This window comes from Anas platyrhynchos, chromosome 5, assembly GCF_047663525.1.
Source record: "Anas platyrhynchos isolate ZD024472 breed Pekin duck chromosome 5, IASCAAS_PekinDuck_T2T, whole genome shotgun sequence".
NCBI classification, from domain to species: Eukaryota; Metazoa; Chordata; class Aves; order Anseriformes; family Anatidae; genus Anas; species Anas platyrhynchos.
The window spans coordinates 39608901-39669852 of record NC_092591.1 but is presented as its reverse complement, the minus strand read 5'-3'; the positions used below and the strand labels follow the sequence as shown (position 1 = coordinate 39669852).

At 35.8% G+C, this 60952-nt stretch overlaps 1 protein-coding gene across 3 annotated transcripts; it reads right to left on the bottom strand.

Moving 5' to 3' along the window:
- Nucleotides 1-21997: 21997 nt before the first annotated feature.
- Nucleotides 21998-37251, bottom strand: LOC140002650 (formin-1-like). Of its 3 annotated transcripts, none has more exons than XM_072038911.1 (4): nt 36998-37241; nt 35015-35140; nt 22389-23992; nt 21998-22252 (listed from the first exon to the last, which is right to left on the bottom strand). In XM_072038911.1, the coding sequence occupies exons 3-4, from the start codon at nt 23881-23883 to the stop codon at nt 22146-22148; spliced, it is 1602 nt and encodes a 533-aa protein (XP_071895012.1). In that variant the 5' UTR covers nt 23884-23992; nt 35015-35140; nt 36998-37241; the 3' UTR covers nt 21998-22145. The 3 variants fall into 3 exon arrangements, with proteins under 3 accessions (XP_071895012.1, XP_071895013.1, XP_071895014.1); XM_072038912.1 differs by having other exon boundaries at nt 22113-22252; nt 22336-23992; nt 36998-37238; XM_072038913.1 differs by having other exon boundaries at nt 22115-22252; nt 22420-23992; nt 36998-37251.
- Between the last annotated feature and the right edge of the window lie 23701 nt (nt 37252-60952).

Below are 60952 nucleotides of genomic sequence, written 5' to 3'. Positions count from 1 at the left end.
CAATGATTTTCCTATAGCTATCGGTATTTGCAAGGTCCTATATCAGCAAGTCACAGCATGTTAGACAATCTTTGGCAAACATCCTTGACCGAACAGATTATGCTTGACCGATGTTACTGAAAGCATGCTTTTTTTCTCCATATATTAAAAATATGGAAAGCCAAAATATGCAGACTCCATCTATTTTTTTTTCCCCGTATACACCTCAGTTTTTATGACCTAACCCTCTTGCTTGATCTTTTCTCTTAACCAGTCTTAACCAAGCACCAACCAGTAAATCCTTCCTGACTGGGGGGGGGCTCATAATGCTCAGAAAGCTAGAAGCTGCTGGAGTACCAGTATCCAGAACCACCACCAATTTACTGCCATGGCCTGTGTTGTAATTCTCCCAGTTAGCAGTAAATGCAATTTTGTACTGCTAATAATGGAGAAAAATGTTTAGGCTGCTTCCACTCCATCCAATTATGCACAGAGAAATCTATTACTGGCAAAATTAAGGCCTACTTCTCTGGCTAACAAACAAAGATTAATGCATTGTTCTGAAGTTCCAATTGAAAGTGAGTTATCTTCCCACAGGAGGAAATAAATTGTACATAACCTTGACTTGAAACTCTTAACATTAAAACAAACAAACAGCCAAAAGAATGAACACAAAGCCCCAAAGCCCTCTGGCCTAAAAAAAAAAAATTAAAAAAAAAAAATAAAAATGTTTGTTTACAATATGTTATGCTGTATTATTATTACAATAATGTATATACTTCATATTGCTTTTGTCCTCTACATTTATCCTAGACAAAAAAAAATAATCTAATAAAGTAGACTGAAACTGAGAACACATCACTAGATTTGTATAAAGAACCAGTATAATTTGGATTAGAAAAAAATAAGAGCAATATCTAGGGCAGAAAGATGAGAGAATTGGATTTTGAGTTCTAATGCTGTGCAACCACCCCACATGTGCTCCAGAAAGCTAAGGAATACCAACTCCAGTGACACATACAGCATGCATTCACTAAATTCGGATAGTCCTATAAACTATTGTTTGATCCCATTCAGCATAGCATTTTAGCACATATTTAAATTTAACATGTTTTGTTACACTGAGAAAATAATGAGTAGGACCTGTCTTGTTACTTCCCAGCCAAATGCTGCTTTCTTCCAGATTGCAGCAGGATGCTCTCCAAGCATAACTGGCATTATAAGCAAAGAAACAAAGATTTGGAAAAAAAAAAAAAAAAAGCCACAAGAGGACCTAACACAAGAAGCAGTTGGCACTTCAATGCAAAGTCTGAATCTCTCGCTATTTCCAAAGTAGATTCTGGTGACTGCAGCCAAAAGTCCACAGTCAATGCTCCAGCCAAGATCCTGAGCTGCAATGCCAGAAACTTTTAGCAAAGGCTCATTTGCTCATTTTTAATGCCAAAGAATTTCACTGCTCACAGTAACTTCTAGACTGGGAGAGTATCCAAAATAATATAGACGAACATCCAATCAATACATTAATTACACAACATTACTTAAATTCACAATTTATGGATATACAAAAAGTACATACTATACAAGGCTTTTAAATAACTTACAATTCACATATGCTTTTGATATTAAACATACGGTTAATGTTCTTGTCTGGTTTTAAAGTAGATAATGATTATTTTCCAAAAACAGTCAATGACTGTTTCTTTCATTAAATGAAGTCACTTCTATCCAATCTCAGTACGTACCTTATTGATCATAGATTACACTCAAAGCGACTACCGAAGAAACAAAGCATTCCTAAGGCTGTAATTGATACCTACTGCTTGGAGAGTGTTTCGCTGTGTCTTCTTACAATTGCTTTTCTGATCTGTGGCCTTAACCAGTGAGCTAAAAGAACGTGGATGAAGAGACTAATGTTTAAATCTTTTATTCATTGTTTTGTTTCAGCTAGATTAGAGTATGCATACAGCAGTCTTGGAAAACAACTCTACCTGTGGCTAGTACAATAGGAAGAATAAGGCAGTCTATAGAAAATCCAGACAGTTGAAATTAATATCTTTCAGGCAGCAATCCAGGAATGGATGCTTTGAGAGTCCTTAACCACAACGTCAGCAGGTTAAGCAAACGTAATAGGCTATTTAATGACACAAACTATGTGCATTAGTTTTCTCATTTGTTATTTAGAATTTAGTATTTTTCCCCTACACACTAGCTTTTACTCTTCTGCTGCCTCTGAGATGAATAAAGTCACTGCAGACAACATTAGGTTTGCATTAGATGAGTGAAAAAGCATGATAAATATACTAAGATTGATTTTAAATAACCTATATATTTTTTTAAAGCACTTCAAAATCTTGAAAACTGTCAAATAAGAAAGGTGGAAGTCTAAGACTGATTAATCTATGTGCAGAGGTCACTTAGATCACTTTTACATTGCTAAAATCTTTATATAGAAACATTTGGGCAAAATTATTATATTATTACTAAAAAAAAAAAAAAAAAAAAAAAAAAGCCACACCATATAAAAGTACCAGAAGCAAAGATTAAAATAACAACCTGTATAGATAAACAGGGAAACCACTGAGAGCAACAAAACTAATTAACACTTAGCATGGTATTTATATCAAGGCCATGGTACAGATGATTCATCAGTGGAAAACTACACTCTGATAACAGGAGGAGGATGGCAAGGGGTTTACACCACATTGCATGTGCTGCTGCTTCTCCTCCTCTTGGCATAACGTTGGATGGCATGTGCCACTGCTTTTCCTGCTATCCAACAGGAGGGCACACTACAGCCCAAAAACTACTGAAAATCAAGAAACAAAGACAATGTGCAGCAACCTTGCACAAGATCCATGACAGAAAAAAATACGAAAGATTTGTGGCAAAAGGATCATGCCATACTAATTATTAATCCTTAGGGATAAAAAAAAAAAAAAAAACACACACACACAAAAAAAAAAACTTACTCTATATCCTCACTGCCCAGGCTGGTTTAATATACACATTAAAGTGAGAGGGGCAAAATGCTGTGAATGGGCAGATTCAACTAAGACCTGCAAGTTCATTTTCTTCTATAAGGACTCACAAAGAATTTTGTTACATTGATTTTTTACATCGAACTGAAGGATGTCTGAGACAGTGGCATCAGAGCTGCAGTACTAATAGTACAGCTGTTCATTGCACCTTTGCATTCTGTTTGACAGACTCTGCATATATATACTACAGTACGTAACTACAGTATATACATGTAGCTATACTAGTTCAGTCAAATTTATCTCTCTTCCTGATTCTGCACTACGCCACTCAGGCACACCAGCCAAAATGGACACTGGCTGGACATTTCTGCACTGTTATATGGCGTCAGTCTGTCCTCTGGGAGTTAATTACCAGGCTGTTAACTCAAGAATGGTTATCTTTCTGTACTTCTAGTCCAGCTCATCTGTCATTTAAAAAAGATCTCAGCTTCTTGTATACTGCCAGGGGCTATGGTGGTGGGAAGAAACAGCACAGGCTGGAATGGAGCCCCTGTGGTTGTAGTATTTTGCAAAAAACACTAAGAATAAGATTTAATGATATGCACAAATGATTTTTGTTTTTGAAGCCCTGTTACTTATTTGATGGAAACCTAAATATATATTCCTGACAAAACAAATGTCTTTCAGAAAAAAAATATCTCCCTTCAAAAATTGTTTTAATGTAACAATATTTTTTGTTGTAAAACAACATTTTTCTCCAACTTATTTTTTTCAGTTAGGTACATAATTTCAACTAACATTTTAAAAACCTTAACACACAGGAAATATAAAATTTTATCAGAAAACTTTGATGAATTCATAAGAATTGAAAGCATAAGCGATAGGCAACCACAACTGCTCTAACTGTCGTCTATAGAAATACTTCATATTCAGAAAAGAACAAACCTCATCATCATCATCATATTACATTCAGGAGGGCAGACTAGATGATTTTTAGAGGTTCGTCCCAACCTCTGCCATTCTAGGATTCTGTGCAACATAACACAGGTCGGGTTCAGTTACTGACTACAAGAACCAGTGAAGAATAATTCTTTTTATTAGGGCAGGAGCTAGATCATTGTGTAAAGGCAGAAATGAGTCTTGAACAAACACTGAACAAAGCACTGAAACATGTCAAAGTATCTGAGGTATAGGGAGAGAAAGACTTGAGTGAAAAGAAGGCAGAAAGAAATGGAACAAGGAGAATGTTTGAGGCAGCCAAGATGGCAGAGAGACAAAGGAGAGGAGCTGTTAACTGGAGGAACAGGCAGAAAGTTGCCCAGGGTCAACTCATTAAGATGAGAGAAAGTGGGAGAGGGAGAGCTATAAGACAAAAGACAGTGAAAGGTGGTGGAGATTTAGGAGAAGCAACAGACTGTGAAAGGATTCCAATTAAGAAGATTTTAGTGCACTTTAGTGCTTTAAGACGACTTTAGTGTACTCTTAACTACCACAAGCAGCACTCAAAAGATTTTCTTGGCAAAGTATATAATCAAAAAGCTTAAACAGCTGCACTTATCTAGGACAGTAGGCTGCTTAGGATATAAAGAATAAAAAATAATCCTGATACTAAGAATTTGCATGTCAAGACATTTAACTATCTGAGTGCTGAATGTGTGCAAGTGGAAAGACATTGGACATGTCACTTATCACTCATTGTAAGTTGAAATGTAAGAAATCCCTAAGCAAATAAATTGTGTTCAACTCTATTAAAAAACAAAACAAAACATTTCTGCAACTGTAGAACCACACAGTTCAGCATCTGTCCTGAACTGTCTCATGAATCTGTCCTAGATGGAACCAAGCAAGTTTCCAACCTGTTCTTACCTGCACATATTTGTATTGTAATATTGAACCTTACCTAGAATCAAGTCTCAAGTTCAATGTAGCTGAAACACAATCAGCTAGCCAGGTCTGAGAGAGATATCATCTGTTCATTAGAATCATAGAATATCCTGAGTTGGAAGGGACCCTTAAGGATCATCAAGTCCAACTCTTGACACCGCACAGGTCTACCCAAAAGTTCAGACCATGTGACTAAGTGCACAGTCCAATCTCTTCTTAAATTCAGACAGGCTCGGTGCAGTGACCACTTCCCTGGGGAGCCTGTTCCAATGTGCAACCACCCTCTCTGTGAAGAACCCCCTCCTGATGTCAAGCCTATATTTCCCCTGCCTCAGCTTAACCCCGTTCCCGCGGGTCCTGTCACTGGTGTTAATGGAGAAAAGGTCTCCTGCCTCTCGACACCCCCTTACGAGGAAGTTGTAGACTGCGATGAGGTCTCCCCTCAGCCTCCTCTTCTCCAGGCTGAACAGGCCCAGTGCCCTCAGCCGTTCCTCGTACGTCTTCCCCTCCAGGCCTTTCACCATCTTCATAGCCCTCCTCTGGACACTCTCCAACAGTTTCATGTCCTTTTTATACTGTGGTGCCCAGAACTGCACACAGTACTCGAGGTGAGGCCTCACCAGCGCAGAGTAGAGCAGGACAATCACCTCCCTCGACCTACTAGCGATGCCGTGCTTGATGCACCCCAGGACATGGTTGGCCCTCCTGGCTGCCAGGGCACACTGCTGGCTCATGTTCAACTTGCAAATGAAGGAAAACTTTAGAAAACAGTCATAAAGTACTTCTAATCTATGTGGTAAGAAAAGGTACACACAGTTCCTTAAGAATAAGTATTGCTTCTTAGCAAGGGAAAGTTTTTGATTCTATATATTGACTGATAATAGGAAGTCCAATATAATACAAATTAGAGGTTGTAAAACATCTAGTAGGATGAACTACACTGTCTCAGCATTTCCCTTTCTTTCCCTCTTGGGGTCAGTCATAAAGCCGTAAAATGAAATAACTACAAGGAATTAAATTTTTCCTCAAAATTACCTGCCCAGCAGTATTTGTTTTATTTATTTTATCACTAGCAGCATTTTTGGAAACTGACTGCCTTTCTTAGAAGCAGAATTATTTTCGGATTAAAGACGTTCCTAAGGCATTCCTAAACAGCACCAGATCACTGCAGTAATACAAAGGATAACATCAGCGTAAGCAGTGTCATCAAGAAATACAACTGTTTTTTTAAATATAGGAGAAAAAGAATAGAAAAAGAACATAAGAATAGCAACACTGAGTCAAATTAGAGGTCTAACTAGCTAAGTATACTACATCCAACAGAGACCTAAACCTAAGCAAGTGTTTAAGAACGTCACATGCCCAGCGATACTTCCTCCATGTTCTCTCCTGTCCTCCCACCATCGGAAACCACAGCTCGGAAACCTTTTCAGTAACCCTCAGAAGACTTTGGTTCCCAGGCCCCCCACACTAACCTGGATGCTGGTCTCTGCAGCATCCTTTGGCAAAGCATTCCACACCACCACACACTACATGCATAGCTGCATTCTAAATGAAGGACTACATCCTTTTGTTTCTTCTCAACTTGGCTCCTAGAAACATTCTTCAGTGCACATCAGTTACTGTGCTGAAGGGGGAGTGAAAAAGCCATTCCTGAACAGCCTCTCCAGCCACTCACTTTGTATTTATTTCATTGAATTTCAAATGCCCTTTTACTGCCCAGTAAGTGCTTTCTGCATTCATCATGGCATTTTTTCCTAAATAGTGCGATATGATCCACACTGACTAGATCAGTGTCCCTGCTCCTCAGGCAGACTGTGTCAGATCAGGTTATACACCCTCCAACACATCAGCACTGATTTCATAGTTAGTGATGATGACTGATGAGGACTGGTTGAACTGTTGGGGCAATGCAGAAGAGGGGAGTGAAAGGAAAACAGTACAGCAGAGGTTTCAGAAACCATTAGGGAACATTGACTAGCGTCACTGCTCCAGAATAACCACCTCTAACACTGCTCATTTCCTTTGTATTACAGCAAGATTCAGTAAAGGACTAGGTAGCTATAGCAATCTGCTAAACAGTCTTAAAGTACAGATCAGAAACAATGCAGAAAAGGTCTAGAATTTACATCCACCTGAATTTCTTTTTTTAATAGTCTGTATTTATTTGTATTTTTAACAAGAAACTTCTAAAATGAGATACAACATTGGTCAGTCTCACAGAATCACAGAATTGTAGGGGCTGGAAGGGACCTCCAGAGATCATCAGGTCCAACCCTTCTGTCAAAGCAGATTCCCTACAGCAGATTACACAGGTAGTCTCAACTCTGACACATCTGCACACTGAAATTAGTCAAGTTGGGGGATAGCTTCTTTTGTTGTTTTAAGCACTTTTATGGAAATACTTTTTTTTTCAGACGTAGCGTTTGGCTGACTGTGTAACATCTGCAAGATATTACATGCATGTTTAATAACACTTGTACCTCTGAGTAATTGTATAAACCAGCAGAAGGAATGACAAATTTCTCAGCTTTACCAAGTCACTCACAAACCCAAAGGCCATTATCATGAAACAAGAAAAAAACACTCTTCATTATGTAACCTAGCCCTTTCTATTGGCCTCAGTCAAATCTGGCAGAGCAAAAGAAAGCCTTAGACATCTAAGCACCTAACAAGTAGTCTGCTTAATTCACTTGAAAGTATTTGTCATTCATTTCATTTTTTCAGCTGTTTCATGCAGTTATATTACATTACTGAGGAAAAAATTAAGCTGTGTTCCTTTGAAAATTCGAGGTCTAATTAAAAGGGGGTTCATTAGCCAAATGGATTTTTGTCACAGGAAATTTTTCACTGGCATGCTCATGGGCCAGATACAAATACCAGCCATTACTACAATCCAGCAGCCTCAAGGCTGCCAGTATTACATTTCCTTTAAAAATAAAATTACAACTTAGCAATTGCTGGCCATCTAGTATGTAATTTTGTTTTGGAAAACATTCCTGTCTAAGTTGATCATAAGCACATGCTTGTTCTCAGTCTTGCTTCAAGTTAAGTGTGTGTTCAACACTGTGCTTGAAAAGGATATTTTCCTCTTTTAAGGCCCAGTGACTAACATATGCCATACTAAAGCATACCACTATGTGAGAGCGCGACAGCAAAACGCTGTTGGTCATATTTCTGATTCATACAAAAGGTATACTTTATACTTTAAAATTCTTTCATCTGCAACTGTAGATGCCAAAAGAACCAAATAAGAGACAAACATCCTTTTATTTGTGTTACTCATAGTCCTGTTGTAACAGCAAACTTATTATGCAAATTTTGCATGTTGGCCAAAGACCTCTAAAGTCTGTCCTCTTAAGCCCTATATTTGTTTCACCAAGAAATACAATTAGTCTCATCTCATCAAACTTCCTTTTAGGACTTAAATAAATAAATTAAAAGGATGCTATTTCACTGGACTGAGGACTGTATAATCATTTTCCAGAAAATCTCAACTTAATTTATGGTTAAAAGTCAGATGAAGTACCTTACTACACAGACACAGAAAAATAACAAGATTACACTTAATTAGAAATGCAACATGAAAATAAAGGTAGTTCCCAGAAGAAAGAACGCAGAATTAAGCATAGTTCAAGTTTTAGAACAAAGGCTATCATGGACCAAATTACACGATGAGATTCTAGACAAAAATTCATACATTTTCTAAACATTTTTTTTCCTGAATAACCCTAATTTGGATTAATTTGACTGATGAATTTTAACATTTTTCATAATAAAAAGCTGTCACATCATTTACATTAGAATTTAGTGGGATTCAATTGCCTAAAAAAGAAGAAAAGTAATAGGAATAAAGTAGGAATTTTGAAGGGGTTGTGGAAATGTAGTAAGGATGACTGATGAGTCAGAAAGAGAAACAGTACACCAAACATCTGCTCCGTGAACACATCACCAAAAGGATGGGCGGAAATATTTCCATGGTCATTCAAAGCCATGACTGTTCAAATGTAAAGTATCATTAAATGTTGTTCTTAGCAGTGAAAACAGTGAAAGCAGACCTGAATTCCAAGGAACTTTTCATTCATTCCACTGGAACACCCAGCTGTCAGCCTAATTTGCACATTTAACATCAATTTCATGAGTTACACCTAAGAGAATTCACCTCTCTGATGACAGAGCTGCAACTTACTTTACTAAGTTAATTGAACCTGCTTTTATCTCTGTCTCACTGACCATCCACATTATTAATGCCTCAAGCCCAGTGTATCCTTGTTTATAGTCTGAAATCCCCTTTAAGCCTAGAGTCACACCTAACCCATAAGATGAAAAGCCTAAATTCCTTCCTCTGTGCAGCAATGGTGGAATGACTGCAAGTCACTGGGGTGTGAGATGTGTAACACCAGCCCTGCCACCACAGATGTACGGGGTCTGGGCACACACCTCAGCAACTGCAACTACACAAGAATTGTTCAAGCTCCAGAAGCCCTTCGAACAGCATGAGTATCCAGCCAGCAACTCTCAAACTGGAAAAGCAGCAGGTTGCTAGCGTGGACGAGACATGCAATCCAAACACACTCTATGTGACTGTTCTAATATAAAGCATCCACAATTACTCTAACTGAAATAAGATTAAGTAGAGGGGGGAAAAATGTTGGATTTGAAAGTAAATGTGTGGTCAGAAATACCACAGAAGACAACAACAACAACAAAAATTAAATTTAATAAAAGATATCTGCATGATGAAAAATATTTCCTTTTGGAAGTTACAGAAGAAAGTAATCACACTGGATTTAACTATCACAAAGGTAGTTCTTTAACAAAAGAGATCTCTTGCAAAGTCCTATGTCACACTGGAAATTTCAGCTAGCTTTAGATTATAGTCTATTTTCTGCTAACCTTTGAATGAAACCTTTCAGAAGCCTATAAACCCTAAGCTCTTACTGGTCACCAAAACTGATGAGAACAGAAACAAACCTTTGCAGAGACTGTAGGATGAAATAGTATAAATGTTATCCTGTCACCTTCATGAAAATAACTGGACAAACATTCAGTGCCTGAGGAGAAGAAAAATATGGTTCTTTGGGCTAATTAGGATTGGCCTCTTTTGCTAATCGGTAGACAAGAGAAAAAATCCTCGGATGGTTCAAGGCTGTCAAGCTAAGCAACAAAGTTGGGAATTTTTCTCCCAATGACTTGGAAAAACAGAAGAAAAATACTGAAATTAAAAACTGCCTTATAAACTAGGTGACATCAGTAGAAGATTCTTGAAACAAGTAAAAAGTGGAAGAAGTATGTGCTAATACTTTTCTTCTGAGCTTTGGATGACAAACAATTTTTGTGTGTGTGTGTGTTTTTCCTCCCCTAATTAAATATAATTTGCATAAGCAAGTTCAAAAGTAGAGTACAAATGAATCATAAGAAAGAAAGGTGCAAGCCTTTCTTGGCAGTTCATATGGTGGTACTTATCTTACCCATAATATCTAAAACTGCAGTAAACTAGTACAAAAATTACTTGTTCAATATCCCATGAAAACAGCATATAAGAGAAAATTAGAGTACAAAAGCATTATCAATAAATGCTTAGGTTTTCTGCAAGACGATTCTGCCTGTGTATTAAAAATGAAAAAATGTCATCTATTAAATTATTGGGGATTTATTTATCGCCTAGAAAATAATTTTCAGAAAGTTGCTATCTGGCTGATAAAAAAAAAGGAAAAAAGTGGGGTTTGTTTGTATGTTTGTTCAAAATAAAAGCTGACATTTTCCAAAAAGAATAAAAAAACTGACTGGTATATATTACTATATCAAATACATCTCAAGTTTAAATTGTAAAATCTATTTAAAATATATATGTAACTTCATTTTAGTATACATTTAAAAACATACGCACTTCAAAATAGAATATAGATTTTGAATGCATTGTTATTTCACTTCTTTAGTTTCTTGAGATAAAACAGAGCTGATATTGAAGAATCAAAAATCTGTAAACACTAGGATGAGTATTCAATGCATGGATAACTACATTACTAACATATATATATAGTCTAGAAGAAAGATGACCTCTAGATTTTAATTATCATCAAATGAAATGGCTCAACGTCAGCAGCTTGAAGGGTTACGTATACATCTTGGGTTGTACAAAGCTTTTATAGGAAAAGAAAAGAACAAAGTCCTTCCAAAAGTCTAAACTACAAGATTTCACTTTCATCACATTAAATATCACCCAGAAAGATGTTAACAAAATTCTAGTCAAAGGGCTACAGAAAATAGTTTATTTTTGTGCAGCACTAAAATCACCAAGTTTTTTTTGTTTTTTTTTTTTTTTAAAAGTAAGTGCCCCAAAGAACTTGGAATGGCTTCTGCTGACTAATACTCGTGATTTACCATAAGATGTTCCAAAAAATTCTGCAGCTTTTAGATGAGTCTGCCTTTGTGGTTCTAGAAAATCTCTTATGGTTAAGTTTCTCTGGACATAGAAATCAAGCTATTTGTTATCAATATACTGACAATATAAATCAGAACCCCTATTCTAATCTGAAGGATGAATAGTATCCCAGGCCACACAGAAGGAACTGCTATTTTGCAGCTAATATCAGCTAAAGCTGCTGGGCTCAGCTTGGGACTCAAGGGTAAGGCCTGCAGCTGCGGAGCCCAGGCCTGACAGGGCCTGCTCGTCACACTGCCCATCTGTGTGGTGCACATGGTAGCCACAGGACGGGGAGGACGCCATTTTAGGCCATGCGCTACTTCTTCCTCAATAATGACTGAGTTTGTATGCTCATAGAAGTCCTAGCTTCTTATTGGCCAGACTCCTATGTACAACAGCTGTTATTTTCACTTCTGTTTCTGTCACCAAAACAAGAGCAAGAGACAATATACTACACTTTTATACACCCAGTAAAAATTGTTTTATCTTACAAACATTCAGTGGCTTTGTTGAGGTAAGAGAATCCAGTTTACAGGGATAACAATCAGGAAGCTTTTTCTACACATAAGGTAGACATACTAAGATGGAAAATGCTAAAAAAAGTTATAAATTAGGAACTCGGAATGCCTTTATCAAGGTTTTTTGTTTCTTTGGTTTTTTTTTTTTTTTTTTTTTTGTTTGTTTGTTTGTTTTTTGTTTTTTTTTTTTTTTTGGTACATAAAGTTTTTCCACCTTCATTTTTCCAACATACTGAAGAGAAATGAGAGCCATCATAACCACACATTTGCCAAAACACTCACTCAAAACACTTGGCAATGCTCATAATCTTTGCAGTTTTAAGTGAACCCAGTTAGTATAAATAGATCGTGTACTGATGACAAAGAACCACTTAGAGATGACTCAGTGTACTTAAAACACAAAGATGTCACATATGCTTTTCATTGCAGTATCAAATGTTTTATATATATATATATATGTATATATATATGTGTGTGTATATATATGTATGTATATACATGTGTGTATATATATATATTTATATATACACATATAAATATATATATATATTATATATAAATGTATATGTATATATATATACATATATATATGTATATATACATATACATACATACATATATATATATATATATATATATATATATATATATATATAAAGGCAAAAAATATGACACTTCTCTTTTTTAACACTTCCATCAAAATCTTCTTTATTGCCCAGGAAACTCCAGGAGGCAGTATATAGTGAACATCACCCAGTTGAGAAATTGTGAAGTATTTCTCTTTCCTTCCTTGTGCATCTCTATTTCTGGTAAAGAGCAATTTCACTCAGTCTTTGAAATACCTCTGGTAGAATGCATCCAACAAGTCTTGCCTTTTCTCTGACCTACCCTCACAAGAAATATAACATTCAATCCTGAGGAGACATTTGACTATGCTCTGGAAAAACCTAAACACTTTCAGGGAGTAAGAGGCTGCCATTATCTAAATTCAAGGGTAGTCATAATCTAATCCCAAAGAAAAATTCCCCTGCCACAAATAATTAAGTACATCATTAATCCACTAGCAGCAGTATTTTAATAGTATGGCCAAGATAAAGCTTTAGGTGCTTCTATATAATATTCACTACTTATTTAAGTGTGTTATTTTAGATTTAATGTCACATCTAAATTATACTATTCAAAATTATTTACCGATAATGATAAACCACATTCACATAAATTGCATCTTTGTTCATTTTCATTACTTATAATTTTGAGCACATTTTTAGAAGGGAATATAGAGGGTTTTTTCCCACCATTTTTACAAGTTTGATTTGGTTCAACATCATTTCTTCAGAAACAAAATACCAAAGAGCAGCTATAACAGCTTTTTAATATTCTTGTTACATTATTAATTTATACTTACACATGTAAATACTTGAATTTGATCTCAGCTTATATATAATCCTGACCCATCAAGAATGTCAGCAGAACCATTTCTATTTACTTGTTTTAAATTGACAACAGAATACATACAGATTTAACAAATTACAACTACAGATTTAATAAATTAAAACTTCTACATTATTTCAGTATTTTACTTCAAGACATTCTTTTTATACTGATGAAAAAATCCCATTTCATTACAGTAAGCCTCTTAAATTAAATGCACAAACTGTAAACCAGTGTGAATGCTTTGGCCTTTTCTCCCACCCATGAAACAGAAAATTGTTAATCTGTGACCAGCATCAAACATTAAGCTGTCTCTGTTTTTTCATTCCAATTTAATTCACTTGGTTTCCCCTCACTGATTGTCTTTGACTAGAGAGTCACATGTTACAGAGAGAGATGAAAATACAACTATTGCTTAAGCATATCATGCTGGGAAGTCATTCAAGTAAAACAGGAACTATTTGTTCACAGCATCTACTGAAAGTCAGTCTTCAGAGGATCTTTTTAACTCAGACTTTGTCTTGAACTACCACTCCACATTCATTTTAAACTGTTATAAATCTATAATTTTAATGCAGCATTGGCTAACATTGTTTACAGTAATATAAAAAAGATTTTGGCTTCACTGGGAAGAAGTATTAATGATCTCTTATCATTACAATGTGTTGTAAGACTCAGAAGATAAAATGATGTCCTTTAAAGAAATTAAGATGCAGTCAAACTACAAGTAAGTACACTGAACATAATAGCAAAATAAACATCCATGAAAGAGCTATATACCTACTGTAGTTTTAGTTGGAACCTATTAGAGCAGTTGGCAGGATCACATATCTAGAAGGAAAAGGAGACTTAACCTGAATATTTTAGTTTTAGACTGCAACTGTCTACCGAAGGCGCAACAGAAGTCCAAATCAAAGAGAGTATCTATCTTACAGACCTAAGTGGCAGTCGGGATGTATCATGTTATGCACTATGATACAGAAAGGCAATATCTGGAATGGTCTCAGAAATAACTACCTCTCAGCCATACTGAGACTTCAGGTAGCATAATTCCGTAAAATATTAGAAACATGTCAAGGCTTTAGACTGGGCAAAAAGAAACAAGTTTGGAATAGAAATTGGTATTAGTGACAACACTGAGAAGGTAACTGGATTTTGCAGAGATGATAATCCAGAGGAAAAACAGAACTCATGACTCTTTCCTCCTAGGTGTGTACACTTATACTGGTTCTATTAAGGCCAAGGTTGGATTCCAAGCTTTTCAATATCACTATCATAATTAATCTTAGAAATTTGTCATATTTTATTTAGAAAAACTGAGATGAAACTTAAGTTTGGAAAACCATGAAAAATCATCAACTGAGTAATTGCTGAATAGGGCAGGGAAACTGGTAACAAATGACATGGAGAAGACCGAGTTACTCAATGCCTTCTTCACCTTAGCCTTTACCAGTAAAACCTGCTTTCAGGAATCACAGGCCTCTGATACCAGAGGGGAATTCTGGAGCAAGACTTACCCTTGATGGAGGAGGACCTGGTTAAGGAGCATTTAAACAAACTAGATGTACTTAAGTCCATGGGACCAAACAGGTTGCACCCACAACTTGCGGGTTTCTGCATGAGCAATCTGTTGTCACTGTGAGGCCACTCTTTATTATCTTTAAATGGTCATGGCAACTGTTAGAGGTTTCTGAGGACTGGAAGAGAGCAAATATCACTCCTATCTTCAAGAAGGAAGACCCAAGAAACTACAGGCCAGTCATTCTCACCTGAGTCCCTGGGAATATGATGCAGAAAATCCTCCTGGGAAACATTTTCAAACAGGTGAAGGACAGGAACATGATGGGGAGTACTAGCATGGATTTACAAAGGAGAAATCATGCTTGGGCAATTTCGACTTCTACAATGAGGTTACTACCTTGGTGGATGAGGTGAGAACAGCGGCTGTTGTTTACCCTTACTTTAATAAAGCCTTTAACTCTGTCTCCTGTAACATCATCACAGAGAAGATGACAAAGTATGGGTTAGATAAATGGACAGGATTAAAAACTGGCTGAAAGACCAGGCCCTGAGGTTTGTGATCAGTGGGAGTAGTTCCTGTTGGGGGAAAAAAATACACAGGACAAAATACTGGAACCATTACTGTTCAACGTTTTCATTGACCCTGATAACTGGATAGTGCACACCCTCAGCAAGTTTGCAAATAATAGAAAATTTAGAGGAGTGGCTGATACACCAGCGGGTTCTAATCCCACTCTGAGGGATATCAACAGGCTTGAGAAATGGGCTGACAGGAACTTCATGCAGCTCAACCGAGGGCAGTACAAAGTCCTGCACCTACAGAGGAACAACGCCTGCACTGGCATACGCTAGGTGCCAAGCTGTCCAGAAAGCAGTTTTGCAGAGAAGAACTTCAAGGTCCTGGTGGACAGTGAGTTGAACACGAGTGCCAGTTTAACAAGAATGCCAGCGATGCACCTTTGTGACAAAAAAAAAAAAATCCTAGGCTGCATTATTAGGATTATTGCCAACAGGCTGAGGAAGGCGATCCTTCTTCCTCTACTCATCACTAGTGAGACTGCATCTGGAGTAACATGTCCAGTTCTGGGCTTCCCAGTACAAGAGACATGAACATATTGGAAAAAGTGCAATGAAGGGCTAGGATGATGATTGGAGCATCTCATAAGAGGAGATACATACAGAGCTGGATCTCTTTAGCGTGGGGAAGAGAGGGCTCTGAGGAGGGATTCTTATCAATGTGTACAAATATCTGATAGGAGGGAACAAAGAAGAGGAAGTCAGGCTCTTTTCAGTGGTGTCCAGTGAAAAGTGGCAACAAGCATACATTAAAAAGTATGTAATGACATGTGAAGATCAGGAAACATTTCTTTACTGGGAGGTTGACTGAGCATTCACACAGGTTGTCCAGAGAGATTGTGGAGTCCCCCTCCTTGGAAATATTTGAAACTTAGTTGGACACAGTCCTGGGCAACCTGCTCTGGGTGAACTTGGTTGAGCAGGGGACTAGGATCAGATGAAGAGGTCTCTTTCAACCTAAACAATCCTGAGTTTCTGTGATAAATTCTCTTTTCTCATTTCATGTAATTCTGTTTTTACCCAAGTGTCTTAGTTCTTTAACTCCTTTATTGAATCTTCAAAGTACACAGACTGAATAAGCTGTTCTCTGTGAAGCAACACACTCAATGTATATTACTTTCATGTGAATTACCTGTGAGAAACTATGCGTCATGTTTCCATGTGATCTATATGCAAACTTACCTCATGAAGTGCATACTAGTTACGGACAGAATGCTACAGTGCTTTTAAAATGCTAATTAGCAATTCTCTGAACCACTTCAATTACAGAAGATATTTGTAAACCCTTCCCTTCCTTATAAAAGGAACATCAAAAACAATATAATATCACCCGTCTCCTGCTATAACAGCCTTCAAACATAGTTCTGTTTATATGAAACTTCATTTTCACAAACCATGGTTCAGGAACACATCACAAGGTGTTGTTAACTTCTCTTGCTGACTTTGTCCATCCCTTTTCATCTTAAAGAGTCAAAGATTTAGGTTAGGAAAAGACACAATAAAATTCAAATAGTAACTCTATATTCATTATTTTTTCTACCTTCATTACATATCTAGGACAAAACATTGCCTTCATCCCATTTTTCAATTGCAAATCTTTTCACATTAGTGCTGGAGACAGATTTATATATATATGTGTATATATGTGTGTATATATATATATATATATGTCATATATATATGTATGTCATATGACATACATATATATATATGACATGTATATATGTCTGGTGGTTAATTCTAATACAGTCAATCAAAACCAAACACTAAGGCTTATACAAGTAATACTTCAGCCTGCTACCTTAATGCTGGAAATTTAAATAGACTATGTAACTGCTATATTTGAAGAATCAGAGTATTGTAGTTCACATGGAAGTAAGCTGTGCTTACATTGCAAACACAAATGAACCCAGAAAAATGTTACTGGAAGTTGGAAGTCATAACGAGTAGGACAGCTTTCAAAGCAAGATTATGAAAACTGTTCCTCCAGCCACCAGCATGTGAAGTACCATGATAAAAATAGTTTTGTGCTTTTTATTCCCTTAAAAACACTTGAGGACTGACATACAAGGATTCTGATCTTAGACCAATTTAAGGATAATACTTACTCAAGGATTTATCCATATTACAATAAACAGCCTTTTATAAGTTGAAGCACTTTTATTATACTTTAAGACTGTAAAATGGATCTCCTGAAGGTAACCATTAACAGTTGGCATGTTTTCAAACAGCAGTGCATAACTTTTGACAACCACACAAAATTGCCAGAGTGCTCATTGTCAATTTTGTCCACAGAAACCTCTCATCTAATGGAAATCAAGCTGCTGCCATAAAATTCCCATTGGCAGTAACAAGCAAACATAACATTCTCCATCTAATCATTAGCGGGGATAGATGCAGCTACTGTTGTGTCTGGAATATACTACCAGGAGCTCTTGGGTATATATTTGAGAAATCTGAGGAATTATATTTAGCAATCTCTTCCAGAGCATAAGCATAAGTGGCCCTCCATACATCACAAAAAGCATGGTAACTTTACATCCACTGAAATACACTCTAATGGTTACAGGTCTTTTCACACACGTTCCCACAAAAATTAATCCTCTCAACTCTAACCTGCTGTGCTACACTTACTTCATGATACTCCATTCCCATTCTTCATTCTAGCCAAGGCCAGGCTCCCTACCCTCTCTATGTGAGCTCCCCTTTCTCTGTTGCCTAACCTCTCTCTTTTCATCCCAAATTAACTAGACCTACCATATCCACCTAAAAGCTTCATCATCCAGTTTCATTCACCATTCCTAACAACTTCTGTTTTAGCCATTTCCACAGTGCTGCAATGCAATTGAGGTACTGGAGCATTAGCTTTGGTTTTCATCAGATTGCTAGTGAACTGTTCAGCTCACTAAAACAGCAAAAGCTGTTCACCTCTCTCCTTGTGGCTTAGTTTTCAATTTGCTTAGTGATCTGACTCAAAATACCGAGATAAACGCTAGAGTTGTTCCAATGGGGCCATGGATAGTAAGAAAGGATGCCTCTGCTGGGAGAAGGGAAGATAACACAGGGAGAATGTCCTGTCCCTTTCAGTGGCACAGGCTCAGACATTTTCAGTTTCTCTACAGTGCTACTAACTTTTCGTTTCTGTGTTTGTCAGATATACTTCTCTCTCACAACTCCTAAGTATCAGAAGGAGTAAATTTTCACTGTCTGGGGCACTGAGGTGACACCATTAATCTAATTTCTTCTCCTTCTTTCTTTCACCATTCCTCTTAACCAGTTCTTCATTCTTTTTACACACCACCACTAACATACACAAAAGAAAGCATGGCAAATGACCCACCCCAGGCTCTTTTGCTGTGGTGATCATCCTGAAGTAATGGGATGTTGTGGCTGAATTGCCCAAAGTTGTAGAGGCTATGTCATAACCAGAGATTTTTAAGTTTCCTGCTCTGAATCAAATTACTAAAAACACCAGTAATCTTCCTCTCCCTTCAGGTAATACTTAGTAAGACAACATATTGGTAGCATTCTCTATTAATTAAATAAAGCAACACTGAAAATTTTCTCCCCATATTTTTCTGTCAGTGCAAATATTAACTTGAGAAAGAAGCACAGTCAGAAAGTGAAAGCTTTCAAAACATCTTTCCTTGAGACAGGTATTCAGATACATTGAGGACATTTATTTCTTGAAACTCTTAATTTATTCCAAAGCTTTTATTTAGGATTTTGGTAATTCAAATGGAATTACTAAATGTAAATATAGGAACATTAATTCATAGCCCCACTTACAGAGAAAATTGCTAAATAATTATCACTGAAATACAAATTCTTCCCAGGTAACTATTAATCTGCTAAGATAAAAACTGTGGCCTGTTCCCATGGCCAGCAGTTGCACTTCAACAGGAAGGTCCATAAATCTGTATTTTCAAGTGAATTACTGATAGAACTGTGTAATGAAATGAGGAGATTTTTTGCCATGAGTATTTGCTGTAAAGAAACTGAACTTGCAGAAAAAGTGGAAGCACTCTGCCTTAGCTAAAGGTTACAGTTCTAGATAATTGGAGAATATTCTTGCAGTCAGAGTGAAGAACTGTGATTTAAAACAAAAATTCTCACAAAAGAGAATTAAAAAAATATGGGTAGAGTTCTATGAGTCCAATTTGTCATTTACAATGCAAAACACCTTGAGGTTTTGCACTTAAAATAATGTTTTAATAAATTCCTCAAATTATCCAAATACACAGGTAATGAAAGGTTCCAAATGCTTTGCAGTATTAAGTGCTGCAGACTGACAGTAATAAAACTTTGGAGGAGACTTTCATAAGACCAACATTTTTGACATGAAATAAAACCTTCAACCAAACTGACTGATAGTCAGCTGAACATCTCCATGACTTAGATTCATTGTAGATACTTACACAATTTAATACAGACAAGATGCAAGAGAACCCATTTCACAACAGTACCCCATTAAAGACAAATCTGAACAATAGTCTTGGATTTTGATCTTCAGACACGGGAGGAGTCTGATAAGGATCAAACCAGGACTGCAAATTTACAGCTGTAAATCTTAGTACCACTTATGTTGCCTAAACTTGGTGATGCTTCATTTGCCCTACTGTACTACAGACAATTATTTATTTCTTATGCTTACCAGAAAGGGGTACAACCAATGCTCTGTAAGAATGATTTAATCTCCAGTTCAGAACAAAATGGAAATTTATATTATCTCAGATCCAGAGACATATCTACAGTCTTCTATAGGGTAGTAAAGTAGGAAGCTCTTCCCTAAAGTTACAGATTTTCTGACACACAGGTAATAATGATGGCACTCAATCATACACGAAAATGAAACAAAAGGGAATAGTATTACATCTTTCAGAAAGTTGCACTGATATTTTATATCTGTACTAATGTTGCAAGATAATTGTAATCAAGAACTAAGGACTTGTTTTGTCTGCACTTTTTTCTCTTCACTAAGATGTTTCTGCTTAGTAACTTGGATTTTCAGCCAACAGATGCTATTTGTATGGACGTTTTATTTTTCTTATGGAGTGCAGCACAATAGTTCCCCATCTGAGGATCCTAAATTATAAAGTAGTTAAAAATACTATATATTTTTTTTTAATTTAATTTAATTTATTTTAATAAAAATATTATTCTAAAGGGGTGATATTTTCTGCTGGTTTCATGAGGTAAACCAGCTCACCAAAACTTATGATCAGTACCAGAAGTAACAAGAGGGATAGGACAATAGGAACCAAGGAAGAAAGGGAAGAACAAGAGCATAACACTTTTTTTTTTTTTTTTCCCCCAGCAGTAAGTGTTTACATTAGCTTTGTCAACTCATCTAACAGCACTCTGAGTGCAACAACAATTACAGAGCAACTTCTAGAAGCACCACACATAAACACAAGTCTCATAGGCAGCATTCAACACCCTTTGACTAAGGTAATGACTTCACATTCCTACACACCTCCCCTTCTTCTTGTGCCATGTCTTCCTCCCTGTTTTAGACTGTAGCACCCTGTAACTCATCTTGCACCCTCTCTGGAAGGCACTTATTAAGACAGCCAGTGAAGCAATTTAGGTAACTAAAACAACAAAAGATTAACCCACAAAAAGAGAGAAAGAGAGAAGAGAGTTTTTTTGTTCCATTTTTGTGAACCGGGAGAAAGTGATCTGATTTTCCCTGAAAAGTTTTAAGGTTGCAGATTAGGACCTCTTTCTCTTTTATAGGGAAATGATATCGCCTTGCATTGTTACCCCTTCCTAAAACACATACAGACCAGCCTAAGCCACACCCAGACCACTGTGGAATTAGGTCCTCTGGCTTTCTTATTACTAAAGGGGAAAAAAAAAAAGAAAAGAAAAAAAAAAGAAAAGAAAAAAAAAAAAAGAAAAAGGATATAAATGTCAAAGTTCTAGCTAATAAAGCTAGCTGTATAGTATGTCATTCATGCATTTTTATATTCACAGTATATGTTTAAAAAACACCCATACACTTTACTCCAGCGTTTTTTTAACATGACTCTTGCATGCAGTCCTTTTAAAAGCAAGCATTTTGTTGGTGGAGAATTTACATCAATCTCTTGTAGCTAAATGGTCACAACACCAGTCCTATACTTAAGGCAATGTAAATTAGCTTGCTCATACAACATTCTGTAAGCAAAGCCAAACAAATGAAAAATAATGCTTTGGACAATAAAAGTTATGACAGCATTTTGACAGATTAAAACACAGGAAAAGCAGGACCTTTTTATATAGAAAAAAAATCTATTTAAGGTATTATCTTAGCTATTATGTTAGGATATATTTCTGTAAGTTGAAAAATTATACATAGTTACTGATAAAATAAATAATAAAGTTTAACATGCTTCCTCTCTGTGTATCTATTTACCTTTGGTTAAATCATAATAAGTGATTTGGTAACAACATTGAACATAATCTGACAAAAAAAAATGCATCTGAAAGCAAATCCTATGTAGCTATAACTTTTGTTTAAAAATTCAACAACTTTTCACTCATTCTTTAAGCAGTGAAACATAGTTTGAAAGGAAACATGGTTTATTATTAAAGGCTAATATTTTAAAAAGCTCTGATAGTTTCGTGCATGGTCAATTCTGCTAGTTTAGGAATATCTAAAATAGGACTGACCTGGGCAGAAATTCTGAGGTGTCCGAGTAGTGAATCTTCCTTGTAGAGTGCGCTTTTCAAAATGCCCTGCAGTTGCATTCTGATGTAGGCCCGGTTGTCTGATGGCAAATCCCAATTCTCCAGGTTCAGAAAACTTCAGATAAAACTGCGGCTCCAAATCATTGAAAGAGAGGTTTATAGCACCGTGCCTCCCACTGCAATAGTCACCGAACATAGGTTCGTCCTTGCCGTTCTGTGCAGGTAGAGGGAGAATCCGATGATGCAGCTGTGGGCTAGGCAGTCTTGAAGATAATGGAGAAGGAATAGGTGACATTTGTTTGTGTGTATTAGATAGCGGATAGGAATTACTAAAAACATTACTCACAGCTATTAACGAGGGTGAATGCAGCCTTTTCTCTTCCAGTTTAAGATTATTACCTGTCTGAGAAACATCAGGACCTTCACTTACAGGCAGGTTCAGAAATAAATGCTTGCTGCTTCCCCGGGATACCGTGGTTCTTTTCTCATATATTGAGCCTGGCAGGTTTCTGTCTGCTGCTGTAATTTGTTGCAGTCTCTTCCATTCTGCAGCTTCATCTAAACTGTCACTCCGTATAACTTTCAGAAGAGCTTTATTGACTGCTCCCACAGGGTTGCATGACTCATCAGTAATGTGCACTCTCTCTGCTTTGTACTGCAAAACAGAGCCGTCTCGCTCCTCTTCCTGCTGCACGCTGTTTTTAGAGTCTCCAGCAGCTTCATCTACCGAATATACACCAGTTCTTGATATAAACTCATTAGGTACTGCTGTGAGATTGGGAGAAGCAGTTTCTTTACCTTTGTGAAAATCAGATAAAGACTCTGCATGGGTTTGTGTGGCTTTTTTAAGACAAGCTTCTGAATCCTGCACTTTCACAACAACTCCGATTGCTGCTTTCTCCTTGCATACCTGCTCAGTACATTTATCTTTCAAGCTTTTAGCAGCTGCAGGTTTACTTAATGTCTCTAGTTGGTTAGATAGATTGTCCTGAGATGGCTCTACCAAAGTGATACTCTGCTGTACATTCTTAACTTCAAGAATGCATTCTCCATTATCCAATAGTTCAACTGGAACCATATCATTGCTGTCTTTTGATACACAGCTTGGTAAGTTGGCATCCAGTTTCATAACTTTGTTGCTTTCAAGAAAATACCCATCTTCTCTCTCTCTTTCTGGTTGAATACCAATTTCTAGTGGTAAGTCATCCTTACCTTTTACTGTTAGACAACTGGATGCGGAAAAGGAACCGGGAAAACTCCTGATAGGAAATCTTGTGGGGGGCATCTTCTGATTTCCCAGATGTATGCCTTGCCCAATCAGCAAAGAAGGATGTTGTTCATGCACCTTTTTTGTCCCTTTCCAGTGCCTGAATTCCTCAAAGCTCTCTTTCTTTCTATATTTACTCTTTTTTTTGCAATTAAAATTGTCGCTACTTGTGGAATCCAGAAAGAATTCCTGATGATATGTAAAACTGGAGTAGTCATCTCCTCTATGTTTTTGGACTCCAGAAACAGCCTGTTGCTTTCCCTCCTGTTGTCCTGTATCAAGGCTTGGAATATGATGTGATCTCAAAAGACTGGATAACAGTTTTTCCTTTTCAGTAGTTAGCCTGTACAGCTCAATGAGAATGTCTTTCGTTGTAGTTTGCTTGAAAATAATATCTCCAAAGTTTTCATATGGCTGTTCTCTCATCTCCATTTCTGACCGCTCCTGTACTTTATAGCAATTGCAAAAACGTTTACTGGTTCTATCCAGAGTTACACAGCCCTTGTAAGTAAATCCTCTGACTTTTCCCTCTGGAAGATAAAAGCTGACGTAACAAAGCTCCATAATGGGTTTGTGCAATTGAAGGATAGTGTGCGTGCCTTCCATTATGCTTGCCAAATTAGTCATTCATTTAAATTATATGCTAAGTGTATCAAAGCTTGCTTGCATGACATAGCGTGTGAGGCAGGGAATGGACAGAAGGCATCTGACTAATCTTCAACAATAATATTGTCTGCTGGAAAAAATAAAGAAAAGCCTGTCAAACGTGGTTATGGCAAATGTAATATGACAAATAACAAGCCCGCAGAAGCAGTTTTCTCTCTCTCTTTTTTTTTTTTCCTTCCCTGATACACATCTTTAACCTTGAAAAATCTGACACAAAAAGAATTATATTGCTAAAGCTCATATTTAGAGCCCTAATCCTTCTCCCCTACATCATGCCTGTGTCTCCAGGGTTCTCAGTCAATGCTGTTGGTTCCATAAGGTCACAACAGGTTCATTATGTCCATTTCAAACAGAATTTACTGCTTAATGCTGAAATCTATTGCCCCCTCTCTGTTAAAAGTTAACTTGCTCTTGAACATCTAGTTAAAAGAACCATTCAAGCATATATGTTTTTTTTGTTTTGTTTGCTTGTTTTTTAAACTCAGTAAAACCAGCACCATAACACCTTCAGTGTCATTGGCCATCATTACTTATTACACAGGAGAAGAAAAAAAAAAAAAGAAAATTCTCTTCCCATATGTATCTGTGAAACTGCCCTGACATCAAGAAAACTTGCAAGAAAAATGTTTATTTGGTTAGTATATTCAGAGCAAAAGACCCATCAGATACAGAACTGTATAAATTTATTTCGATCCAAAATGCAATTGTATTTCTACAGACAGGTTTACTGAGCTTTGTTGTTTCCTTTTCTTTGCATTGCATTGCATTTTCTTCCTACAGTTTGGATATACTTTTAATCTTCTGAAACACCATGACAGAAGTTCGTTTACTCTTTTTGAGAACTAAATTGTTTTTTATCCAGGAGGAACTCTGCTATCATAATGAAAGCGGTATTCTGCAGCCACTGGGAAACGTGTAAGCATAATGAAAAGAGCTAAAGCTCAGCAGCAAAACCTGCAGCACACAAAGCTGGAGAGCACCTGCTCCAAGGGTTCTCTTTGTTGGAAGGTGCAGTAATCACAATTTTAACTTTGAAAGTGTAAGTACAGCAGAACTTTCCATCATTTCAAAATAGTCAAACCTCAGGCAACAATAATTAATGGAAGCTACCACATTACCATGTCATGTATTTCAGTTGTACATACAATGCTTGCATATTGACAAAGTATCAGTTTGTAGAGTATAGTGAGTTAGATATAAAATTATACCATAAGATTATCAGAATAATTAGCAAACCGTAATTCTAAGAAGCAAGTGACATTTACTCCAAACATCCTATTCTACTGGTAAGTAGTCATTTCTGCAATGGTTTTGATCTAAATTTTAAAGCGTCACACCTATATTCTTTAAATAATTTCAAACTTTCTGTTTACTTTGAATAAAAATAAAGTAATTTTCCATTTACTTAATGTCAGCAAAATTCTTGATGTGCACACTTCAGAGGAGAGAGCCTAATGGGTAGAGCCTAATAGTGAGGAAAATCTTCATTTGAGCCAGATCACTTTCTTAATTCTATTCACCAGCAATCAATGGTTAGATGGCATTCAGAAAGCTGTGCTTTCTCTGATATAAGAAAGGGTAGAACAGATACAAAACCTTTAGTCAGTACTTCTGTTGAAGTCTGCCTTCTTGTTTCATAGACATACAATTTCTAAGAAAATTCTGCCTTACTCTTTCTTCTCCTATCCTTGTCTTAGCTCATTATCTGAGTTTAAAATACTGACAAGGCTGAGTACTGCCAAAAAGTGTATTCTCAGTTCTTGTCCTCGTCTCCAGCTGTGCATTTCTGCTGCTTCTCTGGTGTAGAAGCAGGTGCTCATGCAGCCACGGGGTGGGTGTGTCAATGGCAGATGCACCCAAGAGTGGTTCTGCATACAGAAATAACAACCATCAAAGAACATTTTTTCCTCAGAGAAGACATCTTGAACTTACTCACTCTTCACCCAAGCAGAGAACAACACTTATGGGAACAGTTTGCTAATACATCAACTCGGCAATAGCACCAAATTGCCCCTTGAGTCACCTACTGTGGCAGGCTCCATCAAATATGAGCCAGTTAACTTGTTGACATTTTCATAAATTAATACTCAGCAGCCTTGGCTAACATATGCTGAGTCAGTTTTTACTTGCAGGAGAATTTTACTGAGGAGTAGAATTTCAAGGGAGTGGCTGGGCAGAGAGATGGATGCCAAAGTCCATATTATGGTCCACTGGCAACAAAACAGTTAAACTAGGAAGCAGAAAAAATAGGAAGCTGGGAGAAAAATAAAAATAAAAAAATGAGGGTGGATTGCCCAAGTAGACCAAAAATCTATGCTTGGTATTGACTTAAGGAAGATGCTGCATAGAATCATAGGATATCCCAAGTTGGAAGGCACCCATAAAGATCATCGAGTTCAACTCCTGACACCACACAGGTCTACCCAAAAATTCAGACCATGAATTCAGAACAGCATCACAACAAAATATTTATCAATGCATTTGCTTTAGAAAATACCAAAAGGGAGGGAGTTATAGGAAGAAAGGGAATTCTATTTAATACACAGAATAAATCAGGTCTGTGTTAGGTCCAATTTAATAGTTTTATCTAGGGAAAAAATAAAAAAAATAAAAAAAAAAAACTCTTGGTATTATTTTAGTATGAATTATCTTGTGTGTTCATTTGTTTCACCTCAGTTGGCCTGGCATTTTTTCACTGCAAGATGATGAAGCGATTACAAGGTAATATCATCATGGAACCTATAGATCTAGAAGCTATAAACAGAAAAATTACAATCAAACTGAATATCCTCAGTTGACACGTACGATATTGAGCAATTCAGCTCAGTTCTTAGTAACAAATATGCATTTTTTTGGACAAAGGAATATATGTGTAAAGGAGAGAATTTGCTAGCCCTTGCCTTTGCAACACAGATTTGCTGGGCTGTAACCCCAAAAACACAAGCTGGTGCCCTAATCTAATCTGAGTTCTCATTGATTACTGAATTAAGACCTGCAAGCTCCTCCTGAAGTCATATTGCAGCTAAAAGCGCAATTTAGTTATTTATTTATTTTCTTTTAAGTTAGAAACAAATAAACCTTTTTATAGATGTATTGGTTTAATCTTACTAACAACAACCTGTTAGGCCAGTTTGGACCCATTTTGAATGATACATCTTATTAGATCTGTTCTTGCTTGAACAAACTAACCATTGGGATTGGTACACACATACTGACACATTAAAGAGTCTGTATTATCTCTGCGTTTCCGAAAGATCTGTTAAGTCTTCTAAAATTATGTAGTTTTGTTCAGATGTCTGTTTTTCACTGCACATGGGAGGTGGGGAGTGGAATGGGGAGAACTGCAGGCCATGCTTTCAAAAAAAAAAAAAAAAAAAAAAATTATATATCACCAGAACTGCAAAGAAAGTAAATTGGTTTAATTAAGCAATACCCTACGTAAAAAGAGTCAGTTCTCAAAAGTGCTGTTCAAAATGCATTCTTGGAAAGTCAGGTCCCCGTGGCTGCAGTCCCTTCTCTCTATCAGGACGTATCACCTCTGCTCAGCATGGCAGGTGATGCTCCTTCTTCCCCTGATCTTTAGGCAAGCAAGAACTGGAACTCCTTACCTTCCCAGCCCTCCCCAATACCTGACTGTTAATAGGTGGCAGTGTGTTCCTGAGTACACTACTGGTAACTTCTGTACTGTATTATACCGCTAATGACCACATCAGAACAGAAGGATCCACATTACAAGCTAGAAGAAACTGAAATGAAAGTGATTGCAATAAAATTTGTTTATTACTAAGCACAACTGGTTTGATAGAGATGAACTCCAGCATTTTGTTTTCCTGCTCACTCTCACAATTATCTGAGTGTTTTTTCAAACTAACATTTGGCTTAATCATAAACATTATAATTGGAAAGATAAAAGAAGATTAGCTCTTCAAGGAGACAAAATGTTACAGATCCTTGCAGTTGGAACTTTCCAACTAGAAGTCTATATCATATTTACTGCATTGTGAAAAAAAATTTCAGAAGTTAGACTATTTGTTCATGAAATAGCTTGAAGTATAATATGTGTTGTTAGCAATGCATGGTAGTTTAAAATACAATTGTTCTCTACTTCACAAATACTGAACTATCCTAGTAAAGAGTTGTTAAGACATAAGAAACAGAGTCTATACCAGACACAGACATCTTCTATTAAATTTCAAATCTCATGTAATGGCACAGGGGAAGTATTAAAGAATATTAGAGCTTGCCAAAAAATTTGGAAGAAACATAAAAGGATAGCACAGAACATAAGGTTTGAAAGTCATTAAGTTAATCCACAATGCAGAGCTCGGCATACCAAAATGGTTTTAAAACAAACACAAAGCGTGATAAATATACAAAGAGATAAATTAAATGAAAATCACTAGAAAAACATGCTCAATTCTTTGGATCTTTTACAATCTCTGGCTGTATTATTCTGTCCAAATAATTCAACAGAGGACCAAGTCCATAAAATGAAGTAATCTGAAATTCAGCTCCCTGAAAACCCTGTCTCTGTGATCTGTAATGAAGGAAATCTAAATGTCAAACTCTAAAACCATCACTTAAAAAGATACTCTATATGTGGTATGTAAAATTAATTAAAATTAAAGTTTATGATGGACTGATTAACATGAAACTAGAAAACAAACTAGAAACAAATAGCCAAATTCCCCTATGCTTGTTCCTGGACTTCGTAGGCCACAGACCCACTTTGAAAGAACAGTAAATAAACTTAGTACCTTTCCAGCATATAGGAGATGGAAAAAAAGAAATGATGGATTTAGAATCAATTTCTACTATTTATACTTAAAATTTATACTACACTTGAGCAGTCAGGTTGGGAAACAAACACAAAATGGTTATATTATTCATACTATCTGGTCTCAAAAATTGTTTTGAAAAAAACTAGACCACAAAACTATAATTATATTGAAATTACTGACTTCAGTAATAGTTTAATTTTTGAAATGATAAAAATATTTTTCCACATGCAATAATAACTATCTCAGTCTTTTGTTTCAGAACTATCAAAATGTTTGGCTAAAAACAGTGAAGTTCTTCACCATAAAACATCACAAATCCTGCAAATATCTTCAGTTGTACTCTTACCCCAAAAGTTCCTTTCTTCAGTTTTTTGCTCTCATAATTTGAGCCAAGTGACCTCCAATACAATTTATCTACATTATTTTCTGAATATAACCTAAAGCAACTCAGAAACACAACATAATCTGTACAAGTAGATTTTTTGTTGTTAGTACTTTATCTGTGCTAACACAACCTTTTGCAATTTTAGTTACAGAAAACAAGACCTTTCCCCCAACAAAGATTTAGATTGACATGAATGTTCTCATCCTTCTGCAGCCTACTTCAATTTAGCAAAGCAAGATGTTGCTTTTTCTGACACAACTGCGTCAGCAAGTTAAAAAAAGGAAAAAAGACACACAGCGTGTCCTCACAACTACTAAAACTGTGTTGGCAGAGTTCAGCCACATCATAGGATGTATTAATTACCTTTCTCAAGTACATGTTTGAATTAATTTTCAACAAGTTACCAGATGAGATTTCCATCACAAACACTTCCATTTGACTGTTTTAAGAGGTAGTTAATAAAAAATATGCAACAGATATTGTAAATACGAAAAACCCTTAATCTAATGAGCAGTAAACCAGCAGACCTTAAAGGAAAGAAAGAGAAGAACACAATAGAAAGAAAGAAAGAACACAATAACAGTCTGCTTGAAACAGGATGCTTCAAGAAGTACAGCATCTGAACCAATAAACCCCTCTGCATTCAGTCAGGATTTTACATTCTCCATCTTGCTTCTGGGCACTCAGCAGGGAAAGAACCAACAGAACAGATGAATCAGTCATCTTGCTTCCAGTGATTTTGGACTGTAACAGCATTTTCTGAATGCTGAAGGCAAATTGAAAGGGAAGTATCACTAAAAACATTGCATTCCAGATAAAGACTTGTTTATCATAACAGATTTGAAGAAAAGTGACTTTTCCAAGATTAAATAATATAAGAGAGGTTTTTCTAAGTGATGGCAACAGCAGCTCTTATAGAATTTAATGATATTAATGATATTAAACGGGTTCAATCCATTATACTCAGTTCTCAATATGCAATTAAAGCATCAGTCTGTATATAATTGTCAGTGACTGTCAGCCTAGAATACTTTTTCCCAGTCTGTATGAAGACATGAAATGTTGCAGAATTTTTCTTACTAATTTTTTGGGCCAGGATGGTTGCATGGAAGATTCATGATTTCTTTCTGCAATTTTTTTTTTCCTTCTGAAGTTAAATTTCAGAGACTTTGTGTATACTTTCATATAAGGATACATACCTTTTATATACATACATTTACATACATACATACGTATATATACATACACGTATTTGTCACTTATTGCTCCGTTCCAGCTTTGCTTGCAAAAACAAGCGCCTTTAATTCATTTTATTTTTAACTGAGATTTTCCTTGGGAAAAACATTTCAAGAGACAATATTTGGCATGGAAAATTGAATCTAAAATAACTGAAGTGTCAAAAAGTTGTAGCTGAAAATAGAGTCTTACAATGAAAAATGCCTGAACAACTTAAATATAGATTTTAGCAATCAGTCTTGCTGTTATATAAGAAAAGCAAATTTATTTTACTTCATGGGTGAAACGTGAACACTCTCCATTTTGCATAAGAATCTTCATTTTGCATGATATACGAAACATCAGCCAGACTTTGTTGCAAACAATATTGACCCTCACATCTCTCTGGAACAAAACACGTGGACGTAATAGATACCACAGCACTTTGGGCAACCTAGTCTAGTGGGAGGTGCCCCTGCCCGGTGTGGGGGAAAAGGAGGGGGGTGGAAATTGGATGGTCTTTATGGTCACTTCCAACCCAAACCATTCTATGATTCTGTTTCAGAGAGTGAGGCTGCCCTCCTGGCCCAGGTCCATCAATTAAATCCAGCAACTATAGTTAATTAATCTTAGTTAAGAAGATAGAAAAGTCATTTTCACAACACTCCAGGCCATATTTTCCTAAATGATACATAAGGAAAATGAAAACCAGTTGAGGATACTTGGGAAAATTTAGAAACTTTAAGGTACCAGATACAATATTATCATGACAAATTGACTTATGCTTTCACCTAGTCTAGAATATACTTGTGTGAACTGTATGAACATGAATTCACAGGGATTAAAAATTTGGGTATTTATAAACAAAATAACCCAAACTGTCCTCACTGGTAATAAAAGAGTATTTTGCCAAATCTGGAAATTAAAGTGAATTTTACAACTATGTCAACTTATTTAAAAATAAGTACAGGGTTTATTACTCAACAACAGTATAAAAAGGATATTTTGTGATTTATTATTTATGCATTAGTGTAATATAATGTGTATATGATTATGACATATATATATTATACAACTATAACGTAATATAATACACCTTGCTCTAATAACTATTCTACTACTTTAGGTGCCTAAGATGAATACTGTCAATAAAATAATCTATTTTAAGTTAAAACTGACAACCATTCCAGGACATGTGGCTAACATCCAGCTGAATTCCTATAGAGCTTGAAAAATAATTACAAGCAAGAAGAAACATTTTTTGCCTCAGGAAACAGGTCTTAACAAAAAGCTGTGCAATTACTAGTCAACTGATTTTCAAGTAATAAACAAAATAAAAACCATAATAGACCTAAAGAGCTTGGACAAACCTCTACTCAGGTAATCATGATGTAATCATTACTTATTTCAACAGAAAACCATAATATTTTCAAGAAAAGTAAAACAGAAATTGACATTAATAGCAAACAAAATAATACAAACTTGCAAGATCATCTTTATATATTTTAGAATTCGGTCATCAACTGCACACATGACTTTTTGCCATAGATCAATTTTAACGCATTTAAATATTTCATTAAAAAATAATAAAAAAAAATTTAATACATTGCCTATGTTTAAGTTTTATAGGCCACACTGTATGTTATTTCCACTTCTGGCAGCATGCACAGGATATTTCTACAGGGGAAAAACAAACAGCAACCTAAATGATTATTTTTTTTTTTTATAGAAGAATTGTCTTCATGTTAATCTTTGCCTAAAAGCTTCAAGTTTGATTGTTCAAACTGCAAACTCTCCAGGTAAGAGCTGCATCTTATCATGTTTTTAATAAATTGGCTTGCAAATACCTGATACTGATCAGAATATATTTTTCAGGTATGGTTTGAAGAAGTAACTTCTGGGAAATATCTTTACAAATAGAATACTGAATATGCTTTATAAGTAATTTCTCTAAAACCATCAACTTGTGTCAAACCTTTAAAACTTTATTAATATATCTAATTTCATTTCAATCTGGTTTTAGTTTTACATTCTTATACACTCCAGAAAGGACCCTGTGATATTACTGTGGGGCAAAGTAGACCAGTGTATTTTGTTGCATGCATACCAGCTAAAGGATCCAAGTTGGTGAGATTATTGCTACGAAGTGCTCACCAGTTTGTATCACGTATCATCTTTGTTAAACCAAGAAACTAGATTTGTATTTATTTAATGCCCATGCCTGTTAGTGCCGTGCTAATGTTTAAAACAAGTATTTAGTATACTGTCTTTCAGATCAAAAGGTCTTTCACCAAATACCACTTTCAGAGACACTTTTGGTTTAATCATATATTCTGAGCTTTAAACACAATATAATACGTAAGGAAAGCCAAGGAGAAGGAAACTAAAAGGATGTGATACCACCAATTTTTGAGGTATCTCATGAGCATGGAGAATAATTCTAGCTGCAAAAGTCTGGAACAACCGCTAAAGAAAATGCATGTGCTAAGGAAGTTTCAGTAGAGAAGACAGAACAGAGACAGAATTTAAAATAAAAGCAACTAAAAAAAAAAAAAAAAACTTGTAATAACAAATTTTTATACCTTTAGAAGAACTCCCCAATTAAAATCCAGTGATAAGGAAAGATCAAAGATGCTGTCCCATACTAAGTTCTTAGGACAATATTGAAACATTTATATTTATTTGACAAGTTAAACCTATTTTTAACTGTGCATATTTTAAAATATTTCATAAAATCACGCAAACTTGGAGAATAAGTTCAGAAAGCTTTTCATCTTTTTCCCCTCCCCAGACTTTAACCAACTTGAAATTACTTGAGCCTTAAAGAATATCAGGTTGCTTCAAAAATAACCTTCATCATCCATTTTTTGAAAATCTTGGCTGTACTGGGATGAAATGGGTTGTAATGATCATGTTAACACTTTAAAGGAGGAAGTGTTACAGGAAAGAACTATGGTTGTATTTGTTTTCTTCAGTTCAACTTTCTGATGACACCATTTCATAGGTGAATGTTTTTGACATATAACTCCAATTTACAAAAAGTTATAAACTCAAGGGCTACCCAACTGAGAGGACAGATTACAGGTTTTCTACAGACCTGTCAAACAAATACAGGAAGTAACAACTTGCATACATACAACATTTAGCCTGTTGTATGCGTCCTGTTTTAAAGTACAAATCAACAGTAAAAAAAAAAAGTACTGAAAATGCTTAACTGCTTGTATGTCCTTGTGGTTTTCTCAGCCTGTGTCCTTACATAGAAGACCATTCGCATGGAGCTTTCATAAAATTCAGCAAGTCTGTCAACTGGCAAATCTGGCACCTCTTTAACAATGTTTTTTAACAACATTTAAAAATATTTATAAAACTCAAAAGATTAAACAGGCTGCATAAATCCCCCAACTGGTTCTAACTATAGCAACAAGACAAACCTCATGGGAAAAAAAAAAAAAAAAAAAAAAGCAAAAAGATTAAAACACAGTATTTCTGTGTAATGAGCTCAAAAATACAGCAGGATAAAAAGAACAGCTTTAAGAAAAATGTCAGCTTAGATCTTACACATTTTACTTCGAGATCTCACTAGCACCATTTAGAATAATTTAAAATCATTTGTAAGATTGAATGATGTTAAATGAAGGACAGAAGAACTTCAATATTAAGTCTTAACAGCTCTTGCATAATTTTCTAAGGGCCCAACTCAACAAAATATATCTGGTCTTCTGGAGATACTAAGCCCTCTATTATGACTACATAGGACTGGATTGAAAATCAAGCAGAACATCCAAACTAGTGATTAGTGGTTCAACCTTCCATGGAAAGGGAAGTTACTTCCATGCAGTACCTGCACAGCTGGGAAACACAATCACTTGGATAAGAACTCTTGCAGCACATTTTGTAGGCTTTCTTTTCCTCTTCTCAGACTACAACTCACTCAGTGCTAAGACTCACTATCCATGTTGACTCTCTACTCTGACAATATTCATGTGGAGTAAAATAACTACTGTTTTTATGACCAAGCACAAAAAGTCAATGTATTTTTCCACCTATTACCTCCAAGTATGAGCAAATAAACATGGACAGTCAAAACCAGCAATGATAGCAATCCTATATGATTATTAGTAGTAACAAAGAGGGGTTAGGCATGAAGGAATAGTGCATAAAAATAAAAAATATATTGAAACAGTAGAAATAATTCACATCTATTGCTGAGGTTCTGTTGAGTTATAGCTACTTGATCGCTTCATGTTGGAAAGTTTCCTGCCTTTTTGGTGCTCATCATGATAATGGAATATACATCCAGATTTTATATTTAAAAAGTTCTATAAGATAAAAGCTAGAAGAAGAATACATTTCATACCAAAATAGTCAAAGCACAATCAAAAGCTGACAAATGTTCTCAGATGCCAGGAAGACTGGGTGGAGAAAGGGATGCAAAGATCTTTGAAAAGAGCAACACAAGAGGCACATGGAGATTTCTTTCATTCAGTCCTTAAATATGGCAGTAAAGCAAAGAGCAGAAAGCTGCCCCACCCTAGAACCTTAAAAAAAAATCCTCTTATGATTGTCCTCACTTTCCTTTTTCTACTTTTGAGTTCTCTGTAGAGCATCTAATTTGGGGATATTTCAAAAGACTATTTTTCTCCTTTGGTTCCACTTTCAAACATTATATGCACATAACCTAAAGAAGGATCAAAGTGTCAAAAAGGATCACCTTATTAAATGGTATTGTAGAAGTCCAAGATTTCATGCTTCTTTACACAGGCAAGTCATCAAGAGCATCAAGAGTTCTTCTCAAATGAAGCTTAAAAATATTTCCCCCTCTCACCTTTTTTTTTTCCTGCCAGAGAAAATGAGGAATATTAGTCTTTTAACAAAACAAAACCAAATCTACAAACCAGTAGTTCTTCATACCCCAGACAGAACTGGTCCTTCACCACATTTTTATATCCTGACAAATGTCAACATGAAGTTGATGTTCATTACATTGACGTTTATTTTGAAAAGTTACCATCTCTCAGTACTGTTTAATACTTGTCTATAGCCTCCACAAAAGGAAAAGGTCTTCTCTGGCCTCTAGTTGCTAAGCTTTCTCAGAGGGAGATTTTCTCTAATTTATCATCTTCTGGTAATAAATTATTTTATTATTTGAAAATTATTAACAGAACATTTTAAATTAAGTTAACAAGAATTGATAAAGGGATCTATAGATATGAAAAAGTGAAAATAGAGATCTGTAGTATTAATTCAAATAATTTATCAACTTTGGAATGGTCCTTAAGAAACTAAAAGGAAAAAAATAAAAATTTCTGGAAAATCCTGTCTACGCAAGAAAATCTCTACAGAGATAACTTACTTTTACCCATGCTTTAGCTTTATCATAACAACTTACAAAATATTAGGGGAACATTTACTTACTGCTTATTACTTACTACGTGATGATGTCCTATGCCCATGTGGCTGTGCATGCTTCACCATATAGTTAAAAAACACAAGCAACCATTCACGTTCATGGCACTTGTTTTTAATGAGATAGGTTTCAGCCAAGTCAAAACTAATTTCCATTGTTAAAAAGACACTTCACAAGATGGTTTGATTTCATACCACATTACAACTCTCTATCCCTAGACACTCTGTCTGCAGTCATTCAAATTAATTTAATGATGTTATGGGTTGACAGCTTCTTTAGAAATATGAAAAGCACTCCTTCCTCCCTTCCACTCTCTATTCAATCCAAAGTGGCTGAGCTGTTTCTGCTGAAACTTACCAAAACAAGCTAATTCACCTGCAAGCACAGGCCAAGCTACCTGGAAGTTTCAGAATGTTATGTGTAAGTGGTTTACCAACACTCCATAAAAGTATTAATTATGTACTTGTAGAAGTATCTTTAAATGAGTACTTAATGGTTTGTTGATAACATTTACACAAGACATTTCTACAAGTAAAATTACCATTAAACAGCTGTGAACAATTGAAAGGTTCGAGGGAAATAAGTGATTAAAATTAGAACATTAACCAAAGCATCTCTATCATTTCTCAGCAATCTTTTACATTGATTAATTTCCTGGGAAGTTCCAGGAAAGTAAGGATCCATTATGATTACTGCTACACTCTTGGGGAAACAAAGAACACCAGACACAACCGCAAAACAAGCAGGTCTAAGCATATACAGCTGCCAGATCACAGTCTGTCAGCTGGATGATAACATGATGTATTATTGCATCTGAAGGAAGGAGAATGTGTCTTAGTTGCCTTTGTATGCTGATACCCTTCATCAGGAGAAGGGTTTATCCTTAAAGTCAGTATGGGTCCTTTTAACACTTTTCCATCACGTAAAAAGTATTTGCAAATGTCATTATACTAATGCACTCTACTTTGGGTAACAGTCAAGTAGCCTCATCTGCAACTGTGACTGCCACGAGCTTTACAATATACAGTAACAGATTGTCTGAATGCTCTAAATATTAATCACGTATCCCACTCATCTGCCCTCCTGAGTGCATGAAGGGATTTGCATCCATCAAACGCTACAGGGTTACAGCAATCACTGACTCTACCCATACATCAGACTTGAAGAAAGTGAGCATATAGTTTTAAGAGTTATTTTGGGTTGGGGGAGGAGGGGGAGTAAACCGGTAACAAACTTACATTAATAGTGCCGACAGGAAAGGAGGAGGGAGGAAAGCAACGGGCTTACCTAGAAGGCTGCAGGAGAAGCTCAGAGGTGCCAGCCTTTGAGTTACCGCAGAAGCTGTTTATAAACAAGCAGAGAGCGAGCAGGCAGGAGATGCTCACGAAGACTAAAGGGCTCCCTTGTCCCCAGCCCCCCTCGAGCAAGCCTTGTCATTTTTCCAATCCCTTCGAGTACCGCAGGGGAAGGCACTGCAGGGAGCGGGCAGCACGGCGGTAGGCAAACGAGCGGAGGGGCGGGCATTACCTTGCGCCGAGCCAAGCCGAGCCGGGCGCACGATGCTGCGGGGCTGGCGAGGGCCGGGGGGCGCTGGGCAGAGGCCCCCGCCGCTGCCCGGCCCCGGTCCCGGCTCCCCCGGTCTCGGCTTGCCGTGGAGCTCGCGCTGCGAGGCTGCTTGGGTCACACAGCGCCGCTGTGAGACCCGCCGAGGCCGCCCCCCGAGAGACGCCGCTGCCCGGAGCGGAGCCGCCGCAGCGGGCTCGGGCTGCCAGCCCTTTGCCGAGCGCCCCTGGAAGAGGCGAATGACAGAAGAGGCTGGCTTCCTGAACCGCCTCAGAAAGAAGCCAGCTATTTTAAGGTGCGGAATTGTAGATGGAGCAAGACAAACTACAAACAAACTGGTCTGCTGCTCTGACTATTTTTCTGCAAATAACCTTCCTGCCATGTTTGCTGAAAGTCCTCCATCTATCTGCAGGGCACCACAGCAGAAAGGCTTGGGCGAAAACATGCTTAGATGGAAAGAACTGAGATGGTTCAAAAGCAACAGAGTTAAGGTTAAAATATTTACATCACACAACCGAGAGAAAATGTGCATTGATTTCAATTTGGGTTTAAGACCATTATCAATGCTGAGACATTACAAGGAAATACCATTTCTCAGTGTAGCTTACAGCCTGCTGAAAATGTCACATTTGCTTCTGCTGAGTTCATTAATACATGATACATTTTAATAAATGCTTTAATTAGCTCACTGTGGAGATCTCAAGATGTGATATTATTTAACAGAAATTACCTACCTTTACTTGAAACACTGGGGATCTTCAGATTCCTATCACTTCAGGATACTTACAGCATCAAAAGGAACCCACTTGAAATCTCAGAGTTTTCTCCTTTCAACCTGAAATCTTCTGACCATCAACTGATTGCCTATAGCAAAATACTAGCTCATATTCTGCATACCAAGACATGTCTGCAGACTAGGGAAGAAAAAAAAAAAAAAAAAAAAAAAAAACCAACAACAACAAAAACTGATTGAAAGTAAGACTTTCCCTTCTACTGTTTAGTATTTTCAGGCTAAGATTAACAATTACTTTGTTAGTAACTTCCCTTTTGCAAGCATGTGGTCTGTATCAAGACAGAGTTCACAGAAAGCAACCAACATGAAACGATTATGTCAGGCTGCAATGTAGGGCACACAGAGCAAAACCTAATCTCTGAGAGGTTTCCACTTCATCTGCACTCATCTGCGTAATCAGCTTTTCATCTTGTCATAGGATAAATGCAACCTGCCTTCTGCTTCGTTTACCCTATATAGAACACCGGTATAGGTTTGTACGAAGCAAGCAGCAAGAGCTCATGTACAAATGTATTCAGAAAGGAACTTGAAATGATTACATTTTTAAAGGAACATTAAAGGTTGCAACTCATCTATTTGCTTTAGCATGTACTAATGTACTAATTAGAGTAGAAAGCTAATCACTTCATCTGGTATGCAAACTGAGCCTCCTTTAGATGAAACAATCCTGACTTTCAGCTACCTTTTAATTTCATAATCTGTGACTTTGTGGACAGTAAACAATGATAGCTGTTGTTTAAACCTTTTATAGGAGCTTTTGTAAACTGTAAAACTCCAGTGAGTAACCCAAGCTGTTGAGTAGACCTAGCAAGTACAATCTTCACTTGTTTTAGTCTCAGTTCAACTGAGAGACCAAGCTGAGTCTTGGAGACCTTCATGGAACAAGGCAATGAGCAGCAGCCTTCTACTGAAGCTGTTCCATTATTTGCAGCCATATCACCAGGAATCCTAGTTAGTCAGCAGATGAAACAACTGCATTTCAACAAAAAAAATGTTCTCTGAAGTAACATTTCAATTGGGAAAGTACTGATTAGCTGAGAAGACACCAGTAAATGTGAAAAATAGGTTGAAACCTTTTAGCAAAATCTAGCAGGGTATTACTGCTACAAAATGAAGGGGAAAAGGGGCAGTAAAAATGCGGTGGGAAATATAAAAAACAATTCTAACATATGAAACATTTTACAATTTATGAAAGTTTTGAATTTGTTTTCTTCAGTCTAAGTTTCAGAAGATTGTATGGATAGTGTCGTAGAGGTACATGAGGTACGAAGTTGAACTGTACAATGCAATTAGGGGAGTAGAAAAGGTATCACAGCCTGGTGCCAAAGCTGTTGCTACCAGTCTATTTGAACATGAAGAACTGAAATGCAGAAAGACTTCTTGTACATGTCATCTCCATTTTCTTTTTTTGTTTCCCCATAGGAAATTCCTGTCCCAGAACAGGTCTTATTTCTCTTAATGTATAACGGGGATGTAAGACTTCATGGTTTCAACTTAAAATTAATGCTTTCAATTCTCTACAAGTTCAGGCACATAATTCAACAATTCATTATCTACTCATATGTGCATGGCCAGTACCAAACCCAAAAGAATTATATTTTTTTCCATCTTGTTTAGATGCATGAATTGAACATGTTTAAGGCACAGTATTTGGGTGGTATTCTTTTAATATAGTACCAGTAAGTTTATTATATATGCCAAATACTGTGCATTCTTCAGTTCCCTCCCATGAAACCCTCCTTGTATTTTATTCTTTAATCTACACCATCCCATGTCTTGTAGTAGCACTATGAGCATTTCGTGCTCATTTGATTCATCATTCCAGGAATTCCATGCACTACCTACTATATAGTTCATGACCCTTTGTCCCTCATGCCAACATTCTTCTCACATCAAAAACTCCACATAGAGATTCTGCTCAGTTATCCTGAGAAAAAATTGTGAAATTGTATGGAGTCCCTAACAGGATCAACTACAATTCTGGCATTCTTGATTAACAAAAAAATAAATAAATCATCTAGTAAGACACCATCTGTTTTGTTAGGTACGTTGGCACTATCAAAGTAGTTACATGTACCATACAAGAATCCTAAGAACTGTGAAATGCTTTCATATCCCCACGAGGAAGGTAAGATTAAAATAAACAATATTTGATTTGTAGAACATGGATTACTCTGCATCTTGATACAAACACCAAAAGATCATTGTCCTATTTATGCTAGCAACATATATGCAAAGATACTGAAATGCATTTACAAAATGAACTGGATTGATTTTTTGAGCAGAGGTTGTATTTATTTTTTTTGTCTTTGCAACATGTCATATTGCTTTGTGTTATTTTTTTTTTAAGATAAATTCTTGACCCACTAACAATTATAACAGAGTTATTATTTATATTAGCAATCAGTTTGTCATGCATTAATATCTAAGTTTTATCTAAATAAGAAAAACAGATCTACCCTTTCAAAATATATGGTCATAAGTAAGATAGCAAATCTAATTTTTCATTTCACACAAATAGTGAGCTTTGGCCAAAATTGCTTTCTGTCTGATTAATCAATATGGAGTGTAATAGAACAGCAGAGAAAAGTCTTTGTAATTTTCAAAATTTGGAAAATATAAGACTTCGCAGTATTGCCAACTCTTGCTATTAAGTGACCTGACTTTGAACAGGAGGGAAGCCAGTCTTATAACGAAAACAAAAATTACTGAGAGAAGGGTGAAAAATGACCTATCATCAGAAGACATGAGATGGTATCACTGAAAACGCAGAACATCTCTCTGAATTGACAACAACATATTTAAGTGACTAAAATATTGCAGGGGGTGTGGAGTTAGATGATCTTTATGTTCCCTTCCAACCTGAGCCATTCTACGATTGTTAATGGTAAGGATGTTAATAGGACCAGTTGTGTACGTTGATCCCTGAGGTATTCCCTGGCAAGCTAGATTTTTAATCAGTTTCAAGTAAAAGAAAGAAAATAAGGAAAATTCAACAATTATTTGAGAATAAAGGAATAATATTAAGAAAAAATCCCTTGGTTCACATAGTGTAATCTGAAAACGCATTCATGGAAATTATAAATATTCTCTAACAACAATAAATACAGAATATTAGTGTGTTCTAATTTTTAAAAAGGAGAAGTTTACTGTTTGCCTTATATATAATACTTAGAGATTCACATGGGGCTATTACAGCATCATATCTATAAGAAATCAGTAAGATTGGAATGATTCTATAGTAATGTAAACTATATACTCATATTGTGAGATGTGTATATTTATAGTATTAAAGACTTCTATGAAAGGTTAATAGGATCTTTAGATGCAGACATTTATTAGTTATACTGCCCTCAGAGTGGTCTTAAGGAAAAAAAAAAAAAAAAAAAAAAAAAAAAAAAGAGGTCAGCAGGTCATATGCAGCAGAAATTCACCACCACTCCCACCTCTCTCACATCTTCTCTTTCTCTCTTCCAAATACACATACTGTTTTACAGACACTAGTGAATCTAAAATCAAATGCCTAACATTGCAGGAATATTTCCTGAAGCAAAAATTGATTCAGTTTGCATAAAGATATTTTAAGTGTAAACAGAAAACATAATTACTGAATACTGAAAGGCTGCATTCAAAATAAGGGCTAAATGAAAAACAGTGCTGAGCACTGATGAAGACTCTTGGTATCCATACTACACTTCTTGCACAAAGCTACATATTGACAAAATCAGCTGTGAAACAGTTCAGACTTTTGTCTCTGATATGTCAGTGTAGTATTTTTCACATATATGCTAAAACTAACTTTTTTAAAAATCGGGAGAAAAATAGCTTACTCAACAGCTATCTTGTCTCTTATAAATGCTTACTTAGGGGGAAGAAAATAAGTAAAAAAAAACAACCAACCAAACAAAAAAATCAATAAATCAGTGTTTCTGTTAAGAAAAATCAGTAGCTGGTTCAGCATAATAAACAAGAATATGGCAAAGAAACTGTATTCTTTCTATCAAATGCTCTAAATACATTTTAACCAAATGCATATTATGACCAGCAACAATTAAGCAGAATTAATCAGATACCAAATTAGAATTCCTCTGGGATTCCTCTAGTAATCTGAGAAAAAAGGTGGGGGAGAAGAAGAAAAGCAGTATGTGGGCAAAAAAAATAGTTGTGCTTTTTCTAAAATGTGTATGCTCAGCAGAGCTGTGTGAAAATAATTAGGACATAAATTCAGACTCATACAGTGGCTCTTGCAACTTCTGAAAACAAGGGAACTTAATTCAACCTATTCTTAATAAACTGATGGTGCTTTATCCGAAGCTGATTAAACTACTGCTTTGAGAGAATCACAGTTTCACACTTGGGAGTGTCAAGGAACACACTAAGGAAAAGTTGATTGTTTAGGGTCACAGCAAGGAAGTGGTACACATGAAAAGAAAATAAAAGAGGTACTTATCACATCCAATGCTCTGCATATTTCACAAAGATGAGCTAGTACTTCTTCCTGTATGGCACGGGGAAAACAAAACAAAACAAAACCTCAGTGCAAAAAATGATAGGGGTAGAGCACAATATAATTCTTCTAGACTACAATTAGCTACTAAGTCTAAAAATTAGATGATTTATGAAACAATCATTATTCCAAAGAAATTTTTCCTTATGTCTGTTGTTTGAAAGCACAAATTCAGCTGCTCCGTAGGCTCCATAGACACTACAAATTTTTGCAAGGAGAAAAACAGATAAGCTTGTATGGTTTAATCACGTGAGCTGATACTGCCCCTTCAAAAATTGATCATGAGTTTGACTCCAACACTTTAAAACATTTAGCTTAGCACAAAACCAACTTTAATGAAAGTTACCAAGACATATTTCTATATATAGAATATATATATTATAAAGCATATATAATATCTAATAATATATTAGATATAATATATATATTATAATATAATGTATATCATATATTATATAGATAGTATATATAATAGATATATATTATCCAGCAAATGTTGATGTAATCTCAGCAAAACAAAGTCCAGTTCAAATGCTTCACACGTTTATCATCTAAAGTCTTTTAAAATTGTTTCTGTTGAATTTGAACTCCTTGTAAATTGTAACTAGTCTCTGATGCCTAACACATTGGCACATGCCATTGTTAAGAAAAATCAACAATAAAACCAAAACTTATACACATCCTCAAAACAAACAAACAAACAAACAAACAAAAAACACACAGAGCATGCCAAATTTAAGGTGACAGAGGAAAGCAATTAATACTCCCATTTGTTCCGGGAAGAGGACTGGTATATAGAATTCGAACTACTTATTCTACTTCAAATTTTAAGGTGTTGGAAGTTTTCCAATCTTAACATTAATCCCAACAGATTTGAATTCAGTGGTCACACTGTTAGATAGCATAATTAGCTGATGAGTCATTTGTCAGACTGACTTTTAAAAAAAGGTAAATTTAACTTTAGCTTGTTGACTATTATTGTACTGCATATGAAAAAATATGAATATATAAAGTAATCATAACTCCTGTAAGTATTTCATCAGCTTTTTTTTTTCAGCAGTTGTCAGTATAAATCAGCATTTGTTTTTTTTTTGTTTGTTTGTTTGTTTGTTTTTGTTTTGTTTTTTAATATAGAAAAATGAATTGATGCTTTTTCTTCTTCATTTAAGAACTGTTGCAATTCTCACCTGACGGCCACTATTTGATATTTCTAAAAGTACTAGATAACACGCAGTTTGCTATGGTTTCAGCAGTGAAAGAACAATGAAAGTTGTACCAATACTTCCTGCCAGATATCTAGTGTATACGCGAATCAGGAAAAAAAAAAAAGTTTCTTCTTTGCTTCATGGAATTGTCAGCATCAAGGAAGAAAGAGTGGAAAAAAGGAGGCAGGGAAGGAGAACAGGAAAAGAAACAACAAAGTAAGGTAAAAATGCCTATTAATAACAAAAAAAAAAAAAAAAAAAAAAAAAAGTGTTTGGTTTCTATGCTGGAAATATATATAGATATATTTATTTTTACATACATCAGTAAGATGAGCAGGAACAACTGGTCCCAGAATCTGAACTTCTCATCACTGAAGAGAAGGAAGTCCTTAAGCAGGAGTAAGAGTAAACTTAGCATACGAAAGCTGCAGAAATAAAAATCTGTACTTCAAAATGCCTATAAAGAGTTCTTCCATTCTGAAATGAAGCAACAATATCTAAATCCATCACTGCAGATGCATCAGTCATAGCACTTGTGGATCACTTTGCATCTATTTACACTTACCAAACAGTTTTTAAACGAATCCACAGCCTCTTCATCAGCACTGAAAACTTTATAAACAGTAAACTCAAAAGATATCTGAGACACCACTTAACTGTAGCTGTTTGCTGTCACATGACAAATACCATATGACGAGTTTTATACTGATGATCAGCTTAAACCTACCTCAGTTCTCAGTTTGCCTTGAGGGAAGCTATTCCAGACCATCACTTGTTTCAATGTCCAAATTATTTTCAGCTTTTTTATACTGCTTTGTTCTGAACTGCACAAAAAATCTTTACACATCCCAAGAAGACTGAGATTCATTTTTAAGAAAAAATGCGGTGATACATTATATTCACTAAAATTCCTTTTGTAGGAATGGGATTCCTCTTGATTTCAAACATGCTGCATTCGTGAAGTACTTAATATATTCAGTTTTCTGGGACAATACAAAATAGTTGATCATAGTAAATGATCCAGCCATTATCAAGACACCTAAAAAGATCTTGGATATATTCTAATAATATTGACTTACCACTGGCCAGGAAAGCTTATGTCAGAATGAATCTGTATAGAATATAATATACACTATAATATATTATTATATCATATATATATATAATATATTATATAGAATATAATCACACAGTAAGCTTCAAGTTTTCGGTGTAAAACTTCATTATACTTCACACTTTGCTAAAGTGTTTTCTTTAGGTTCTGTATAAGTTACTTTTGTCATAAAGATTTTTCTTTTAATTTAAATATATCATTTCTAAAAGGAGGAATTCTATTACTACCATTAATTGCTCATCTTATCACTTGACAAATTTATCTGTCCACGACACAATAAACACTAGAATCTAAAACTGATTTGAACTGTTTCATAGAGACCAACTGATTCATCATGCATTAATCACTGAAACTATTAATGAATCTTTTTTCTGTAAAACTTTTCAAACACTACTCTCCAATTTAATAACCCATTTCATTCCATTAGCACAGCTACATCTACAATTTCTTCATCTGTATGTCAAAATGGATGCCAAGAGCAGAGCATTCCAATTCAAATTATTTCTAATGAAATCTGAATTTGCTGGTATTAGTACTTTCCAGATTATTACACAGAAGGATGTTTGGTAGTGTTAAGTAGAGATTTTAGAAGTAAGCAAATTTATAATTTTCTTTCCATGTAGGCTCATTTTGCAACATCTTTAATTCTAACATATTTATATTCTAATATTTATGGCATCATTTCTCAGTATTTCATAAACTGAAAGGACATCGAGCATATCTTGACAGTGCCATTATTCATTTCATTTTATAGCTATTGATTAAGTTGATCAAGAACAGACTAGCAGGTTTTTTTTGGCGAGTTTTTTGTATGTGCTGGACTATTTCAATTAAAAAGAAAGTGTCATAGCAATACAATTAGCAGAAAACAACACACTAAGTGTATGAAGATGAAACAACTGGATGTACAAAGTATCTGTAGTAAATTTAGATAATTTAATCTACAGAACTTTTAATATTTTCCTCCATAAACATCCACGGAGTTTCCTAATCTAGACTGACGGTGCAAACTTTATCACCAGCCCTCTAGTATCAAAGCGATGAGAATTCAATACGAAAATTTTACTGTGCACTCTAAGGCCTCTCAAAACACTCGCCTACAGACGTTGTAAATTAAGCATGCATTGACTTGTGTTTGGAACAATATTTTAAAAAATATTATGCTTATCCCATGGAAGACAAAATTCTGCAGAAGAAGATCGCCTGGTTCCTCCATTCCATGGAAAGTTTCCTATTCATTATTCCTATTCACTCACAAAGGGAATTATCTTACTTTCCCTGTGTTCTTTCATGTTGGACAATCCCAGAAAAACTTCCACCTCTTTATTTGCTGTTTTCTAAATTATTCCTTTAATCTCTTTGATACTTATCTTAAGCTTGCACTATGCCCTACTCCATTTCAATTCTCACTTAGTGTCTGCCTCTAAGCTGCATCTGCTGTTATTATATCAACTGAAATAGCTATTTCAGAATGCTCTTTGTGAAAATAAATCATTTTCTTCATCTTAAACATAGACTTAGCAGTTTGGTTTCCTCAGGGAAAATAATTTAAAATTTGAAGTTTAGTATAACATTAATATAATATGTAATACTCTTAACACAATATATATTGCCAATGCCTTCACATTCTAAAGAGTTATGACCTGAACTATTTCATAATCAGATTTATAGAACTCACTCACATCTTCTGTTGCTTGTAGGACCTTTACTTTCATTCCAACTAACAGTGAACAAATCAAAGTAATTCAGTAGAAATAGAAATGAAAAACCAAGAATGAGATCACAGTACATCTAGTTTTATTCCCTTCAAGGAGACTGAGCATATGACTCAGACATACTGGGTGGCAACACTTATTCCCATTCCCCCAATTTTCATCTTGAAATAAATATTTCTACTTAGCAGAAGATATATTGTTAAGCAAAACCCATTTTCAAAAAGGAAGAAAACCACAAACCTCCACTGTGCAAAAAGACTTCAAGGTTACTTCTCTAAGTAAATTCTAAGTAAAATATAATGTATAATGGGACATAAAAAAAATCTTAAGGAAGTTTTATGTTCTGACATGACTCCCAGTTATTACTCTTTATATTTCTGTGGCTTTGAATAACATACTACCTTTCTAACTATCCATCCTCCCATTAATAAAGTCCAATCATTTTTATGTTTTAGAATTAGTATTAATGCTTGGAGGTGAAAACCACTGGAAGTATATAATTATCATGAATTAAATAATACTCTAATCCTAAAAAACAAGCAAACAAACAAAAAGTATTTTCTGCTTAAAAACATCATGCCACCTATCTCTTCCAGTTCTTGGTTATAAAACAAGATACTGACATCCTTTGTAATACACTGGTCAACAGATCTGTACACTGAATGGTAGATAAATGTTTCAGCTTTTCAGTAATACTTCTAATATAATTGGTTGATCACCATATTATGCAATATATGCATAGGGAAAAATAAAAAGTGTTGTTTTGATGATTGGAGATAGATATTCAAGTACAGTGTACTATTTCTGCTTTGCAACAGGATTTAACTGTTTAGCTTTTTGATTGGGTAAATTTTAAAATGGTTGGCAAGAACACATTTGCCTATGAGCAGTTAAAATTATCTATTAATATGTGGTATTTAATCAGAAATGAAATTAAAAAATATTCACCCTTCTTCACATAAATATAAAAAGGTTTTACATATCAGCACAATCAGATCTAATCCCATCTACAGTCAAAGCATGCAATAAACAAAATATGATTCAATAATATCAGAATCCACATTTTAAATTTAGAATGGGACAATCTACGAAATCAAAAACCCAACCTAGATCATCTCAGAGACTGAAAAATTGCTGTGTATGGAAACAGACTGGAGAGAACAGAAAGAAAACCAAACCACAGTGAAGTTTGTCAAAATGTATTAAGATGCAGAGCTGGGATTATTGCAAAACTCCATTTTTGTGATGTAAAATGGACCCACTCATAACAAAGAACATTCCCTCTGAGTTCATGGTGTAATATTTAGGCACTTGAAAGCAGACTATGAGGCATTGGTCACTTGGTGTCACACAGATTCATGGTAAAATCTTGAGATGACATTAAACTTAATGACCATAACATCCATCTTTGGCCCCTGCAAACTGGATTTTAAACCAGCCAGCCTAGCGTCAGACTTCTTAACTGGGGTCATTTTCTAACATTAAGCACAAACGCGCCAAACTACATGTCATGCAGTGACCAGCAACAGATCATACAATATTCAAGGAATGACAAAACATATCTTCTATTATTGTAATATACTAAATAGTAACTTGTTTTCACTACAGCGAACTTGCCAGAGAACAGCAGGGTCAGCTATGGGCAAGCTTCCTTGATTAAGAAAGAACTTGGCATACGTCCCCCCAAAATGTGCCAGAAACTTTTAGAAGATAAATTAAAAAAAATTAGAAGATAATTAAAAATACTGTTTTAACAATGCTTGTATGCAGTAAGGCAGAGACGTGGCCAGAAAACAAAAGTGCTAAGAATTTATTTTTTTAATCTAGCAGAATATGTAGGGAATTAATTTCATGCAACAGATGATACAAGCTAATTACTCCTTTACATTAACTGGAAGAAAATAAAAATGCTCTCAGCTACTGTATTGGGTTTCTGAGCTACATAAAGAGCACCTCTTCAGTCCTGTAACTCTGAATATGCCTCTCAGGTTTTTCACCTACTTAACTCTTTTTCTTTCTCTGACTCTTCTCTTTTCATCCCTTGGTATTTCCATTTCTCTGTCCTTGCATAATGTATGGGTTATTTGCAATCTGCTTAGCAAATATGCTGTTCTTCATTGTTATGTGTGCAGCTTGCTCTGAATTTTAGAATAATAGTAATTAGTAAAAAAAAAAAAAAAAAAAGTCTTAGAGGATCGTAGTGTATTACTTACAGCACTCTACCATTGACCCTTAATGATGGGCATTGAATAATACTGAAAAATTGAAGTCAATTATTTTAGTTTAAAATATTAGCCCCCTTTTCTTTTTTTATCCAAGATGGAAATGTGGATGGTAGACCATTTACATCATTGTCTAGTATATCAAAAGGAAAAGTTGCACAGAGAAAGCAGAGTGTAAGAACCTTTCAACAGTCTTCTATAATATAAGCTATGATGGATCTAATTCTAGTATTCTAATATTACTGAACAAGAGGTGATCACAAATATCTAGGTTTTCAATATTTTCAGACACTATGGATTATTTTTTTTAAGTAGCATGGAATTTCTTAATGGTAACCATGGAATGAAGCTGTGTTAACATAACAATATTCAGCTGTTAAAGTAATTATTCGTGACACCGTTATTCTTCTCTAAGATATAAATATTTCAGTGCAACTGGCTAGTTTGCAACAGTTCAAAAAAAAAAAAAAAGGCAACGTGATGGGGTCACAGTAGGTTTGTTTTTTTTTTTTTTGATTGATTTTGAATTGGCAGAAATTCTTTTTTTACTAAAGAAGTGGCTAACAATTTCAATCTTCTATAACAATAAATTTATGTTCTCATATAAATTGAATCTAGAAACAAGGAAATTAAAATAAATCAATCTTATGCCACTGATTTAAGACATGAGATACTGTTGTAGATGTTAAATTAGAAACAGGTATGAATCTAGCATGAGTGTAATCAATAAAAACAAAAACAGGCATAAGTATAGATCAAAATGAGACAAAGGAGAAATATAAGCCTCAGAGAAAAATCATAATTTCAAGTTTCACAGGATCAGGTGAATTCTACCTTGCAAATGCAACTATGAAAACATGATGGAAGATCCTAAATGGTCTACAAATTTAATGATATGAATATTGATGTAAAGAAGGAACGAGATCATGTCCATATTTTCTCCTTTTCGAGTCTGTTGAACACATTATTGAAAATAAATAATTAAAAATATTAGGACCAACAGCTTTTTCCTTGGCTGAGGACTTCAGTAGATTCAGTATGACAGTATACAATATTTATGACTTTTATTAACTTGAGAAGAAGAATGTGATGAGTATTTCACATCTAGGTGATAGGTTATCCTTTTTTTTTTTTTTTTAACTATACTTTCTTTTCCCCCCATCAGTCTACTACTGATTCCCCTCTCTCAACTTTCTGACCTTCTTTCATAGCTTTTTTTTTTTTTTTTTTTTTTTAACTCCGTGTATACCACAGAAGACTCCAATTTGACTGAACTATTTTTTTAAACCATCTAACCATCTGGTTACCAATAGCTAGTGGAGGGGAAAAAAACAAACAAACAAACAAACAAAAAACAAAACAAAAAACAAAACAATAGTACTAGAAAAGCTTTCTAATGCTAAAGTAATAAGTCTAGTTACCCATAGTACCAGTTGACTACCATCAGTTAGTTTGGTTTTTATTGCTAACTCCCCTTTCACCAGAAAGCAGAATTCTTGTTTGTTATTTTTTCATGAAAAGCTGAAGTGCTAACTGGTTTGGAATTAAATCACAGTTGGGATGGATCTTTTAGAACTTGCAGTAACAGCTGGAAACAATTGCCTTTTTCACAAAGTATTAACAACATTAAACAAATATCTCATGATTTTCATTGCAACTCACTTCCTTTAAGAAGCCATGGTTTGTTTACACTTGGGATATTTTTTTCCCCGGTGTATTTATTAATGGGATCAAGCATCTGATACAATGGCAATCTACAATGTCTGTATCACTAAGCACTGCTATATTCTCCTCAGTCAAAACAAATTTTTATTCAAAATTGGTAGTGTTTAGAAGTTTTGTAATATAAACCACATTTTACAGACAATCCATACTTTCCCCTTTAGTTTTGAAATAAATGATTGCAGCTTGTTCTGAAAGGCTCATCCATAATTTAGTTATTTGTCCCCCAAATTTACTCAAAGGGACTTTAACACTCCATCCCCCCCAATTCCAACCAATAAAAAAAGAAAAATTGAAATCACTTGAATTCACCCAAGGTAGTGACAGATACCTTACCTGTACTACAAGATGAATACCATCTGTAAATATTTTCTCTTTAACTATGTTATCCTTTGTCATATACATTTTAACATATTTACAGTCATAAAACATTATTGCCCTTTATAAGCAAAAAGAATGACAAAACAGCAGTTTAAAAGAATTTCAGAATATTAACTAACCTCTCCTTCCTCAGTTATTCAAGTAACTTTTACAGTTACTTTTAACATCACACCTCTTGATCAAACCAGCAGTTTAAGAAACACAGGACAGAAACATTTATGATTTTTAATCATACACTTGTAAATTTAAGAGCAGTACTTGGACGTGAGAGTAATAAGTACTTTTATCCACATCAGAGCAAATGATGTTTTACTTTTTCCATACAAAAGGTAGCACACTAGCCAATGATGTCTGGTGATCTCTCTGTGCCATGAATATATCATTTTTTCATTGCATATTTACTTTTAATTGATTAATAAGAACAAGAATGTAGTAAGTCAACTGTAAATATCGAGAAACTAAATGCGGAGTATGTCTTCAACAAACTTCAATAAAATTAGAGACTGTAATGGTTTTCTTCAGTGATTATTTTTAAGCAAAACCTTTGCTAAAACATCTATTCTTCTCAGGAGTTCAAGCTTTTGCAAATAGTAAGATGTACATCAACCTGCTAACACAGCAGTAGTTGCTTTTATACATACAGACACAGACAGTGATGGATCTTCTAAGCCATACAATTTACCAGCAGATTTAGGAATACAGCCTGAGAGCCTTGAATCTTAATCTCCCTTCACTGAAGAAAATAAATAAATAAAAATCTTCTTCTAACGATTATTTTAAAAAAGTAAATCCAAAAGAAATAATTTATGTAAAATAGTACACAAGGTAGATCATCATTTTAGAGTCAAACAACACCCTCCTGCCTCCCCCCCCCCCCAAAAAAAAAAAAAGAGGTCATGTGAAAATAATTTAGAAACTTGCATGTCTGTTGATGTCCTTTGAAATGCTTTCTGAACCCTATATTTTTGGTATTTCACGCATTCAGTTCTGTAGCTAGTAAATACAACATGCAATTGACAGAAAAGAACAAGGTATAAAATGCATGTTAGCAAATATATAAACATAATACGTCCGCTGAAGAATTTAGGATGGCTTGTCATAATTCTCCTGAAGCTGCCTTCAGAGGGGCAGCTGAAGGGTGAGCTGATAAACCAGATAAACGAGTAGATAATAAAAGTGTGTGCATAACAATTCTAACAGTGCTCTTATTATTGAAACTTTCCCCATAATACAGGTGTTTTGTTTTGTTTTTTTTGAAATCATTAGATCAAGACTAACAGTAATTTTTTGATTTCAGTGTTTTCAGTAACTTTAAAAAAAAATACACATAATGTGCATTTTTCTTTTGCCTACAGCAGAATTTTGAGAGTAATAGCATCTGTTGCAAGTCTTGGTTCTTGTGTTTAAAAATAAGCTATTGTTCATTAGGAGGAATTCTTGTTTCTAGGCTGATTGCTATAACATTGTGTATAAACATTCCTTCTAAAGACAAACAACTCAGGACTGAATTTTTAAGTAGCCTCCAAAGAAAAATAAACTATTTGAGAAAATAACACTGTTGAAATAAAACTTTTGATTAGAAGTATGTTGGAAACACTGTCCAGAGAAGATGTTTTTCGTAATGTTCTACCCACAGTATATGCCATCATGACTCACCATCCATTAAAAAAAAAAATCACAAAATTAACTCAGTATCAGTTTTCAAAACTACATGAAAATTCATTGCCCAATAGTTAACATACTGAGGAGCTATGAAGGTAGACACAGAGCTACAGAATTAATTCCTTAATCCAAATTCTATTAGTCACTCAATTTAAATATATACGTGAGTTTATATATGACAGGGCCCAGTTTATAACACCTTAGAACAAACGCAAACCAAACACAATGAAAGTTTAGAAACATTCTCATCCCCCAAATTACAGTAAACCTTGACATATTTTAAGCATACTATATAATTTATTTGCTGCTGTTAATGACTGTTGCTATCTGCTACGTATAAGCTGTATATGAGCAGCAAACCAATAGCCTTGATGACATACACAGCTCTATAAAAATTACCTCAAAAAGTAGTAGCTTAGCTTTCATTTCTACTTCCTCCTCAACATTCATTTCTCTCCTCTCCAAGTGACTTACTTAGCAGTGGTAAACACATTCTTATGCCTCCATCATCCTTCTGTTTATTTGCATCCAGTAACAATAAATATTTATTGTCAGTGTTTAGCGCAACACGATAGATCAAACAGGTCAGCAAGTGCTTGTCATCTTTGGAATTTGTTTATATTTTCTGCATAAGAAGAGACAGTATTAACAGAGCTTATTAGACTGACATTACAATCACAATTTTCAGAACATGAAGGTCTACATGAATGGATATTAAGGTTTTATGCTAGCAGAAGGAAACAATACGTTTTCGAACACAGGGTAAAAATTTCTCAGTGACCTACGGCATATAACCAAGGACCACACAATAGAAATATATTATTTTTTTGCTTCTATTTTCTCTAATATGTTCTTATAGAAAATTCTCAGTAATAGGATATGTTTTATAAGCACTTTTGGAAATGTAATATGGAATAAGGTTAAAGGACCCTTTATTTTTAAGGGTTCATACACCATTACACTTCAAAAAGAAGACTTCAAAACCAGATGGCTGAAAAACTGTTTTGGTTGTATCCAAAGCAAAATGCAATTTAACAACTCAAGTGAGCTCTTCATTCAAGGCAGGGAGGGAGACAACACCACAAAGCCACAACATAGCCTCTACCTTATTAAAAAATAAAAAATCAGATAATCCTTGGCAATGATCCATAATGTGTCTTCAGAGACCTCCACCTTACTATAAATGGTTCTGAGATAACCAGCTCTAACACGTACTGTCTGCTTAAACTTGCTAAGGCCTTAATATTTACCATGTTTAAAATACTCTTCCATTTTACAACTAACTTTAATCTTTCTCCTTTTATTTTACCAGCTAATGGAAGTACGTCAGAGACGCAATTATCCCACACATTAATATAATTGCAAGAGGACTTTTTTATTTAAAATGTATACTTCCAGCTGAGATCATTTATACATTTAATCTGGTCACTATCATGTAACCTTCATTTGACTTCGAACCCGATTGATGCGTTTGAGACTGTTTGAGACGTGATGTTTAAAACAAAGCAAAAAACCCTCATCTTATTTCCTATCTCTCCCTCCTGGCTCACCCTGCGGTGGTTCTGAACCTTTCCACACGAGGTTCAGGAGGAGCCTGACCCAAATTTGAGCCGAGCGGTCGCTCCCCGGGGCCACTCGGGCAGCAGCGCCGCAGCTACCACAGGAGGCAGCCTCGCTCTCGCCGTTCCCTTAGGCAGCTCACCGGAGAAGGCGGCGTTTAGCGAAGCTCAGAAGAGTTAAGTAACCCGGAATTCACTTATTTTACTTTTATTACACGTTTGTAGCGGGCAGGTGAAGCTAGCTCCCTCAGGGGCACGCAGCCTGGAGTGGGCTCCGGCCGGCTGCCCTCAGGAGCGGCAGGAAAGCCGCCTCCAGAGCAGCTCCCTGCAGCCGGACCCCTGGCGGCCCGAGACACGATTATTTTGAATTATTTGAAGGCAAGATTATTTGAATTATTTTGAGGGCCCTCCGTGTAAGGTTTAACTGGGATTACGCTGCCGAGCCCAGCACCGTCAAATAGCGCAGAAACTTCACGAGTTTAAGCAAACCTCGTTAAGCAAACGCTTCTTACTCGTTTACTTCAGGGACCTGCTCGGGCCTGCCTGCGGCCAACGCAGCCGGCACCGAGAGCCCGGTGCCGGGGGCAGAGCCCTGTGGCGGCGGGGCGGCCGCCGGGCCCCCGGCCCCATCCACCCCCGTTCTTTGCCGCCGCTCCTTCATCCCGGCAGAAAGGCCAGTGAGGAACTGGGGGCGAGGGGAAGAGATTTCCTCAGGCTGGGTGTGCGAACTCCAGTGACCGTGCTTTCCTGGAAGAAAGGAAAAGGTTTCCTTCAGCCGTGCCCCCGACAGGTGAGTACCACGCCTTTCCGCTCAGAGGTTTTGGGGGATTTGGGGTCGGACTGCCTAGGACCAAAAAGCCATACTCGGCGGCGCCGCCGAAAAGACTCCTGTGGTCATTAGGCTGTTAAACGCTTCCAGCGTTTATGGCAAGCCTTTTTCCGAGCAGTACTGCTGTATGCAGCCTGCACTGTGACTCCAAAGCTAATTAGTCCGGGCAGCTTGTAGCTCATCACAGGACCTGCTGAGCCTGCTCGGTTCCGCAATGTTGAAAAGTTGCAGCTGAAGAAGCAGAGGGGGGAGCCAAGGGGCGGGCTGCATGTGGGAGGGCTGGCATCCATCCTGCACCCACTGCTGGCTTCTTAGAGCTTGTAATTAGGGCTGAGCTGAACACAGGTGTTTTCAAGGGTCATGTAACAGTGCTACGAGGTTTCATGAACAGAAACACAGAACTAGAAACAAATAAACCAAAAAGCAAAGCAAGCAAAGCAAAATCTGTACTATTTAGAAATATACATATATATTTTTCCTGAGTCACTAGATTTAGCTAATAATGCCTTAAAGTTAGGTGAGAGTATAAAATTTATCTAAAAAATTATAGAACTACTTAAAACCAAATTCTGAGGTATGTCAAACTGAAAAATTAAGAAATCGGAATAAGCTTTGGAGACACAAGAATTCAAATTGTTGAGGTAATTACAGATTTTGGAATTTTATGGAGCCCTGATTGTAATGGGGATGAGGCACCCAGACCAGTCGGGGAATAGCAGAAACTCCTGTTTTTGCATGGAAACAAAGGCAGGTCACACTGCAGTTTTTGGCAGAAAGTGCTTTAGTGACAGGTGTTCCTTTTGGACTGGTACATAGTTTTACCTAGGCTTTGAGTTTAGCTTTAGATAAAACATAGGTTTTTATCTAGAGTGCAATCAATGTCTCCTTGTCATTATAGTAAATAAATTCATTTTCTCTGTATCCATCACAGGAATATAAATGATTAAATTTCATATTTCTAGAGTAGCTCAGCATAGTTGAGCCAAAAGTTAGTCCAAAGTAGTAAATGAAATACAAAATAAATAAATAAATAATAAATAAAGGTATTTTAGCATCTTTCATTCAGATCTTTATTTCTGTATCTTGGGAGTACATGGAAGAATTAATTGCATAATTGGTTTCTTCATTTTCCCAAGAGGTTTTATCTAATACTTGTAGAATTTTATTGCAAAACGTAATTAAATTATCTTGAACACCTTTTTGTTTGTGTCAGTAGAATTTCGATTAATAAATTTAAAATGTCTACTGTTGAGAAAAAGCATCAATTACAATTGGTGACAAAAGCCTTGTATTTGGATCGTGAATCACCCATTTAATGCTGTGGAAAGTTACCAACAAAATGTGACAGTAAACAAAAGAGGTGACATAAATTGGAATATGTTCAAAAGAGAAGTGAGAAAGACTACTACTTTCTACAATAAGCAGCAATTATTTATCAATAGACATGTGCCACACCAAAAGGCGCTCAATGCAGTAGAAGTCATTTTACGGTAGAAAATTTTTAGGCCTCTAATTTTTTAATCATGAAGAAGTAAGGGAGGAGTACTTCCATTAATTCCTTGTACATAATACCACATTTACTACCAAGACAAGGAAAGCATGAAAGAAGCACAGCAATTTTGAAAATAGTTAGGCATTTTGTTGTAGTTATATTTTAAGGAAAAAAAGAGTTGGATAAAGTAGAATTAAGGGTGAATTTGTATTTAAAGGATCTGTAAACCAAGATATGGCCTTTTAATGGTTATTTAGAAAGGAATTCAAGTAGCTTAGAGATTAGTAAGAAGCCCCAGTTGCAAGAAATCTAAATTACCTGTAGTAATATGATGAATATAGTAACTGATTGAGTGACGGTTTTGTAGGCCTTTTCTTATCATACATCATCTGCCAGTTGTTTGGTGTTTTCTGTGTGTGTTTTTTTTTTTGTTTGTTTGTTTTGTTTTATTTTTCAATCATTAGTGAATTGTTTCCCTATTACATATTTAAAATTTTTGAATTTCCTGAGCAGAATGTGTGAGACTTGCACAGGTGAAGTAGCATAACTGCTATTTCTAATACAGTTGAGGTAGGATGAATCTGCAGAAGGCAGTTCAAGGCTTGTATGTACTTGTTGAACAAATGTTCTTAACAGACAGATCCTTTCATATGTACCTATGAAAACACAGCTAAGGACAGGTAGAGGAGGAGACCTCTGGTGGAGGAAAAATACTGAAGAACAGGTTTGTTGCACTGGAAAATTAGGAGATGAAACACAAAGCAAGAGAAACTGGATATTTTACAAGCCCTGGATATGACTCATTTTGAAATTCTGCTGTAAATCTAAGCTACCATGAGCTTTCCTTGGGCTGTCATTGGACTTAACACTTTTTTTTTTGTTCTTGTTCTCATGAAATAATGCTGTCGTGATCTCTGATCCTGGAAGTTCAGAACAAGTTGGGGGGGGGGAGGAATAAATGTTATCTAATGTTAGATAAGGCTTTTTCATAGTGAGATCCAAATATGAATCATGTAAAATTTCTTTTCCAATATCATCTTTTGTGTACTTCTTTTTATTTTAAATGCCAGTTCAGGTAGTTTCTTACATGGACAACTAGCAATTTAATCATTATGTGGAGATCTTTACAGAAATAAATGAAAATCTGTGAAGGCACCAGCAGAAATGGAAAAACAAGGGTTAAAAAATGGCTTGAAATAACAACAGTAATAACAACAATAATAATAAGGAACACTTCTTTCAGTGCTCCACTGATTTCAGAGTAACATCTTTTAAGGAGACCAGAAAGCCTGCTCTGTCGCAAGAGAGTAACACTGGGCACCAGACCCTGCAATGCTGTTCTTTGTCCTGCTGGTTTACCCTGAAAACAAACAATAAAATCTTCAAACTTACTTTTCAGACAAAGGGGAGAAAACACAATGAACACCATTTTTGCCTAAAAGGTCTGTTCATACCTTAGTGTGTTGTTGCAGATTAAGAACTTCAGCCGTTTGAAAAGGCCTCGATAGCTGGCATCCCTTGCTCAGTGGTGTGCAGCAGTGATTTTGGGCCCAGTATCTCAAAGCTTTTATGTGAATGTAAATGAATGAAATACATGAGAGAGTGAGTTTGTTAAATGAAAGTTAGAGATTTCTGTAAATAAATAACACTCAGTAAATATTGTATGCCAATTGTAAATATTGGTATATTGTTACACATTTTTAATACGAGTAAAAAAAAAAAAACCGATTAGCAGAAACAATAGAATAGAAAAAATAGATAATAGTTTAGAAATCTTTTATATGTGCCATTACTAGATTTATTTGCAATGTTTTATGAAACATCACCTTTAGAAGCATGGAAGTTGTTAAAGCTACTGAATGATGGTTTGTTTTGAAATGATCATTAAGACTAATTCATACATAGTCATTTTCATCCTTAGACCTGAATGGTCACTGCATTCAGATTCTTAAATTAAGATCTTCCCAGATGAGGTATGTACAAGTTCTGTGTTTAATAAAGGTGAAACGAGTGCTGAGCAGAATGTTTAATATTTCTAGCTGCACTCCCAGTTTCTGCTACAGCCTCACAAATATGTAGCGTGCGTTCTCAGCATTAGAAAATAGCTTTCAGAAAGAAACATTCTGTTGAATGATCATGAAAACTGATGATTGCAAACAGACCTCCACTCTGACTGTATTGTTAGAGTTTATTGTAGGCACTTTATCAGATTTGTGTAAAAAAAAAAAAAAAAAAAAAAAAGTAAAAGCAAGGAGTGTGTCATTTCTTGGATGGAAATAGACGGGTCTCTGACTGGTAAGAATAATTGAACTGGATGTTTATGAAAGCTTTATAAAGAAATAGAAAGGGATGTGTAGTAATGCCTGCCATATTTTTAAATGTAACATTTTTACAAAGAAGCATTAAACTTTTTAGAAGCGATCCCATAATCTTTGCACATAAACTTTACTCATTCCAAGTGTGAAGTAAGTGGGACTGTGAGAATTAATTGATGTAGGCATGACTACACCTGTGGATGCAGACATAGTGCTGTGAGAGATCAGGATGGGCCCAGCAGAAAGGGATTCCAGCTGTGCTTTCGGTTGAGCTAGTTAGAACAGCAGCGTTGCTAAAGGCACCGTGCTCTCACTGAACCCCTGTACACCCTGAGAATGCTTTTAGAAACAACCAAACGCAAGAGGAGGGATACCAAAAGCAAATATTCCACAAACAGTACGGTGGGATGTTTTCCTTTTTTTGTAATCCCAGATTTTTACTTCATGTCTTGTAAATAGACAAATGCGAACAAGAGCACAGTAGAGGTGAACACACAAGATGGCGGCCGGGCCACTCCCGCCTTTAGGCCACAGCCATGTTGGGCCCTTGGTGCAGGTTGGGGCCAGGAAGTTTGCCACCGGGACGGAAGTGTTGGGCCGCGAGGGGCGAGCTGTAAAGGGCCTCCAAACGTGATGGAGATGGAACTGGGAAACAGGTGACTAAGTGAGCAAGGTGGGTCAAAGGTGTACGTGTGAGGAAGGGAGGAAATGCAAAACAGAGGGAAAGCGAGACTGGGATGGTGGAAAGATGGGTTTGCTTCATGGAATTCACTACAGCAGAGGTGAAGTGTAGAAGAGAAGGGTGCTGCAGGCTCACAGGTGCTGCAAGTTTTGGAATAATTATTAAAAAAAAAAAAAGGGCAAACAGACTCAAAGAAGTACATGTTTATTAATAATGCCTCTGAAAGGAGACACAGGTTTTCCTTCACTCTCCGTGCAGATAGTGACTAGCCATGCATTGCACTCTCTGAGGAGAAGAGAGGGCCAAGCCCTGGGAAATGGGCGTGTAGAAATACAGAAAAAGCAAAGATGAAATTTGCGGTTGAATTTACGAGGTCTTAGGTAAAACAAGTAGGTAGCAAGTAGAAAGCTAGTCAGGATGTTAGTAAATATTTGTTTGAAGGTAGGGAAAGGAGGATGAGTGTTATACCTTGAAGTTGCCTCGCAGTACATGCAACCTGGAGATGTGCAGTAGTGGAGATATGATGGTGCTGTGCTGTGGAAATGAAGAGGTGAGAAAATCTTGTTTGGACAATCAATAAAGGATGGAAAGTGACAGTGCCAATGGGAACTAAAAGCCCAGTTTGTGCACAGGTTGGTAAATCTGACTGAAAATGGAAAGTAAGGAAAATCAAGTATTTATGAAAGTACAAATGTGGGAGAGAACATGACCTGCAAAGTTGCAGGAAGTTTCCCTGTGGATTGTATCTAGGCCAGATTATGCAAAGGCTGTATGTGTACTTAGTTACTGTAATTCATAAAAAAAATAAAAAAAATAAATATATATATATATAAAGAAATTGCTGAGTACTCTACACATTTTCCTTAAATTGCAGTACTTTAATTGTGAACCAATTTTAAGATTAAAGATATTGCGCAATGACTTTAAGATAAAAAGAGCATTAGATTAGACTTAAAATTGCAGTTGTGTTCCAAGCATATAACGTTTTAATTCGTCTCAGTAGTGTTACATAACGTTTCAGTCATTTTATAGGGAACAATACTTACACATTCTTATTTATTACAGATTCATTTATTAGTGCATGCAAGTAAAAATGTATTTTCAACTTGAATCTTTAAAGGTAAAAGTTTTAATTCTAGAATGAATCAAATGCAGGTTTCAGAAAGATTATATATTTGTATATTTATTTTTGCAACCGTATTGTAGTTACTACGTACAACTGTTTAAATAGAACCTTCAAGTTTTGAAATCCTATTGTTGTAGATTAACAGAAGATGAGAGGATTTGTGAAGGATATTGTGCCAGACTTGGCACAAGTTCTGTTACTTCTTTCTGAAGTACTCACAAATGGCCAGTATTAGAAACAGGAAACTCTGATGAACTGGCTCTTACTTTGACTGAATGAGATGTCTGGTTAGGCATTGGAACAGGTTGCCCAGGGAGGTGGTTGGGTCACCGTCCCTGGGGGTGTTTAAGAAAAG

What these genes read in the sequence shown, in the direction of transcription:
- LOC140002650 (XM_072038911.1), bottom strand. Translation starts at nt 23,883, where the DNA reads ATGACTAATTTGGCAAGCATAATGGAAGGCACGCACACTATCCTTCAA. An exon ending in TCCTGATGTTTCTCAGACAG is followed by an intron (nt 22,253 to 22,388) that starts GTAATAATCTTA and finishes ATTATCTTCAAG; the next exon opens with ACTGCCTAGCCCACAGCTGC.